This window comes from Adelges cooleyi, unplaced genomic scaffold (genome assembly GCF_023614345.1).
Source record: "Adelges cooleyi isolate 19-005CV unplaced genomic scaffold, UGA_ACOO_1.1 ACOO_flye_CR_arks_rails_tigmint_CR_PRNA_14, whole genome shotgun sequence".
Lineage (NCBI taxonomy): Eukaryota > Metazoa > Arthropoda > Insecta > Hemiptera > Adelgidae > Adelges > Adelges cooleyi.
In genome coordinates this window covers 636,117-708,205 of record NW_026095795.1, presented here as the reverse complement: position 1 = coordinate 708,205, position 72,089 = coordinate 636,117, and the positions used below count along the sequence as shown (strand labels likewise).

Genomic DNA, 72,089 nt, shown 5'->3' with positions numbered 1-72,089 from the left:
TTGAACACGACATCTAAAAGTTTTCAAATTAAATTAACAATTAAATACCTTAGGTTAAACAAGAAAAACATTGTTGTTATTCTCGGAGGTTTAGTTAATTGTTTCTGTTTACCTTCAAAAACCATAGCAAACTTGTAACAATATTTAACAACTTATGGATAGTTACAACTAACAAACTGTATTCTTATATGCTACAAACACCATTTGTCTTTTACATTTATGTTACACCAAAACTAAATAAATTAACCTTACCCAACATAATTTTTAACCCCACATAGTATTAGACTAAAATTGTTGAAAAACAAAAAACTAATCAATCAGAAAATTTGAATTTAAATACACAACAATGACATTGGCCATATTATTATTTTATTATTAGAAAAAATTGTTTAGCACTGGTTAGGTATATTTGATTAAATTCTCTGAAGTCAATTATGTCTCTTTTAAATACTTCTTACGTTTTCTGAGTAAAACACACATAAATATTTTAGTTAGTAGTGGAGGACATATACTTTCAACCAACTGACTTATTTTCACCTAAAACAATTTTAATTATAAATTAATATTAAAATATGTTATAATGTGATATAATTTTTAAATAAAATAAAAATGGATTCTAATTATTTTAGGTTTGAATCAATATTTTGAGCGCCCAGGAGTTTATGTTTTTAAAATCAACCTATGTACGCATATATTGCATGTATGTGCAAAAAGCTAAAGAAGTCCCTATTACACGATAAGATGTACATGAGAGCATTTATCATGTACATTATAAATACAAAAAAAAAATCGTTTGATTTAATTGAATAATACGTATTTAAAAATTATAAAAAATAAAATAAATCTTTTTTTTTCACTACAAATAAAACTACTTGCATAAAAACAATAACTTTTTTTCATCTTTTTCAACTAATAATACATATTGAAACTATGTTTCTTTTTTTCAAAAAAACATTGTTTCATATTTCCATTATTTTATTTGTAGTTAGATTTAGATTTTAACTACACATCATTAAAAAAAACAAAAATATGTATGATCATTTTTTTAATTTAAATTCTTTTGAAATGTAAGTAGTAGCTCAACAATTTTCCATGCCAATCAGTAAAACATAGATATTCATGAACTTCCATACCGGTCTTAAATTTTCACTTTATAATTAATGGTTTACATTTTTTGCACCCATTCAATTAAAGTCCAAATAAGATGATCTGGCCAAAGAAATGTTTAAATATTCGAGCTACATTACATATTGTTTTTATTCATTACATTATAATTTATATTATACGTACCATAAACCAGTGTGGAGGATATCCTGTAGTGATACTTTTAATTCCGGTAGTCTGTAGCGCATAATTGACATAAGTTTCAGGACTAGTAACCAAGAAAGGAATTTTCATGAATTTGACGAATTTGGTTTTAACCAAACATGGTGTAACACACTGGACAGTTATACCATCTTTGTTGTACTCCGAAGCCAAGTCCTTGCTGAACTTATAAACGAATGCCTTTGGTGTAAACATATAAATTTTATTTTAAAAATAACATTTCAAGTACGGGTTATTGTTTACATTGCCTAGAAATATTTTAATAAGTAATTTAGTCTTACTTTAGAAGCTCCGTAAACCGTGAGTAACGGAGTCGATGTAACTGATGATGCTGATGACACGTTTATGATGACACCCCGACGGCGCTTGACCATGCCAGGCAAGACTGTCCTACACATGTTTACCACCGATACGATATTGCATTTTATGATATTGTCGTACAATGGATTTTTTTTGTCAATTTCTAAGAAAAAAATGGGAAATTCATTCATCATTCCAACGTTATTAACCAACACGCCAACATCCAAGTCGCGTAGTTCTTTTTCAATACGATCATATAAGTCAGAATTATTGTCTATGAAATCGGCTTCGATGATTTTTGTGTTCACGCTGTACTTATTTCCTGAAATTCAAGCATTTTATTAATCAAATATTAGTAACGGCGAAAAAACAAATAAATTCGGTTGTCTATCATAAAATTAAATAGAGCAATTAAATCTTCGCCTTACAATCTCAACTACATTTGGTTGGCCACCCTAGTTTTACTCCTCCATAGATCTCGATATTTTACCTCTTGACCAATCACCCCATCTATTCTAATATTACTCAATTGCGTCCATCCATCTTTTCTTCGGTCTTTCTTTTTTTCCCTCTACATTTTCATCTACATAACACCTTTCGCTGCCTCTGCTACATCTCTTCCCATAACATAACCAACCATCTCAATCTATTCTCTCTCATTTTACCCACAATTTGTGCAACTCTTAGACTCCCTCTTATGTATTCATTTCTGATTTTATCCTTTCTAGGCACTCCACTCATCCATCTTAACACTCTCATCTCCACTGTACTCATTCTCTGTTCAGTTTTCTGTCTACTGCCCAACATTCCGGCCAAGATAACATTGATGGACCGCCCTATGAAATTTACCTTTTAATCTTATAGACATCCTCCTGTCACACAAAATTAACTAGATCACATTAAATCGTGTACCGTAGAACTATAGATTATAAATAGTTCTTGATTGTCATACTGGACTATTGAATCTCCATAAGTGGTTCAATAAATAATCTTGCTTTTGACAATAGTAAATAATTATAACTTAATAAACCGCCAAATAATACAATCTACAACTTAGACATGTTATCAAGCTTGTACAAGGTATTTTGACACATTTGTGTTATGTTGTCTTAATACTATACATTTAATTAAATATTCCCATCCGTCTTGGTTGTAACTATACTTACTTATATCACTGGCCGTGCTCTCTAATCTGGACCTAGTTCTGCTGATAAGTACGACATCCATACCCTTACTGGCCAACTACAAATTATGAGTGAAAATATTTTAAATTATTTTATATTTATTTAATATTTGTTTCTTTAAATACTAAACAAATGTCAATACGTGTATCTAATGAGTTGCTTTCAAAATAGTAAATTATTATTATAATTTATTTTTAACAAATTTAGCTGTTCGCATACCTGTTCTGCGTATTGTTTTCCAATTCCATCGGTAGAGCCCGTTATAACTATAACAAATAATGCATATTACTTGATTTTGATTTCACTGCGCTAACTTTTTAATGTTTACACTTTAATATACTAAATACCAACTAACTTAGTTCTATTTGGCTGACTTAATTATCTATAGTTTGATTAAAGTTCATGAAGCATGATATTCTCTCCAAATGGAAAAAGTTAAACGAAGACTAAAATACAAATGTAGACAATTTCAATAATATGTAAAACATATTTTTAAATTTAGCACACATTAAAATAGTATGAAACCTGTCCAGTATTAAATATAATATAATAACAAAAAGGGCAACAACTTATGAAAAAAACTCTATTCCTATTTTCAACTTATAACGAAGTACTACCTTGACAACCGATGGATAAAAGAAAGTAAATTACTTATTTATTTATATATTATAATTAAATCCTATTAAAATATGACATTACCTGCCTATTGCCCTGTTTTCGTAAAATCAATATTTAAATGCAAGATCGGCGCAATAATTCTTGGTATATGAATATCACTATAAATCTTGTTATTATAAAAAATAATATACAATAGAAGAAGTTTGTTACAAATTCCATGTTGTTCGTTGCTTGATTGACTCAATATTATTAACATCTAGTTGGTTTAAATCTATTGGAATATAAATTTTATTTTAATGTATACTGCTACACATAGATTAAAATTTACTAATATAATTATATCTAGTGAAGAATAATTGCAAGGTTATAAGATACCTTTCTAACGTTATTATATTAAAATAATTATTAGTGCAGATAATTATGCGAATTTATATGTTTTTTACTTTGTGTAGAATTTACAATAGTGGATTATAAGCCAACTAATTAAAAAAATGTAGTCATGTTGTGTCACTGAATTAGTAATTAAAAATTAGCTTTGTGAATTTTAAAACCGGTAATTCGGATTTTTCACTGCGCTAACTTTTTAACGTTTCTACTTTATTATACTACAGAGGTGATATTGAGCCATTTAAATAAAGTCTAAAAACGAAAAAAAAAACCTTTTCCCTTCCCAAAGATGGAAACTTTTTCTGTATTCTCTGAATCACTAGAACTTACGGTTTGAAAAATTAGACTGAATGTAGATATAGAGTTAGCTCTATTCTATCATGTGTATTTTTTTTGTTTTAAGCCACCTACCTACCCTTTTGGTTCTCATCACTTTACACTAAACGCTATGAGTTTGAAACATAAATTAAAATAATTCTATTACAACTGATGGTGAGCCATTTATCTTTTAAGAAAACGAAACAATTTTTTTTTTTAAAAACACAATCAAAATATTTAATTTTATCTAAAAAGACAGCAAACTTCTCAGTGAAAAGAGGATTCTCCGGTTTAATTTCGGCTATTTGACATGATTATGAAGCTAAACTATTCTTAAGATCATCAAATTTATTAGTCAGAGCAGTAGCAAAACGAATATTTGTTATAAAGTATTTCATTTTGTTTTGACTGTATAATAAGGCAATGGCATGCATTATGTCTTTATAGGACAATTTCACCTAAGAAGGTACCGAAAAGGATTTTGGGTTAACGGCCTAATGTAATAGACTTTAAAGGCGTGTCTCCTTTCAGTTTTGACATTTTTGGCGCAGTGTAACTCAAAACACCTCGCAGTTTGCAGATGCAACCGAAAACATAGCGTAGATGTTAGTGGTGGCTCCTTAAAGTTAAAAGGAGCAACCAAAACAGCAATGGAGTAGAAGACAAAGTCGTGGCAAAAACAGAGGTAGTGATGATACTTGAGCTTATGACGTCAGAGATAGTTTGATAATCTGAGGGGTCTCACCACCATATGATAATTACATAATTTTTTTTCTTTTAAAACAGGTTTTACAGACAAATCCAAACATTTGGACTTTATACCACACGGTTATTCAACAATAAATCATTCCATAACACACCATTCTTCCGTAAACCAAGTACGTTGTGATTGGAGTCTTAATATTTTAAAATTAAAACCCCTTCTCCACTTCAACCCTTTATATACTTACCAAACAGCGATAACGTCCAACGGAAGAATGCACACATATTAGTACTTAAATACATAATGCAAATCAGATCAAATATAGTGGTGGGTTTAGAAGATAAAAATAATTTAACCTAACCAATCATGTATTGTTCTGCTAATATAAATAACAATAAACTATAGCTAATCGACTCCCATTTTCTTAAATAATCCATTACTTTGTATTCATATTTTTTAAATAACTGTATTATTTTAAAAGACTGTGTCAAATATTAAGCGAGTTGAGTATATCTGAGACAAAAATAGATTTTGACGTGAAACTTCCCAAGGAGGGCATGCAAATAAGACCCATCTTCTGAACACAAAAGTTAAAATATACTCTTTTAATTTTTAGATATAATTCCTATTTATCATAAATATTTATTTTCATAACAGCTTTATGCTCTTAATATTACAAACCAAACAAAACAATTATTTATTAGATGATGAAAAGACAATTGATGTAAAACGATGCATTACGTTTTTGATCATGTGCCAAAACAGTTTGGAGAAAACCAAAATAAAGTTGGATCTATTTTTGTCTCGGGTATACCCAACTCGCTTTAAATTTGACTGATAGTGCTCGGTGTTCGGAGCATTAAAATTTTAGATTCTATTGCTTGTGAAGTGATATTTTACACGCAATTTTCAAGCTTTGTAAAGTGTACGATTCAATTTAAAAAAAACTTTTATCGCACAACAACACTCTAACCTAAGAAAGGTATAAGACTACACTTTTTCTTCAATGACATTCAGCTTTTTAGAAGTTTTATCGACAAATAAACAATGTACAAGGTTGTTTGGTTTTTTTCGCAAGAGACAAAATTAATATTCTATTATGTTAATGACAATTATTATTATAGCATTGTCCTTATTTTCGCAAGTGTGTGTATTTTCATGTCCTATGGTAAAAAGTAATGTTAAATAGTGATACTGATAAATAATATAAGCATGCCTGATGCCTTCTTAGCTTAATATTCTGTTTTAAGCTGTACTGACATTTTTAATCGTCCATTGAAAGATTAATTTTTCCTGATTTTACTTATCTGAACAGTGTGAAATTAGTTCTATAATAGTTTTTAGTAAAAGTTATAACTAATTGAAACTTTAAAGGTCTAATAATTTTGAGAGTGGTAAAATCAGTAAATATTATACCTTTCTATGGACAATTAAAAATGCCAGTACAGCATGAATAGGAATACGATAAAGGAATAAAGTTTTAAATGTTTTTTTTTTTAAATGATTACTCATTTATTAATATATAATTAAATACTTTTTCAATTCAACATTACCTACCTCTATTCCTATTAAATTATCTTCCTATATTCGGTTAGGTCATTCGTCATATGTATTCACTGTTATTGAACATTATAATCACTACATATAACGACAACAATAGGACTTCCATATGTGGTCTACGATCGACGCTCGTATTTCATAAAATAATAAAATAATAAAATAAAATATACATAAGTATAATTCATCATTAGACTTATCACGTTCCTTATACCGTTGTACGTATCTTCGTTTTTAAATTCAACTGTAATCACAAAGTGTGCCATACCATTTAGACCTCATAAAACTTGAAAACAAATTCCAATAATTTAGGACTTTAAAATTAGGGTGTCTCATTTCTTTTAGGTTTAACGTTCGTTATTACCACCGGCCGGGTTAAGACGGCTTAGAATTTAGAAATATTTAATATTATTTACATTTTACGTTAATTTTGGTTAAGTTTACATCCAGTAAGGTCTTCATGAATCAATTGAAAGTTCATTTGAAAAATATAATATACAAAATGTTATACTATACATTTGTTTTTTATTTTACAGTTACTTCTTCAGTATATATTGAACTTCGAGGCCAATCTGAAAAGGTATTATTTTAGAATGAAAAATTCCCTATCCGATTTACTCGATTGGTCCCTCTATATATCATAAACAAATTACCTAGTTAACAATAAAAAAAAATCACACCCATGCACTTGAAATCGGGCAAAATGAAACATCAATTTAACGCTTTTACAATTTTTAATATTGATCAGAAAACAATTATTTTTTTATGATCTAGAAAAATTATAATATAAACAATAAATTATTCTGCAGAATATTAAAAAATATATTATGCTATTTTTCTACTAAAAAATCTGCGTTGGTAAAATAATTTATTTTTTATAAAAAGCGGTATTGTTTTAAAAATATTTTTTCATATGTATATTATTATATTTTAAAATCTCGTATTCCACCATAGCAATAATAGGTTTGTAATAACTGAGGTATGTTATATTTATATGTTTGTGACTAAATTTTATTAAATTATCTGGAAAAAACAGCATCAATGGTTGTACCCTACATTGTTGTGGATTGTGTAGGATCACTGTTCATAGACAAATTGAATGTTTGGAAAAGAAATGGTTTAAGTGGCTCGGATTTTTTATTTGCAAAAATGATTTTAAAGTCACCAGCCAAAAGTTTCCATTCGATTTGGCTTAATTATTGGTTAATTATGATTACATTTAATCATTCCAACACCCTTTTTAATATGCTTATTTAGTGTTTTACTAGTTTAAAAGTAATTTTATCACTTTCGGTTTTAATAATTCTCATATACCTGTAACATCCCCGTCCCCACTATCACTATGCCCTAAGTAGTAACATGGTTTCTAAAGTTTGAATTACAACCCAAATAAATAACTTAACCCTACACTCCATGTTTTTTATTTACACCACATGATAACAGACAACATTCCAAGATAAATAGTAAAAAAGTTGACGTGCTAATTTTTTTTCTATTGAATATTAAATTAAACTCATTTGCGCTTTAAAAAAAACACGGTTTTTACTGCTCTTGACTGTCTTTACTTATAAAATAGTTTTTAATTGCATTTTTTAAATAAGGTATGCTTTCCCTAGGTTATCATTATACAAAAATTAACAAAATGAATAATAAATAAAGAATGTCGGGTAGGTTACACAAAGACGAATAAGGCAATTTTAGCCACATTATTGTCTTTACATTGATTTGTATATATATATGCAGTAACCTGCAGTGACCTAATTATGCGGGCTTCATTTCATATAATGCAAAATATTGAATATTTAAAAAGTAATTTTTTTTTTCGAAAAACGTGTAATGACCTTGTTAAGTATTCAACAAATTACATGAACGTAAATGTAATACCTTTTGGAAATTTAATATAATTTATTTGATCTTAATAGCCGCTGGAGTGCGTATGGCACGAGAGTATAAATGTTAAAAATAATCAGAAATCAAAATAGTCAATTGTGTATAATTGCTAAAAGTTGATTATTCAACTTTTGAACTTCAAGTTTCCATCTTACGGAAAATTTAATTAATTGAAATGATTTCGTTTTAGCAGGTAAAGTATTATTAATTCAACGCTATAAAAATATTAAATAGTAGCTTAAAGCATATATATTAAAAAATTATATTTTAATTAAAATACGAGTTTCCCATAGCTTATGAACGTAATTATTAATTACAACGATATTCTTTTGTATACTTCATACTATTTATTTGTTCTAAATACTAGTAAGAGTGCGCGTGAGATTATACATTTTAGAATAATGAAAAACCTAGTTAGTCGTTCTGTATAGTTTCTAAAAGTTGGTTGTAGTATTAGTATTTCAAGTATTCGTCCTGTAGAAAATTCAATTAAACGAAATGGTTTCGTTTTGGCAGGTAAAAATAATTTTAATGTTCTTAGTAATTTACTAAAAACCTAATAGTTAAACATTTTAGCTTCAATACTTAGTTGCAAAGGTATTGTTTTCAGATTAATGTTTTTATTTTTTTGTATGCTCCATGGTGTTTCTTAAGTTGCTTACTTTGGATAGTGTAAGATAAATTAATTATTATTTGGTTCCACACACCCTTTCTACATTTAATTACATATTTTCGCCTTAAAAACTAGTTTAAGTTCTACTAGGCAATATTAATTGTCATTAACCTAACTTAACCTTACTCTTAGAAATTACTAAAAATAATTTTTATCATCATTAAATCATTTTCACTTTTGTATATAACATAAATATCACATTTTTTTAAACAACATATTTTGATAACCATAAGACATGTATATCAAAACCCAATAAGTGTTTTACTCTTTTGGATTTAGGCCTGTTTTTTTGGTAAAAACGTACTTACCAATTTTTTAATACTAAATAATAATTAATATTATAGGTCTCGTATCTTCGGAAATTCGTTATAATTGTAATCAATTAAATCAATTAATAAATAATTTAATTGACAATGAATGGGCTGATAATCGGATAATTTTATTTTTGTTCTAAAGAATGGTCAAGATACGTATTTTATGAACTTTTCTACTTGGGATTAATGAATTAAAAATTTGAAGTGGTCGATTGGGAAATGGGAAATTTGTAAATGTATACATAGTATGTAAAAATGATTTAATATTAAAAAAAAAATACTTTTTTAGTAGTTTAATACATAAGCATAATTTGGAGAGGCTAGGGGAATAAGATTAGGCTAATTGATGTAGATAAAATCTTAAAACTTTGTCATATATACTAAGCCTCTTTTTTTTGCCAAAATGTATTATGACCGTAATAGGTCATAACTTCCAAATATTTTAATGAACAATAAGTAATATTAATAATGTAGTTGATGAATTAGTCACTTTGCCTGGCTTTCAAAATCCATCTTCAACTTCGTCTATTCTTGGAATAGAGTCAATATTTTAAACTATATATTAGTACATATTGATTATTCATACACAAATGTATACATTTGATACTTTCATAAAGATGACCTACTTTTTCCAACAATGTTATGAGTATATTCTTTATAGAACTAGATTATATTTAACAAAAATAAGAATTTATAGACACAATATTTTCAGGTGTTTGGCACAATAAATAATGATAAAAGCCTAAATAACATTATTGCTATAATTATAGCGGTAATATTGTTTTTGGTAGTTCTATATTATAAAATAGTAAACCGGAGAAAGACGTCATTGGCAAATCGAATACCCGGTCCAGATGGATTCTTTTTCTTGGGAATGTTACCAGTTTTACTTGGAGGACCTAAAAAAGTAATGATGAATATTTTCCAAATTTCCAGAAAGTAATTACGCTCTATTCTCGTCTATTTATTACATTGTATTATCTTTTTCGATATTCTGAATGTCTTGTAATAATAATTTGTTCGTTGTCTTTGTAATATAGTTACGAAAATACTTTATTCAAATCATGGGTTATTAATCAATTGTACATATTTTCTAAAACACCTGAGGTTGTAGAAGCAGTTCTTACCAATCCTAATCTGTTTAACAAATTTAGAGAATATAATGTGTTTAGCGAATCATTTATGGGCAATGGATTATTTTTAAACAAGAAGTTTCATGAATGGAAAAAGAACAGGTAAACTTTTCCGAGTTATTTTATATTTTTTTTTCATTATAATTATAATAAAAACAATATAGCGTCAATATGTATAACACATTCTAAAATTTAATGTAAACTATTAATACTTGAATTTTAAATTTTAGGAATTCAGTTTCTTGCAAATAATTATAATATTTCCTTCAAATTTTCTTAACATCAAATATAATTTTAATTTGTTATTAAAATGTATAGAAAAATGGTAGCGGCGGGGTTTAAATTTTCGAGGCTTAAATTGTTCGTACCAAATAAAATGTCTAGATAAAATGTGATAATAATCGGTCAAAAAAAGTGCAAAAAAATAAGGCCGGGGATTGAACTTAATTTTTTATTTATGTTGTTTATCGTGAATAGAGAACACGATTATTAATTTGATCCATTGCCATAATTTCAATTCAAAATTACATTTCAAAACAAAATTGACAATAAAATATTTAAACAACATATACCTGTGACATATTAAAGCATTATGACGCCATTATCATTAAATAATTTCAAAAATCAAAATTATAGCGAGAGAGATTTTTTTGAGTATAATTTGATTTTAGCGGGTTAAGACACGACAGCTACAACGAACGCGTGTGCAATATTTATGTTGGCTCCCCTTTAAGATGTACAAATCAAAGTAAACTATATATTGTATTTCGTTTTATGAATTTTAAAATAAAATATTATAAATATTCGTAGTAGTTATAAATTTTTTATTTCATCTTATAAATAGGTATTGGAAGAGTTATTAACAATGTTTTCTTCTGGCGATCCTTATCGACAACCTACCTATGAGGATTTACAAAAGATGCAATACTTGGAACGTGCAATCAAAGAAACTCTGAGACTACATACCGGTACTCCCGTGTTTGCCAGGAAAGTCGAAAAGGAAACAATGATTGGAGGCTATTTAATCCCTGAAGGTACGGCCGTAGACAAATTCGTTTGATAGATTGCCACACATGGTGCTTGAAATTACTAAATTAGTTAAAAAAAAAAATATCTACAGGAACAACGGGTGTTACGTTAAAATAGAAGCGAGAACGTAATCAATTATTGCAGCAGGGTTTTGGACACGAATTATTTACATACTTGGATATGGTTATTTGATTAGTTATATAATCATATGGGTTAAGGTTTTCGTTCTTTTTATAGGTTTTAGGTACATCGGATTTGGTTAACTAAAAAAAGAACTTTACCTTAAAGCATGTGCCAATTTGTTGGTGTTGTCTAGGCTTTTAAATATTTTCTATAAATTATTTAAGCGGCGGTCTATATAAATCTTTTCCTCCATTATTTAGATATCGTTTATCTGTTAGTTGGTATTTTGTGAAAAATTGTAGTAGAGAAAACTGGTTAATCTTAACTTACCATTAATTAATCAATTTGGTCAAATTCGTTACAATTTCAGCAGACATTTATTAAATATTTTAATTATCACTTATAATAAACTTTTATTCAAACAGAGACCTTTGGCTAACGGAAGTTTTCAAATTAATTTAACAATTAAATACCTTATGTTAAGTATGAAAAACATTGTTGTTATTCTCAGAGGCTTAGTTATTTGTTTCTGTATTAAAAACCATAGCAAACTTGTAACAATATTTAACAACTTAAGGATAGTTACTACTAACAAACTGTATTCTCATATTCTACAAACACCATTTGTCTTTTACATTTATATTACACCAAAACTAAATAAATTAACCTTAAACAACATAATTTTTAACGCCACCTAGTATTAGACTAAAATTTTTAAAAAACAAATACTTTTCAACCAAAAAATTTGAATTTAAATACACAGCAATGACATTTGCCATATTACAATTTCATTATTAGAAAATATTCACACATATCTCTGGTTAGATATTTCTGGTTAAATGATTTGCAGTCAATTATGTTTCTTTTAAATACTTCTTACGTTCTCTCATATAAAAATACATTTGTATTTTAATTTGTAGTGGACCACATATACTTTCACCCAACTGACACATTTTCACCTAAAACAATTTAATTATAAATTAATATTAAAATATGTTATAATGTGATATAATTTTTAAATAAAATAACAATGGATTCTAAATATTTTAGGTTTCAGTCACTATTTTTAGCGCCCAGATGCTTATGTTTTTAAAATCAACCTATGTACGCATATATTGCATGTATGTGCAATAAACTAAAGAAGACACGTACGTAAAGATGACCCTATTACACGATAAGATAATGTTTTCATGTACATTATAAATACAAAAAAAAATTTGTTTATTTAATTGAATAATACGTATATAAAAATTATAAAAAATAAAATAAATCTCAATCACAAAAAAACTACTCGCATAAAAATAATAACTTTTGTTCATCATTTTCAACTAATAATACGTATTGAAACTATATGTTTCTTTTTTTTCCAAAAAAAATTGTTTTATAATTCCATTATCTAATTAGTAGTCATATTTAGATTTTAACTACACACCATTTAAAAAAACAAAAATATGTATGATCATTTTTTAAATTTAAATTCTTTTTAAATGTAAGTAGTAGCTTAACCATTTTCCATTCCTATCAGTAAAACTTAGATATTCATGAACTGGTCTTTAACTTTCGCTTTATAATTAATGGTTTACAATTTTTGCACCCATTCGATTAAAGTGCAAATAAGATGATCTGGCCGAAGAAAGGTTTGAATCTTCGAGCTACATTACTTAATGTTTTTATTAATTACATTATTATTAATATTATACGTACCAAAAACCAGTGTGGAGGATATCCTATAGTGATACTTTTAATTCCGGTAGTCTTTAGCGCATAATTGACATAAGTTTCAGGACTAGCAACCATTAATGGATCTTTCATGAATTTGAGTAATTTGGTTTTAACCAAACATGGTGTAACACACTGGACAGTAATACCATCTTTGTTGTACTCCGAAGCCAAGTCTTTGCTGAACTTAGTAACGAATGCCTTTGGTGTAAACATTTAAATTTAATTTTAAAAATAACATTTCCTGTAAGGATTATCGTTTATATTGCCTAGGAATATTTTAATAAGTAATTTAGTCTTACTTTCGAAGCTCCGTAAACCGTGAATAACGGAAACGATACAAGTGATGATGCTGATGACACGTTTATGATGACACCCCGACGACGCTTGACCATGCCAGGCAAGACTGTCCTACACATGTTTACCACCGATACGATATTGCATTTTATAATGTTGTCGTACAATGGATCTTTTTTGTCAATTTCTAAGAAAAAAATGGGATATTCATTCATCATTCCAACGTTATTGACTAATACGCCAATATCCAAGTCGCGTAGTTCTTTTTCAATACGATCATATAAGTCAGAATTATTGTCTATGAAATCGGCTTCGATGATTTTTGTGTTCACTCTGTACTTATTTCCTGAAATTCAAGAATTTTACACACATTAATCAAACAGCAGTAACGGGGGAAAAACAAATAAACTCGGTTGTCTATCATAAAATACACTAGACCAATTTTTCTTCTTCGTTCTTCTTTAACTTCGCCTTACAATCTCAACTACATTTGGTCGACCACCCTAGTTTTACACCTCCAAAGTTCCAACAGTTTTACTGGACTTTTGAATCTCTGTAGGTGGTTCAATGGAAAAAATGTTGCTTTTGACAATAGTAAATAATTATAACTTAATAAACAGCCAAATATTACAAACTACACCGTAGACACGTTATCAAGCTTGTATAAAATATTTTGACACTCTTGTGCTCTTGTGTTTTGTCTAAATACTATAAATTTAATTTAATTTTTATACTTACTTATATCACTGGCCGTGCTCTCTAATTTGGATCTAGTTCTGCTGATAAGTACCACATCCATACCCTTACTGGCCAACTACAAAATATGAGTAAAAATATCTTAATTATTTTATAATTACTAAAATACTAAAAAATCTCAGTACGAGTATCAAATGAGTTTTGTTCAAAAACAAAAAATGACTGTTATTATGGTTTTTAAGTAAACTTTAGTGTTCGCATACTTGTTCTGCGTATTGTTTTCCAATTCCTTCGGTAGAGCCCGTTATAACTATAACAAATAATGCATATTAATTGTTTTTGATTTCACCGCGCTATTTTTTTAATGTTTCTACTTTAATATTCTACATATTGGCTAACTTAGTTCTATTCGGCTGATACAATTATCTGTAGTTAATATTCTCTCCAAATGGAAAAAGTTAAATGAAGACTAAAATACAAATGTAGACAATTTAAATAATATATAAAACATATTTTTAAATTTAGCACACATTAAAATAGTATGAAACCTGTCCAAGTATTAAATATAATATAATAACAAAAAGGGCAACAACTTATAAAAAAACTCTATTCCTATTTTTAACTTATAACGAAGTACTACCTTGACAACCGACGGATAAAAGAAAGTAAATTATTTATTTATTTATATATTATAATTAAATCCTATTAAAATATGACATTACCTGCCCATTGCCCTGTTTTCGTAAAATCAATATTTAAATGCAAGATCGGCGCAATAATTTCTTGGTATATAAATATCACTATAAATCTTGTTATTTTAAAAATTAATACACAATAGAAGAAGTTTGTTACAAATTCCATGTTGTTCGTTACTCGATTAACTCAAACTTATTACTAAAACTTAGTTGATTTAAATTTCTTCAATTATAAATATTTAATAATGTATACTGTTGCACAGAAATCTTAAAGTTCACCAAAACAATTATAACTAGTGAAGAATATCAGTAAGGTTATGGGATGCCACTCTAACGTTATTATATTAAAATAATAATTAGCGCAGATAATTACGCTGGTTATAATGCAAATGTATGAGTTATTTTATGTTGTGTGGAAATAAAAAAAAAGATATTGTACATTGTGCACATATACATTTATGTGAACAATATGTATATATATGAAGGTATGTATGAAGCTAATTACTATATATATATTATTATTTTCAGCGTAGGCGACCTCCGTAATATCATGAGAAAAATAATTTCAGAAAATTGTATCATGGCTTTATTGTATTTTTTTTTTTTTTTTTTAATACAGAACCAAATTATTGTTTTTTAAAGCCGTATAAACTTGAACCAGTTTTTTTCAACTCGTAGGTTCGCAACTCACCTTCTCCATTCTTCGCGGTCACTCGCTATTTCTTTTGATGCCCTATAGCTTCCAACTCCCGTATCTTTCCTGACTTATCCAATAAATGTATTGCAAGTCCGTCCAGGTGGTCTTTTTCCTTCGATCATGCCCTCTAGTATTGCGCTTTGCAGTTCTTCTAGATGTCTTAACGTGTGTCCCGCCATTTTTTCTTCCTAACCGAGTCTATTCATAAACGTTCCTCGCCGACCATTTCCTGTACAGCTCGGTTACTTTTTTGTTTCGTCCAGCTTATTTTTTGCATGCGTCTCCAGCACCACATCTCGAATGATTGTAATGATTTTATTTAAATTGCATTTATAGTCCATGTTTCACAGCCGCATAGTGCTATACTCAAAACATATGTTTTAATGAGTCCTTTCCTAATGTTAAGGTTCAATTTATTGGTCGTGTTTAATTTGGATTTTTTCCTGAACGCTGATTTTGCCATTCCTATGGTCTTTTGTTTTCTTGTGCCCTTCGGCTCCTTCCCATCTGCTATAATAATAATAACCTAAGTATGGGAATTCGCTTACCTGGTAAAGTTTATGGTTATCTAAATATATATCAGCAATTGTATTTTGTGGTTTTACACATCAGTATCTTTGTCTTTTTTTCATTGATTTTCATTTTAAAGGTTCTAGGCGTCTCTGTTATTTCTTTGATAGCTTTATTATTACTATATCGTCAACAAAACGTATCATAAAGGTAGTTTCGCCTCCGATTTTAATTCCAATTTGTTGTCTTACTAATTTTGTCTTCACTGTTTTAATTATTTTTTCCATGTAACATTTGAATAATGGCGGTGATAGAGTGCATCCTTGACTCACTCCTTTTTTTATCTTTGCATTACATTTCAGCTGTCCGACGTTTGTACAAGGAGGGCAGTATTTGCAGGTCTTTTTGTTCAACTCCTACTTCTTGCAGTGTATGAAACAATATATTCCATTTAACATGACCAAACGCCTTTTCTAAATCTAGGAACGCCGTGTCTGTGAAAGGGGAAAGGGTTTAGGATATTTTTTTGGTTTGTTATTTTAAGTTGAAAAATTTGTGAATTTTTTCGGGTGTTTTTCTCGATTTTGACGGGGATGGGGTGACTTTTTAAAATTTTTTGCCTAATAAAGTACCTTTCAAGTATGATTTTATTAATATATTTTTTTCAATTCAACATTACCTATTTCTATTCCTGTTACATTATCTTCCTCTAATGGGTTAGGACGTTAGGTTATTCATCATATATATTGACTGTTATTGAATATTACAATCACTACATATACATGTGGTTTACGATCAACGCTCGTCTTTCATAAAATAACTAAATAATAAAAATAAAATGATCATAAGTATAATTCATCATTGACTTATCACGTTCCTTATCCTCGTTTTAAAATTCAACTGTAATCACAAAATGTGCCATAACATTTAGACCTCAATAAAACTTGAAAACAAATTCCAATCATTTAGGATTTTAAAATAAGAATGCCTCAATAACGTTCGTTATTCTCACCGCCAAGGGCTTAGGGGCAAATCTGAAAACGTAGAATTTTAGAATGATAAATTAATTGATTTTTTGACACAGTATATTTTTTTGCTTACTGGACATATTTATTCGATTGGTCTCTCTATATATCATAAAAATACTAGCTATTTAATATAAATTTAAAAAAATCACACCTTTGCACACTTGAAATCGAGCAAAATAAAACACCAATTTGACACTTTTCCAATTTTCAATATTGACCTGAAAAAAATGATTTTGTTGTGTTGTGGAAAAATTATAATAAAAAAAAAATTAATTCTGTAGAATATTAAAAAATGTATGCTATTTTTTTACTAAAAAAACTGGGTGGGTAACGGGTGAAAACATTAGAATGTAGGCCTGATCTTCTAAAAGACAAATAAATAGACATAATAGAAGTGGGTTCCTGTTTATTAAAATGGCATATGTTGTTGGGCTGAATACAAAAAATGTTATGTCACTGTTTTGCGAAACGCTTTCACCTTCAGTTTGAGATGAGAGATTTTAGTATTATTCTCTTAAATCAAAAAACATGTAAAATAACTAAATTTTTCATTAAAAATGATCATAACTAGTTAAAAAAACAAATTTAAATAAATAACCACCAAGCTACAATAACGCTTTCACTTTCAGTTTGATATCAGATATGAGAGTTAAGTGATAAGAGATAAATCTCTGAGGACATAAGGGATTGGAGATAAATGATATGAGATATTATATCTATGATTATGTGTTTGGTCGTGGAACGAAAAAAAGAAATAAGTTTTTTATCAAAATAACTATTATAGGTGTAGTCGCAAATTCAGGTGTAATACACTCAAAACATTTTAGTTTTAAATCGGTTGGTAAGACGATAGAAAGAGGTAGAAAAGAATTTTTAAGATTTTTATTGTCATAAGACATATTAGCATATAAGTAGCATCCGAAATATCATTGGTAAGTATTTCATTGAGTTTCGACTGTCATAAGGTAATGGCATGCATTATGTCATTATTCGAAAATTTCACCAAAGAAGAAACCAGTGAAGGATTGGGTTAAATGGCCTAAAGTAAACGACTTAGAAGGCTTGTCGTTTTTCCGTTTTGAAATGTTTAGTGCAGCGAAATGTTTAGAATCTTTATATTTTTCAATATACACAGAGACCATTGTCTAATGGAAGTATTCAAATTAATTTTACACTTAGATACCCGAAGTTAAAGATTCAATTACTTGTTACTATATTTAAAACTCCCCCAAAAAGCCATACCACAATATTTAACAATGTAAGAACATTACAACTCACAAACTATACTCTCATATGCTACATACACTATTTGTTATACATATTTCAAAAAAGTTACATAGTTTTCACATTTATATTAGATCTAAACTAAATAAATTAAACGTACACGACATAACTTACACCACTTAGTATTGGTCTAAGACTTTAGAAAAAAAAAATGTATTTCAACCAGAACATTTGAATTTAAACACCCAATATCATAGGTATATTTATAATAATTAAATATAAAAAGTTTATTAAAAAATTAAACGTAATATTATGCAGTAAAAAATATTAAATAATAGCTTATAGTATATATATTACAACATTAATAATATGCATAATTTATATTTTAACTAAATTACGATTTTCACGTGGATTATGAACGTATATATTAAAAATACCTATTCAAAACTTGATATTATTTCTTTGTTCTGAATACTAGTAGAAATTCGTATGACATTAGATTATACATTTTAGAATAATTATAAACGGAGCCAGTCATTATGTATAATAGATATTGCTATTGCCAGCTGCATTAGTAGTTACCTAACGTTTTAGTTTGCATTGCTAATGAAGTCATTTATATTATAATATGTTTGATATAAAATAAGTAAAAAATTACATACAAGAACATTTTGCAAAATATTGTATGCTTAAAAATTAGTTTTTTCAGTGATTAAGGTGTAATGACCTAATTGAATTACAAAATAAAGAATATCGGGTAAGACGAATAGGTACTACAATTATTTTGACCACATAATTATCTTTACAATGATTTGTATCTATACACGGAGTTATGCTTCGACCTACTAGACCCTAACCCAATTGTTCTGGCTTTATTTTATATAATGCAAAATAGTGAATAATTAAAAATTATTGTTTTCAGTAAAACAGTATAATACAGTTGTTGAATAGTCAGTCGTAGCTACCAGTATTGATATTTAACACATTTAACACCTATTCGAAATTTAGTATTTTTTATTTGTTCTGAACTTAATAATGCAATTCAATGAAATGGTTTCGTCTAGGCAGGTAAGAAAACGTATTAACTAAATATTAAAATTACTACGACTAGGGGCTTAAGTGAAAATAATCCACGTTCATTTTTATTGTTAAATAATACACTATAATAATTACACTATCTTTTTCGGATCACCCTATATTGACAATTATTCAATATCTTAAATTCAAATGTTTCTAATAAAATTCGTAAAAAAAAATCTGTTTTTCTTTTTTTTATCTCTTAAACTGTTTTTCACTGCACTGTCTTTATAATAGAAATAAGAATAATTCGAAAAAACCAACTTATCATAGAGATATACAATAAAGAAAAAAACAATATTTAGTTATTGATATATATTAACATTTTAGCTTCAGTTCAGGGCTGAGTAGGTATGGTTTTTACATTGATGTTTTTAATTATTTTTTCATATTTGTGTCTGCACCCATTTAGGTATCACCTAAATCGCTTAACTTGTATAGTGTTACAATAATAATCGTCATTATCCTAGCCTAACCTAACCCAAAACGTATCTACCTTATTACTCATTTTTTTATGATCATTAAATCATTTTTAGATATGTATATATTATTTCCCAATCGTTCACTAAAAATGTTCCATTGATTATTCGCTAACCGAAGAGTTCATAAAATACATATCGTTACCATTAAATAAAAAAAAAAACAAATTATACGATTACCAACCCATTTTTTTTTTTAAAGTGAAGTATACAATTATTTATACTTCATACGTTTCGCATCGAAGCGTTTGTTTAAAATTATTTTAATTAAATGCAGTTGTAATAATTTCAGAAGAAGCGTGACCTCGTTTCCACTATGTCTCAACCACAATGTGCCAGTCTTTTATTTTACAAATTAACAGTTTACTTTAATGTATTATTTAGTCTTAAAAAGGTTCTTGCCAACAATTACCAAACGGTAGGCCGAAACTTAAAAGCCTAAAACATTTATTGGGTTTTAAAAAGCCAGTTTAATATCGTTCTTCATTGTATATATGGCTGAACAAATGTAAGACTAGTATTTCTAAAGGTTGCTTCCACATTGTAGGTAATGCCAATATTCGCTTTATCTTGTTTACTGTGGTAGACTGCATTGTGTTTCAGCGTGAAAGGTAAGTAATAAGTGATTGGACATCTGGGAGACCCCAAATAAGCCCCCCCCCCCCCGATTTCATTTTTTCAACAATTGAAAGTTTTGACAGTTAAGTAAAAAACTATCGAGATAACATTACACTGTTATTATTATAGCATTAAGAATAATTTGAAAAAAACAACTAAGCACAGAGATATAAAATATAGAATACACAATTATTATTAGCTATTGTGTATTTTGTAAAATTGTAAAATAAAATACTATTAGTTAACCATTTTAGCTTTAATGCAAGGCTGGGAAGGTATTATATCTAAAAATTGGAATAATCTTACCAAATGGTAGCCTAAAATTTAAAAGACTAAAGCACGTATTGGGTTTTAATGGCATACGACTATTAGGTATAATATCTGTTAAAAAATATTACCCACCGATAGGTAAGTCTATTATTGTTTGAGTATTATTTTACTAATAATTATTGTAGATAGAAACTTAAAATTTGGCAAATGGATTATGACCGACTTAGGTCATAATTACCAAATATTCTTAAAAGCAATTGGTCATATTTGAAATGTAATTTATTTACAAGACAATATGCCCTTATTTTTGAAAACCATTTCAACTTCACAATATTATCTTTTGGTTATAGCACTAAATTATTTGTAACGAAAATATTACCATGATAAGTAAAACTACTAATTAATGGACACGGTATTTTCAGGTGTTGGTCATAATAAACGATACAAGCCTAAAAAAAATGGCCTTTGAACCTCATAAAAAGATACGATCTCTCGTTATGCAAGAGTTGAAAAAAATAAAACACTCAAGAGTGAGTTTTACTATCAATATATATATATATAAATATATATATATATAACAATATATTTCAACTTCACCTATCCATGGAAATGAGTCAATATTAGCTATTGTTATTAAAGATGGTCTGATTTTTTTTCAATTATATTATATTTACATATAATTATTTAATTATATCACTAAATTATATTTAACATAAATAATACTTTATGGACACAATATTTTCAGGTGTCATGCATGGTAAAAGATTTAAGCCAAATAAATAGTATCGTTATACTTATAGCGGTAATATTATTTTTAGTAGTCCTATATTTTAAAATAGTAAACCGGAGAAAGACAACATTGGCAAATCGAATACCAGGTCCAGATGGATTATTTTTCTTGGGACTGTTACCTGATTTATTACTTCGAGGACCTAAAAAACTGTGGATAAATTTATTAGAAATTAGCAGAAAGTAATTGTGCTGTATTCACGTCTGTTTAATACATTTTATTATATATTTGTGTTCTTAAAATCTAGTTATTTAAGAGCAACAATAATTTGTCCGTTGTCTTTGTAATACAGATACGAGAATACCTTATTCAAAGGATGGATTTTAAATCACTTATGCATATTTTCTAAAAATCCTGAAGTTGTACAAGCGGTTCTTACCAATCCTAATCTGTTCAAAAAACCTAAAGAATATAATGTGTTAAACGAATCAATTATGGGCGATGGAATATCTTCGAGCAAGATATTTCATGAATGGAAAATGAACAGGTAAACTTTTATATTTGTTTATCATTACAATTATAGAAAAACTTAACAGGAAAACATAGCGTCAATGTGTATAATAAATTGAAAAATGTAATGGAAACTATTAAAACTTAACATTGAAATGCTAGGAATTCAATTTGTATAATCAATTATTATAATGTCACATTTGAAGTTGCCTACTATCAAATATCATATAAATTTGATTTGATACTTATAGAAAATTGGTAGCTTCGGGTTTTAAATTTTCGATGCTTAAATCGTTCGTACCAATATTTTACGAGGAAGCAAAATTCTTAAGCCAGGTGTTGTACGAGAAACAGGAAATCAGTACAAATGAATGTGAAATAAGCTGGGCAATCGGTATGGCGACTTTGGAGATGATCGGAAGAACCGCTTTGGGTGTCAAATTGAATGCACAGAAAAACGCCAAACACGTATTTGTGGAGAATTTACATGTCATACTAAAGGTATATTTTCCATGTCGAATGACGTCAATAATGAATTATCTATATTCCAGGGCATACTTTATAACTCAAAAGTACTTTACCGATGATGTTTTTGAGCTGGCATGTCAGCCTCTTGTAATGGAAGATTTGTTTTAGGTTTGGGAATACCGAATGACACACCCGTGGTTTATGAACAAGAGTCTGTTCCAGTTGTCGGCGTTTAAACGTAAACAAGACATTAGTCAAAGTAAAATTTACAACTTTATTGAAGATTTAGTTAAGAGAATAAATACAGAATTGAAAAATAATAAAAACAGTCGAGGAGAACATAACGAAGGGTGTGTGGGCTTCAAATCTAAATCTTTTATTTTAGATAATGCTCGAGAATGAACATCAGATGACATTTAACCAATTACGGGATGAAATAATTACTGTTATGATTGGTACACATGTTTTTTTAAAAATGTTTTTTGAATAGAATTGGCGGCATGTGTATTTTATTTAATATGTGTACATAGAGAGTTGTAATTTTAGAGTTATATCTTTTAAAAATTGGTTTTAGGAGGTCAGGACACGACACCTATGACGAACGCGTGCTCAACATTTATGTTGGCTCATCATCAGGATGTACAAAATAAAGTAAACTCTAATTCGTATTCAGTTTTATTAATTGAAAAATTACACATTATAGATATTCTTGGTGAGGAAAAAGTGATATATTTTTTATTTCTGCTATTAATAGGTGTTGGAAGAGTTATTGACAATATTTTCTACTGGCGATCCGGATCGACAACCTACCTATGAGGATTTACAAAAGATGCAATACTCGGAACGTGTAATCAAAGAAACTCTGAGACATTTTCCCCTTTTTCCCTTGTTTGGCAGAGACGTTGAAAAAGAAACAATGATTGGAGACTTTTTAATCCCTGCAGGTACGGCCGTAGGCAAATTTGTTTGATAGATTGCCACATTTGGTGCTTGAAATTACTAAGTCAAGTTATTTTAAACAATATCTACAGGGTCAACGTTCGTAATTTTCCCTACTCTGTTACACTTGAATGCGGACATTTACCCGGAACCAGAGAAGTTCAACCCGGACAACTTCTTGCCCGAAGCATGTGAAAGCCGGCATCCGTATTCGTTTGTTCCTTTTAGTGCTGGTTACATGAATTGCCCTGGTATCAAATATGCAATGCTTCAAATGCAAATTGTCATCTCAACACTGGTCCGGTCTTATCGTTTTCATCCGTCGGATAAGTGTTTTAAACCTGAAAATCTTCGTGTAATGTATTCGACGACATTAAAGTTTGTCGACAGGTGTTACGTTAAAACAGATGCCAGAACGTAATCAATTATTGAAGCAAGGTTTCGAACCAGAATTATTCACATTTTTGGATAGGATTATTCGGATATTATGTAATCATATTAATTAGGGTTTCGATATTTTTAAATTTTAGGTATATCGGTTTTGGTTATTATTTTATTATACCAATTTGTTGGTGTTGTCTTTCTTAATATTTTCTATAATCTTTTTAAGCTGTCTAAATACATTTTTCTCGGTTTTTTTAGACATCATTTATGTGTTAGTTTATTATATTCTTTATATCAATGTCTTTGTTTAAAATTGTAGTAATTTTTTGGCCAAAATGATATAGTATTGTGTACTAATATAGTTGATATAAATTACTACTAATAGTATAAAGAATATTTTATGAAAAAGTTAAAATACATAAATGATACATATATCCGTGTAAATTTATAATACACAAATTATTGTATGCACACATTTTTATTATGAACCTCCCCCTAGAGGTGGTGCAAGTTTTTTTGGTTTTTTAGCTATGTGTTCATTCCGCTCTAATAAGAAATAACTATATTATATGATCTAATTTATTTTAATCACATTATTCATAGCAACATCTTATGCTATTGTAATCATTCCAGTTTTTACTCCCTGGCTTTATAATACTTATTCAACCAACGAATAAATGCATTTTTACACAGTCTTATAATAAAAAATTATAGGTATGTTTTTTAAAAGTATCAGCAAAAGTCCCTATATCATCTTTTTAAATTCTTAAAACAGTTGTCTTTAGATTATTTTAGCGTTCAACATTTTGTGTTCTTAGACCGTTTTTATGAGTAGTAATCAAAAATCAAAAAAATTGTCTGAACATTTATTTTTACTAACTATTTAATGTTAATTTTTTATATTATATGTATGTATATATATTTTTTTTTTGAGCTGCTGTTGATATAGCTTGAACTAAATTAGATACTTATTAATATTGATATTTTGGTTTTTTTGTGGTGTGATTTCAGACATAGGGCATTATTAAAACATAAAAATAAAATATTAATTTCAAATCATTTTATTGCATTTTAACATTTTGAAGCATGGTGGTATAAGTAATATACCACTTTTTCAAAAAATAGCCTACTCTCGCACAGTGGTATATATTTATTACCACCTTCATAATCATGTTCAGAGAAAATCAGAGATAAAAATGCTGTGCTTCAAAGGGTTAAAATTTATATTGAAAATCGTCATTTAATTTACTATTTTATTATTTATAGAAGTATAATATAAGTATTCGCTCCACCTTAAAAAAGTATAGTAAATCTATAGATTTTGCTATATTTTTTTAAATTGATACTACATAATGAAAAATAAAATTGTTTTAAAATTTTTGATTATTATCATTTAGTAGGATGAATTGTTGGTTAGCCATCTAAAAATATATCAATATATGGATTTATACCTTTCATGGTTTACTTAAAAAAGTATTAATGTATATATCAATTTATCTATTATGTATAAAATATGTCTGGATAAGTATCAAATAATTTAGGTATTTTATGCACTGAATATTATTATTATTATTATCATTTTGTACTCTGACCGTTTTTATAATCACCGCCGGACACTCGAATAATCAAAAATATTTGCTACAAATTATTTCAGACATTTCATTCATGTTTTGTACTCTTGAGTTCCCAAGTAACCGTGACACAAACATATCATTCTTCCACACTTTTAAACTTCTAATAACCAACAAACGTCAGACCTTAAGTATCAAAGTACCTTTAGCATTAAAGGTCCAGATCCAAAAACTAAAAGATTTGCATCGAGACATTTCATTTAACCTCTCTTTGGACATTTTTATAAGCTCTGCCAAATAGTCGATCAATAATAATGTATTTATCACTCTTCACTTCTTTCCCTTTTAAGTTTTAATATAAACTAGACATTTCATTCATGTGATTTACTCTTGAATTCTTAAACACTTATGAACTTCTGTTAAACCACCAGACCTTTAATATACATGTTTAATGCATTATGCTGTTGGTTACATTCTAAACGTACAGTACGTCATTACCGAATAATGGCATAGACGGTGATTTCTGAACAAATAAGGATTTTAATTCAACCAATATCTAGACATACAACGTATACGTTTGAAAAAGTTTTGTTGCACATAGGAACACCATATCAGACATATACAGACTGACCTCTAAACATTTCTTTCTATTTTTAACCATAGCTATTACCAAGCCCGTGAAGTAAACAACACCTCAAACAATTCAAATTAAAAAAAAAAAAAAAATTGTCCTTTAAGCAAGTAGCACACTCGCTTTAGTAGTAGGACGTTTCTGATCTGACAGATAGCTAGACTTGCACTACAGTTAACCGGTACTTAGCTTGCAAAACACTTTTTCGAAACTAAGTATGAACTATGATTACTAGATAAAGGTACGATGAATTATAACGGTATACTTTAAAACGTAGTGAGCTGACTCGACACCGTGGCCGGGCACCCCCCTCGGAACTGCTGTGTACAGACATATAACATACTACGTTTAAGCAAATTTTGTTTCACAAAGGTAAACCTTAACAGACATTTAGCTGACCGTCCTCTAGACATTTTTATCTGTTTTCAACTCATAAAATTAAGCGGGATGACACCGGCCTATATTGATGACGTGGTCTATAATATAACAACTTTTACCAAAGACAATTTCCATTGTACACTTTTTGCCAATGGCCAGCTTCTTATCAAGCCTCTTTAACTTTTTAAAATTTTAATTTAAACTTGATTTTAAACCTGTTACCTCCTCATAGACTGTAGCCTACACAGTATGATATATATTAGTTCAACAAAAAATATCAATTTTTGAATTTAAACAATGACGCAATAAACTAAATAAAATAATTGCAATTTTTCCAACCGATTATTATCAAATTTTTTCTACACAATTAAATAAATTTGACTAATCGTAGATATTATGTTAATTAATAAATACAAAAATAACACATTAACTTCATTATTAATATAAAAAGTATGAACTCAGTCTTAACATTTTGAAAGACCTCTTATGATACACATGCCACCAATTCTCTCTTAATATAATGTTTAAAAAAAACGTACCAACTATAGTAGTTATTATTTCATCCCGTATTTGCTTAAATGTCATCTGATGTTCATTCTCGAGCATTATCACAATAAAAGATTTACATGTAACCCTCGAACACTCTTCGTTATGTTCTCTTTGACTGTTTATATTATTTTTCAATTCTGTTTTTTTTCTCTGGACTAAATCTTCGATGAAATTGTAAATTTTGTTTAGGCTAATGTCATGTTTACGTTTATACGTCGACAAATGAAAAAGACTTCTGTTCATAAACCACGGGTGTGTTATTCGGTATACAGTAACCTACAAAAACAAATTTTCATTACAAAGAGCTGACATGCTAGTTCAAAAACATCATTGCATAAGTAGTTTTAAGTTACAAAGAATGACTAGTTATATTGATACCCGGCGTTGCCCGGAAATAAACTGTGATTGTTTAACTCCTTTTGGGTGTAACTCGCTGTGGAAGCAATGTCTTTTTCAGTGTAAATCACCCAAAATAACGTTTAAAATAAAGCGTTATCTAACAAATTCGAAAGTACCAGCGTAGATTGAATGAATTGACATTTCACGGACATAATTTGTAGAAGATAGGAAGTTGTCGCCATTCGAATTGTAAGACATATGAGCGAAGTCATTCCAATGAACAGCTCCATGCGAAGCAATTGTATTTTGTACCTTCTAGCACCTTTCTTGATCCTTAAATAAATGATACGAAATTGATCGAAAAAGGCAGGCACCATCTCCCATGATAGAAACAACTATTTGAGGTGTCAATAGGCCGTTTACAATAATCTCTTCAATCGACATTTTAAAATATTTTTACAAATCTAATTGCCAATAAAAAAAAATCAGCTTTAATTTTTCGTACCCTATTTGTACACTAATTACAGTTTCCCGGTATTGGGTAATGGTGTTTATGGTACTGTAGTAAAAATTTGATTTGAAACAAGTAACTATACATCAAAATGACCACTATTAATATTTCTAGTTGGGCGCAGTTTTTTACGGGGAAAATTTCGCGTTTCCGAATTTCGCATAAAGATTTAGGTTGTAATAATTTAAGTTAGATATGGACACAGTATTAAACAATGGCCACGTGATAGAACAGCTAGAGAAAAGACAATTTTAATTTTATTTTTGCCCATTTCAACCCCTTAAAATTAAAATTATTCAAAATCCTTTCTTATTGCACGCCTAGACTATACTACAAACATACCCTGTATGTTTAAGTTATGCGTAGTCAGTCAGTCAGGACTTCATATTTTATTTATATATCCATGTATACAGATTCGTTTAAATAGCACGCCCGGATTAAGAGGGGCTCTACGAAAATAATTTAAATGATCCATTTGTATGTATTGTGCAACATGGCGACTTTTAAAAAAGTATCGGTAAATTGCATCCGACCTGGTTTACAGTAATGACGTTAAGAAACAATAAAAGTATACCTTTCCGATGAACTTTAAATTCTCCACTAATACGTGTTTGTCGTTTTTCTGTGCATTCAATTTTACACCCAAAGCGGTTCTTCCGATCATCTCTAAAGTCGCCATACCGATTGCAGAGCTTATTTCACATTCATTTGAATTGATTTCCCTTTTTGTGTACAATACTTTGCCCAAGCATTTTGCTTCCTCGTAAAATTTCGGTATGAACGATTTCAGCATCGAAAATTGAAACCCCGAAGCTACCAATTTTCTACAAGTATCGACACAAATTGAAAATTATATTAATTAATAATAGGTAGGTAATTTCGAAAAGGTAACATTGAATAATTGGCGATAAAAACTGATTTCCCAGCATTTTAAATTAAATTATTAATAGTTTCCATTATATTTTTGAATGCGTTATACAAATTGATGCTTTATTATTGTTTTACGAATTTTGATGTCTTGTTTTACTATAGCTGTTCTGATGATAAATAAATACAAGATCACACTAAAAAAATTCACCTGTTATTTTTCCATTCATCAAACACCCTGATTGAAAATAATCCATTGCCCCCATTTGAGTCGTTAGCCATTTTATACAGTTTAGCTTTGTTGAACATATTAGGATTGGTAAAAACCGCTTCTATTTCTTCGGGGTTTCCAGGAAATACGAATAATTGATCTAAAATCCAGGCTTTCTTTAAAGTATTCTCTTATCTAATTCACAAAGACAACAAAACTAATTATTGTTATTTGTTGCACTCAAATTACTAGAAATTGAGAATATCCAAAAATAAAATAAAATGTAATAGATAAAAGAGAAAAGAGCGTAATTACTTTCTGGAAACTTTTAATATATTCTTCAATAATTTTTCAGGTCCTTCAAGTAAAGTAGATAGCGCAAAAAATAATCCATCTGGACCTGGTATTCGTTTTGCCAATGATATCTTTCTCCGGTTTACAATTTTATAATACACAACTACTAAAAATAATATTACCGCTATAAGTATAACGATAATGTTATTCAGACTTGTGTCATTTATTATGCCCGACACCTGAAAATATTGTGTCTACAGTTTATTTATTATTATTATTTATCACGGTATTAATTTTGTTAAATATAATTTGGTGCTTTAACTGAAAGATTTTATGTACACATAACGTTGTTAAAAAAAACAGGTCATCTTTATGAAAATATTACTTGTGTACATTTGTTGTAGGAATAATCAATTTCGGTCATAATTCTTTTGGCAAAAAAACGGTATAGTTCATTAAACATTTCGATTGGTCAATTGGGAAATGGGAAATTCATAATATGTACATGTGTAAAAATGATCAAATAATCAGAATGAATTGTTTTTTTTCAAATTTAAATCAAAACAAGTATCAATCAAATCGAAAATTACACTTTACAAAGTAATTATCAGACCAGTTCTTTTATATGCTTGTGAAACATGGCCAACGACCACAGGAGATGAAGACAAAATAGCAATCTTTGAAAGACGAATATTACGAAGAATATAATATGGGCTAAAAAGAAATAATATCACGCAACAATATGAAAATAGATGCAACATAAAATTACAACAGCATATATAAGAATCGCATGGGCTGGCCACGTATGGAGGTCAAATAGCCTAATGAAAGCGGTATTAAAATGGAAACCCCTTGGGAAAAGACCACTAGGCAGACCAAAGCAAAGATGGATAGACAAAGTAAAAAAGAAATTGGAATACAATATATGGAAGCAGTAGCACGGGATAGAGACAGGTGGAAGCTAATTTGTGTTGCGGTAATGGGCCTCAATGGCCTCGAGTGGTGTAAGTTATGTCGTGTACGGTTAATTTTTTAGTTGAGTTCTAATACAAATGTGAAAAACTATGTAACTTTTTTAAAATATGTATAACAAATAGTGTATGAAGCATATGAGAGTATAGTTTGTGAGTTGTAATGTTCTTACATTGTTAAATATTGTTACAACTGTGGTATGGCTTTTTGGGAGAGTTTCAAATATAGTAACAAGTAATTCAATCTTTAACTTCAGGTATCCAAGTGTAAAATTAATGTGAATACTTCCATTAGAAGTTATACACAACGATTAAACTCGGTTTTTCATTATTCTAAAATTTACAATCTCATTTCATACGAATCCCTACTAGTATTCAGAACAAAAAAATAATATTAAGTTTTGGATAGGTATTTTTAACATATACGTTCATAAGCTATGTGAAAATCGTAATTTAGTTAAAATATAATGTATGCATATTATTAATGTTGTAATATACAGGGTGATCCACTTATCGTGAACCACTCAATATCTCATAGGGTTTAATAAAATATTTAATATTTTCTCTTATTAATTATAATTATTGTTACTTTATCATATATTATTATTATTTAGTGTCATATAAAATTTTAAAAATGCATGCATTTTTTATTTATATTCTTCCTTAGATTTAACTACCACATACATAATGTCATCATCGGGCGTTATATGTATGCCTATAATGAGCTGTTTGTACTTGAAGTATGTAGACAAAAATAATATTTATGAAACACATCTTTTCTTTGTGTAATGACTATGAAATATGCTTCATGTGATTAAATTGATTAAACAAATTTCCCCGTGTGTCACCTGCCTTAAACAACTGGCAATATAGCAGTAACTGTTACCAATTTTCTCAGCTCGGGGCAATTTTGTTAAGCTGAAAAAAATCTTCTCTGTGCTCTTGTTTCATCAAATTGACCAAGAGAACAAAGTCAAAGCCCTTAATTGAAGGGGTCAAGTTAGTAGCTTAATTTCGGATATTTCGAACATAACAATATGCGAGTACCTCACGAAGTGTCTATTTTTTTATACCTATAATTAAAATTAACAACACGAATATAAAAGTCGTTGAATAATTTATATTATTAAAACAAATTCACACGCGTACAATGGTGTAAGAATTATGATTTTAATTATTTAACGCAATTGAAGGTTCATTTAGGAAATTAGAAGTCGATTAGTAATGATTCATATACTTGATTAATAAAATATTTCATTATTAATCAACGGAAAATTAAACTTTTTTTGTCATTTTTTAATCTCTAAGCGCTCACATACACAGTGTTAACACCGTGACTTTTGGTGCTTTTTAAGAACAGAAATGGTATAATGTCGTAAACACCACAGCACAACTAACAAGGACATTTTTAACGACCAGACTAAAGCAGTTTACTAATACTAAATTTAAAACACAATTTAATCTTAAAATAATTAATGTTTTGTCATGTTCCTAAACTAATGTACACAAATTTTAATTTTCCTTAATAATTATTATTTCTGTAGAATATACTTTTAGTAATAATTTAAATTCAATGTTTTAATATTTTATTTACATGTATATATTTGCTTAAAAAAAAATTAAATCTAGTATGTGTTTTGGTTTACAATCAGAACATCGTAAAACAATTTTTGTTCCATTAATTTTAAAATCTAGAAATGTTTTCATTTTTTTTTTTTTTTTTAGTTAAAATACTTCTACCTACACATTTTTAGAAAATGAAAATTAGAAGTTTGCCATATTTAGATGCGTTTTAAAAGCCATTGTCTAATACATCAACTAGATACATTATTAATATTGCCTATTGCTATTCAGAATATTTGGTAATTATGACCTAAATGCGTAATCTGGGAAGGGGCGAAAGTACGGTGGTAGATACGTTTAGGGTTGAGTTAGGTTAGGTTAATGACGTTTTAGTTATCTTACACCGTCTAAAGTAAGCGGTTAAAGAGATATCTTGAGTCCAGTTACAAAAATAACAAAAAACAATACCTTCTCAGCTCTGCATTGAAGCTAAAATGTTTAACTATTAGGTAACAATTTATTATGCTATTATAAAAAATATACTCAATAACTAAAATGTTTATTCTATATCTCTTTGATTAGTCTGTTTTTTTTTTCAAATTACTCTTAGGTGTTAAATTAAAAGTACAGTGGACATTTTAAAATGTTAAAAATGGAAAAACAATATTTTTCCTGTGAAAAATGAGTGTTAATACAATATTTAAAATTTTATATATTAGATAAAAGGACAATTTACAGGGTTCTAAAGAAGATAGAATAGCCATAGTGTTATCATTTAAACATTCAAAAAGGTTTTTTTTTTTAATTTACATGGATTTGTTTTTACTTTAACCCCTAGCCGTGATATTATTGAAATGTTGGGTTAATAATTTGTTATGCACAACGAGTAATTGAGTTTTTATTTATTCTTAAAATTTATACTATCATGCCTATGAGCATTCAAAGCCAATGAATAAAATTTGATTTTTAATAGATGTTAGTACAATTTACGTTCACATACACAATCGATATGAAACTTGCATTTGAATAAAAATATGAATTCTATTAATGTGTTATATTATATAATAAGTATAATCTACTATCGTATAATATTCAATAAGGTCACTATAAAAAATTACAATAGAAACAATACTTTATAAGTATTCAATATTTTGCATTACATATATTTAAAAAAAAAAACCAAAAGACAATAACGTTGTTGAAATTGTAGTATTATGTAAGTTAAATTCAAGTACACGACATTACATTTATGTTGTCAAGAAACCATCAGCTTATGCATACATGGTTTCTTAGAGAATTAGCGAATTTATATTAACTGATTATTGAATCATCATTAATCGACTTCCAATTTCCTAAAAGAACCTTCGATTGCGTTTTCAATATTATCCAAGTGGTTGTTGGAATTTTTCGGGCGTTTACTGTTATCTGCTACAATCGACGATTGGGTTATAAGCCATTCTCGGTGCTTTATCAACTCATCGTACCAGTCGTCTGCAATTAAAACAAATAAATTATGATGTGAATCCGATTGTTCAGCTAAAATGACATTCGTATTTATTGAAATAAATAATTCGTAAACCATATAGTTCAAACCTGAATCAGTTTTAGTTATATAAATTATACCCGTCATCAGGGTCCATCTATTATTTTTTCATAAATTTATTAACAAGCAATCAAACTGGATTTCAATGATAACGGCATAATATCCGTTTTGCACACTGATGAGTTCTTTAAGCAAGAATTATCTTAATTATTTATAACAATTTCAAACAAGTTCATATTATTTTTAACTTAATTTTTTGCATGATACATCAAAATATTAAAAATATTATTTTACACAAGATTGTATGTGACATTATATTTATCCAAAAGAAAAATCAGCCTTTTAAAGGAGTGGTATCTACAGTGTGGCTAAGTTTTCTATTTTCTTAGTTCATAACCTCACTTCACTGCTACTTTCATAAGCAACACTTCTCTTTTATTTGTATTAATTAACACTAAGCCAGTTTCTGAATGAAAACTTACCTTTCTTATGTAGATACCACTACTTTGATTGGCTGACTTTTTTGGGAGGGGATCTGAACAGAAATTTCTTTTTTTCTGAGTTATATACTTTCTATCACCCACGTAACTCCTAAGTGAGTACATTTGATAATGATGTTTTATGCTTCGTTCAGAAATTGGCCAAGTGTTAAGCAATACAAATAGAAATGAAGTGTTGCTCATAAAAGTAGGATTGAAGTGAGATTATGGCCATTTTTCAATGCTAGGTTTTTGTTGGAGATATCATTTCTTCTTGCTGACTATGGTTTGATTCACGCGGCTGCTTTGAAGATTTTGCTCTAATACAATTTTTCTTACAAATAATTGCTCTTTGCAATATTGTAACACAAAAAGAGAACGTTTGTTTGGACGGCGCGGGTGTCTTTGATAAATTAATAAACACCAGTGCTTATCTAATCAAGCAATTTTCATGGGCGTCAAATCATGCAATTAGAACTAAACTCACTTAATTGGCATTAATTTTGAGAAAATTACAACTTTCAGATTTACCCTTTAGATAATCTATAAGACCTGCCTTTGTGCCAAATTTCACGTATAGGTAAAACTATACGGGAAGTGTTTTATAATTTTGATGATGAGTGAGTGAGTGAGTGAACGAATCAGTTAGTCATTATCAAAAATGAAAACTTTGAAATTCTCCTCTTTTGATCAAGGTTACTATTAAGAGGTAACTTTTTTACAGTATCCTAAGATACTCGAGCTTAATCTATATTTAAAATTTCAAAAGCTTATCTTAAGAAGAAACAGAGATACGTGGGTTAGAAAAACATATTCAATATTTTGTATTCCGAATTTAATCGAAAAAATAATATGTTAAAATTAAAATTTATGATTTATGCAATAATTTTTATTACCTATTATTTCATCAGACGTCTTGGGATAAGTTCCTCCGTAGTTAAGTGGAAGAATACTAGGATCGATGTTGTTTTTCAGATCTTCGATGGATTTGTGATTAAATATCTGTAGTACACAAATACCATTGAAACACTTCTAAATACATTTTAAAACATGTGTGATTAATTACCCTCTGGGAAATTTTCTTATTCAAAAGACTTATTATGATATTAAATAACGGCTGCATGAAACTTCTCATATTAATTATGTGAATTTGGTGGATCTGCGCTGGGTATACCTTCTAAATACATAAAATAATTAAGATATTATTTACTAAATTATAATGGTAAGAAGTAAAATTAATAATTTTATAAAGATCTAATATGTTATTATTAACATAATATATATGTATATATATATAACTATAATAAGCTTTAATCCTTTCAACAGTTAATCTATAAACTCTCGAATCAGAGTAATATTAAATGAATATTCAAAAATTACTTACTAATGCATTTTCAAGGCCTTTTCTAACATTAGCTAAAAATGCTGTTAAGTGATTCATGGTCAAATTATTCGTATCATAAATGAATATGTCCTTTTTGTAGGTGTCTAATTTAACCAGTCTGAGATCAAATGACATAGTACATAGTTTAAAACTATCATTACATACAAAATGGTCGGCTTCTTCAGTCCTTATACTAAAGAGGGTTACTCTGTGGCCCTCATGAGTTGGGTTTGGTAATGGGGCACAACAACTAGAAAATCAATGTTTCAACTATAAATGGCAATGAAGTATTAATAATTTATTTATAATATTGAAGAAAATTGTATTTTCATTTAAATGGGGTAAATGGCAAAAAGTCTGCTTGATTTACTAAAGGTTTAACGTTATTTTTATTTTGCCGCAACCAAATATAGTAGCTATGTAAATACTAACAAAAGTTTCATTGCTTGAGTTATCTCTGGTGAAGTCGGATCCCACTCGGTGTAGTATTCTGGTATTAGGAGTTTTACAGTGTAATGCTGGTCCAACACCACTTTGGTTTTCTCCAAACTATTCTTGCACTTGATCAAAAACATTTTGATTCGTTTTTCATCAATCCTCTTTTCATCGTCTAATGAATAATTGTATTGATTGGTGTTTAATATTAAGAGAATATCTAAAAATAAAAATAATACATTATACCGTCTGGGTTGGGAAGATGGGGCTGTTTTCGCATCCACTCCTTGAGAAATTTCACGTCAAGATCTATTTGTGTCTCAGAAGTACCCAACTCGCTATAGATTTGACTGATTGTGCTCGGTGATGGTAGTATTAACGTTTTAGTTTCCATTGCTGTTGAAGTGTTTGTATTTTACACGCAATCTTCAAGTGTTACAAAGGATTAATTTGAAATACAAGTTAATTAATAACTTATACTGACTATACCAACACGCTACTCGCTGGACTAAGAAAGGTATAATACTTCTTTAACGATATTAAATTATAATGGTAGTTCTGTTGACATAGAAACAATTTACAAGGATTTAAATTTTTTCTCATGGTACTAAAATATGTTTTAGTTTTTCAAACAATTATTATCATAATTTCATTGTTCTGATTTTCGCAAGTGTGTGTATTTTGTGTTCATGAATAACATTACGCTAGTTATTCAACGACATTAATTTTCTCTGTTGGTGTTATTGGCAGAACTAATTTACAAGGTTGCTTTTTAGTTATAATACGTATATGTATAATACCCATATGTTGTAATTAACAATATAATGAAAATATTTTCATTGCGTGTTGACTGTTGATTCACACACACATAGAAACCTTGAAACTGACTACGGTCAAAATGTAAATTTACCTTAATTCTGGTGTTTTTCCTAAATAAAAGAAAAATTTGCTTACAGATTTTTGAGAAAATTGTATATGTTATGGTTTCATTCTAGATCTACCTTCGGTCTAATTTTCAGATCTACTTCTCTTAAACTTTGCTTGAAAAAGTAAAATAAAAAAAAATTTCTATTCCTTTAAGATTCCTATTGTCATCAGAAATATTAGCATACGAAATATCATCGGTAAGTTATTCATTGAGTTTTGACTGTCATAAGGTAATAGCGTGCATTATGTCATTATTCGAAAATTTCACCGAAGAAGAAACCAGTGAAGGATTGGGTTAAATGGCCTAAAGTAAACGACTTAAAAGGCTTGTCGTTTTTTCCGTTTTAAAATGTTTAGTGCAGTGAAATGTTTAGAATCATTATATTTTTCATGATACACAGAGACCATTGTCTAATGGAAGTATTCATATTAATTTTACACTTGGATATCTGAAGTTAAAGATTTTATTACTTGTTACTATATTTAAAACTCCCCCAAAAAGCCATACCACAAATATTTCACAATGTAAGAACATTACAACTCACCAAATATACTCTCCTATGCTATATACACTATTTGTTATACATATTTCAAAAAAGTTACATAGTTTTTCACATTTATATTAGAACTCGACTAAATAAATTAACCGTACAGAACACAACTTACACCACTTGTTATTGGTGTAAGACTTTAGAAATAAAAATGTATTTCAACTTATAAAGTAGAATAAATTACTAATAACCTTTTAGTTAAACATTTTAGCTTCAATACCTAGTTGCGAAGGTATTGTTTTCAAATTGATGTTTTTAATTTATTTTTTAGCTTCGATGCAAAGCGAGAAGGTATTGGTTTTACTCTGATGTGGGCTTTTTTTTTCGCAGTATACACTGTAACTTTTTTAATACTAAACCATTACCTTCGAATAACAACTCCCTAAATCACAAATTTGATCTAGTTTGTACTTAGGGGGGGGGGGGTAAAAGTTGAAAAAGTTTAATTCTTCACAGACATAATTTGAAAAAACAAACCGGACGAGTTTTCAAGTTAGAACTTTTACTGGCTATAATTTCGAGAAAAAGAGTCGGATCGAGTTGAAATGTGTAAGAAATAATTATTTGATATGCCTCGCACACGTTAGATGTGTCAAATTTAAACTATACCCATTTCCCACCCCCCTTGGGGGGGTACAAGTTTTTTTGTTTTTCGGGGTTTTTCGCCGTAATTTTAAATTTTTTGGGTTGAAAATTTGCCAGTAGTTGGAACTCATATGTATCCATAACATATTGAACGGGAAAAAAATTCGGCACTACAGTTTTTTTTTAATTACCGGGAAACTGTGTTTTCGCAGATTTCGTATATTTTAACAAAAACACCTAAAATCTTTAAAAAAAAATTGATCAAATCATTAAAACAATTTTATGTATATCTATGCAGAATGATACTATTAAGTTTTTTGCTCAAGTAGCACTTTTGACTTTAAGTTTACACAAATTCAATTTTTTTTTTTTTTTAACTAAAAACACTGTGTACCAGATGAGAGAAACGAACAGACACTAAAAACTATCAGTTGGTAACGTCTATCCGTGTTAGGTTAGGTTAGGGCCCAACGGTCGGTATCATAATATTGTGTTTATTACATGATATCACAGACGACTAAATCGTGTAACTGATTATAGTAGGCACAAGATTTATTGGGAAAAAAACCTATCCGTGTACTTATTAAGACACTTAATGATTCTGATACGACAAAACCACTAATAAGTAATATATGTAGGTAAAATTTATTGTTTTCTCCATCACAGTACCAGTATACAATTTATTTTTAATTTAAATGTAAGAAAATCGATTTTTCTTTAGAAAATAACAATAAATTAATATAAAGGATGGGGCAATAAAACGGCGATTTTCTAATGTCTTTAAATGGGGGGTCCCACTTAAAGGTTCCCGTTTAGGGAACCTATCCGTTTCACTATTCCACCCTTTACGTTTTAAGGATCTATGAAAAAGTTTTTTTAGTTGCATTTTATTTTGTACATTGTCAATCTAGTAAAATAGAAGTATAATATAGCTTTGAAATAATATAATCTATGAAGTATAAATTGTTTGTGTGAGATTGCTCTGATGGAAGTATATAATACATAAATATTAATTTTATTGAGAATAAGCGATTATAATTTAAACAATGGAGTACAAACGATTGAAACATCAATCGTCGACCATTCCAACAAAATTTAATAAGACATTGTAATGTGTCATTTGATCCACTACGTTTTGGCAAAAAAAAAAAACCAGTACAGTGGGGACGGGGAGGTCACAGGTTTACAGGAATTTTTAAATCTGAAAGTGATAAAATCACTTTCGAAAAAACGCTTCGATGCAAATCGGTAGTTAGTATTTTCAAGCCAGTACAGTCCAAACCAAGCACAGTATAAACCAGCAAAGTTAGAAAGTTTTAAATTAAGGTTATGTATTTACAAATGAGCATCAAAGCGTTTATTTGAAAGTGATTTTATTCAATTTTATCACTTTTATTTATAACTAGTACAGTAGAGTATAGGCATAATGTAATCAAAGCAATGAGGAAACGGAGAGGTCACAGGTCTACAGGAATTATTATAATAAAATTCCTGTAAACCTGTGACGTCTTCGTCCTCACTATGCTCCGACCCAACTATGCTCCGTCCCCACTATGCCTTATCTTAAATCGCTTACTTTAGATGGTGTAAGATAACTTAAACGTCATTAACCTAATCTAACTCATCCCTAAACGTATCTACCACCATACTTCCCCCTCCCCAGATTATGCCTTTATACTTCGTAACTAAAAAAAAAACAATTCATTCTGATTATTTAATCATTTTTACACATGTACATATTATGAATTTCCCATTTCCCAATTGACTTATCAAAATGTTTAATGAACTATACCGTTTTTTTGCCAAAAGAATTATGACTGAAATTGATTATTCCTACAACAAATGTATACAAGTAATATTTTAATGAAGATGACCTGTTTTTTAACAACGTTATGTGTACATATAATCTTTTAGTTATAGCACTAAATTATATTTTACAAAATTAATACCGTGATAAATAATAATAATAAATAAATTGGTAGACACAATATTTTCAGGTGCCGGCATAATAAATGACACAAGCCTAAATAACATTATGGTTATACTTATAGCGGTAATATTATTTTTAGTAGTTGTGTATTATAAAATTGTAAACCGGAGAAAGATATCATTGGCAAATCGAATACCGGGTCCAGATGGATTATTTTTTGTGCTATCTATTTTACTTGAAGGACCTGAAAAATTATTGAAGAATATATTAAAAGTTGCCAGAAAGTAATTACCCTCTTTTCTCGTTTATCTATTACATTTTATTTTATTTTTAGATATTCTCAATTTCTAGTAATTTGAGTGCAACAAATAACAATAATTAGTTTTGTTGTCTTTGTGAACTAGATACGAGAATACATTAAAGAAAGCCTGGATTTTGGATCAATTATTCGTATTTCCTGGAAATCCCGAAGAAATAGAAGCGGTTTTTACCAATCCTAATATGTTCAACAAAGCTAAACTGTATAAAATGGCTAACGACTCAATTGGGGGCAATGGATTATTTTCAATCAGGGTGTTTGATGAATGGAAAAATAACAGGTGAAATTTTTCAGTGTGATCTTATATTTATTTTTCATCACAACTATAGTAAAACAAAACATTAAAATTCGTAAAACAATAATAAAGCATCAATTTGTATAACACATTCAAAAATATAATGGAAACTATTAATAATTTTCTTTAAAATGCTAGGAAATCAGTTTTTATCGCCAATTTTTTAAATGTTACTCTTTCGAAATTACCTACCTGTCGTTTATTATTATAATTTTCAATTTGTGTCGATACTTGTAGAAAATTGGTAGCTGCGGGGTTTAAATTTTCGAATCTTAAATCGTTCGTACCAATATTTTACGAAGAAGCAAAATTCTTGAGCCGTGTATTGTACGAGAAACGGGAAATCAATTCAAATGAACGTGATTTAAGCAGGGATATCAGTATGGCGACTTTGGAGATGATCGGAAGAACCGCTTTGGGTGTAAAATTGAATGCACAGAAAAACGACAACCACGTATTAGTGGAGAATTTAATATCATCAAAAAGGTATACTTTTATTGTTTTTTACGTCATTACTGTAAACCAGGTCGGATGCAATTTACCGATACTTTTTAAGTGTCGCCATGTTGCACAATACATACAAATGGACCATTTAAATTATTTTCGTAATAACTGGTAGACAATTGGATATAATTAACCCACGACATTGTACCGCACGATAATGACGCATTAAATAACGAAAAAAGAATATATGCCACAATTTATAGGTAGCACACAACCAGTTCGGAACGTTGTCGTGATTGTAATATTGATGATAAGTTCAGGAATTGTAATTTCATAAAATATCAAAAATAATTTTGACAGCGCAGAGGCCCTCTTAATCCGGGCGTGCTGTTTAAACGAATCTGTATACATAGATATATAAATAAAATATGAAGTCCTGACTAACTGTCAACACACAACTTAAACTATGGTAGCTAGCGATTTGAAATTTTCAGGGTATGTTTGTATTATAGTCTAGGCGTGCAATAAGAAACGATTTTGATTTTAAGGGGTTGAAATGGGCAAAAACTAAATTAAAATTGTCTTTTCTCAAGCTGTCATCTTGCGGCCCTATGTTGGTGATGATCTATGTTGATATGATGTTCTAACGTGGCCTTGTTTAATACTGTGTCCATATCTAACTTAAATTATTACAGCTTAAATCTTTATGCGAAATTTTCCACGTAAAAACTGCGCTCAACTAGAAATATTAATAGTGGTCATTTTGATGTATAGTCACTTGTTTCAAATCAAATTTTTACTACAGTACCATAAACACCATTACCCAATACCGGGAAATTGTAATAAGTGTACAAATAGGGTAAGAAAATTAAAGCTGATTTTTTTTTATTGGCAATTACATTTGTAAAAATATTTTAAAATGTCGATTGAAAAGATTATTGTAAACGGCCTATTGACACCTCAAATAGTTGTTCCTATCATAGAGATGGTGCCTGCGTTTTTCGATCAATTTCGTATCCTCCATTTAATGAGCAAGAAAGGTGCTAGAAGGTACAAAATACAATTGCTTCGCATGTTCATTGGAATGACTTCGACATATGTCTTACAATTCGAATGGCGACAACTTCTTATCTTCTACAAATTATGTCCGTGAAATGTCAATTCATTCAATCTACGCTGGTACTTTCGAATTTGTTAGATAACGCTTTATTTTAAACGTTATTTTGGGTGATTTACACTTAAAAAGACATTGCTTCCACAGCGAGTTACACCCAAAAGGAGTTGAACAATCACAATTTTTTCCGGGCCACGCCGGGTAGTAATATAACTATTCAATCGTTATAACTTAAAAGTACTTAACCAATGATGTTTTTGAGCTAGCGTGTCAGCTCTTTGTAATGAAAATTTGGTTTTTGTAGGTTACTGTGTACCGAATAACACACCCGTGGTTTATGACAGAAGTCTTTTTCACTTGTCAACGTATAAACGTAAACAAGACATTAGCCAAAATAAAATTTACAATTTCATTGAAGATTTAGTCCAGAAAAAAAATAGAACTGAAAAATAATATAAACAGTCTAGGAGAACATAACGAAGAGTGTACGAGCGTTAAATGTAAATCTTTTATTGAGATAATGCTCGGAATGAACATCAGATGACATTTAAGCAAATACGGGATGAAATAATAACTACTATAGTTGGTACGTTTTTTAAAACATTATATTAGGAAAGAATTGTTGGCAAATGTATTATAGTTGGTCTTTAAAAATGTTAAGACTCAGTTGGTACTTTATATGGTATTAAAGAGGTTAAAGTGATATTTTTATACTTTTTATTTATTATAAAGTCTATGATTACTCAAGTTGATCGAATGGTCAGACAAAATATAATAATAACCGTTTAAAACCATTTCAACATTTTGTATTGCGTCATTGTTTAAATTTAAAAATCTTATTTGTTGAATTACTTATTTATTTATTTTAAAATTAATTAGTGATACATAAAACAAGTGGACTTTAATTTGATAAATAATATCAAATATTTATTTGTGTTGTTATTTGTGAATATCAAAACAGGTTGCAAAATTGACATAATCCAATTCTCTAATAAATACACAACTATTGATTAAATAGTTTCAAATACCAAGCGTATAAAGAGAGCTGTTTTTTCTTTGATTCTATCTTTTAAAATTTGGTTTTAGGAGGCCAAGATACTACAGCTGTGTCGACTGCGTGTTTAATATTTATGTTGCTCATCATCAGGATGTACAAAATAAAGTAAACTCTAATTCGTATTCAGTTTTATTAATTGAAAAATTACACATTATAGATATTCTTGGTGAGGAAAAAGTGATATATTTTTTATTTCTGCTTATTAATAGGTGTTGGAAGAGTTATTGACAATATTTTCTTCTGGCGATCCGGATCGACCACCTACCTATGAGGATTTACAAAAGATGCAATACTTGGAACGTGTAATCAAAGAAACTCTAAGGCATTTTCCCCCTCTTCCCTTGTATGGCAGAAACGTTGAAAAAGAAACTGTTATCGGAGGCTTTTTAATCCCTGCAGGTACGGCCGTAGACAAAAATTGTTCGATAAATTGCAACCACATTAGGTGCTTGAAATTACTAAATTAAATTGAAAAAAAATATCTACAGGAACAACGGTCATGGTGATCTCTGCTTGGATACACTTCAATCCAAACATTTATCCGGAACCAGAGAAGTTCAATCCGGACCACTTCTTGCCCGAAGCATGTCGCAGTCGCCATCCGTATTCGTTCCTGCCTTTTAGCGGTGGTTACAGGAATTGCATTGGTATCAAATATGCAATGCTTCAAATGAAAACTGTCGCCTCGACATTGGTTAGATCTTATCGTCTCCGTCCGTCGGATAAGTGTCCAAAACCTGATAATCTTCGATTAATGTTTGCTGTTTCACAAACATTTGTCAACGGGTGCTACGTTAAAATAGAAGCGAGAATGTGATCAATATTGAAGCTGTGTTGTAAACCAGAATTGATTAAATATTAGTTATGGGTTTTCAGGTTATCATGTAATCATGTTAATTAGGGTTTCATCATTTTATTGATTTTACCTAGGAACGTATGTTATTAGGGTTAGTTATTATTTTGGCTTACCAATTTGTTGGTGTTGACTCTTCTTTCCAAATACATCTTTTATAAACTGTTTAAGCCGTCTATATCAATATTTTCTTTGGTTTTATAGACATTGTTTATCTGTTAGTTTAATATAATCTTCATTTAAAATTGCAAGTATGTTTTTGGCCGAAAACAGATATTGTGTAATAAAGAAATGAATTGTTTTTCTTCGACAACAACGTCGTTTATAATTCAGTTTGATATAAATAACCAATAAAAGCATAAAAACAAATGTTAAGAAAAAGTTAACACTGTACTCTGTAAAAAGGTAATTTTTAAATAAGCCATCGATATAAGAATAAATTGAAGTTGAACGTTATTTTAGTATTGAATTAAATAAAATTTGGCACTTTCCTATAGCTACACAAATAAAAAATGATAAGACATTTTTTTGAATCTTATGGTCTGCATCTTTGTTGCACTAATTAGAGCCTTTATATTACTGAAATAAATTCTAATAACATTTTTTCAATAATATACTATTTTGTCGTTATGAAAACGTAATTGAAATTGTATTAAAAAGGGTTCAAGTTTGTATATTTTATTTATTTATTTTCAGTAAGGATGTACTAAACCATTTATTAAGATATTTAACGGGAAATCTATAAACCTTCATAAACGTTTTCTAACCGTTCCCGTTTACTCCGAACCACGCACACATAGGCTTAGCCAACCGTTTTCCATCCAGGGATCCATGTCCTTAGCCTTATCCACGGCCACTGCACTTAACCAGACAGCAGGTCTGTTACAATTCGGTGGAGGCGCCGTTTGCGGTTAGTCTTATATTTTTACACCGATGGACAGCCCATTTTTCAAGGGCATAAGCTACGGACACGACCCTATCCAATTATGCTAATAAATTGGTGTTACTCTCGAGTTATAGTGAGGTGGTTTAAGGTACAATTTGCTTTGGAGAATCAATAATAAGACTGAATTGCAATTACAATATTTTTTACATTTTATAAAGCGACATATTATACAGACAATTAATTATTAAATTTACAACAATACTGAGAATCTAATGAATATTTTTACCATAATTACCTACTTGACAATTCTGACAGTACTACACCGTCTGACGACTTAGATAATACTGTAATTCTTTCTGCTAATAAAACAGACACACCCGCAGCTGATAAGCCGTCTACAACAGGGGAAACTCCCGAATTTTCAGAGAGCTTGGAAAATGACCCCGAGATAGAACAGAAATCGGTTTCACCGAAAGTAAGTGCGAAAGTGAGAATGAGCATTACACCACAAAGTTTTTCCGGTCAGATGACCGAAGACAATGATCCAAGAGCCCAAGCCTTGGGTCCGTCGTGTGCTATTCTACGAACCAATACATTTATTGAATTTTAAATATTTATTTAGTTAGTGTAATATACATTTGATTTTTTATTAAATAACTATGCACCACGTATAATTAAACAAGAATATAAGAAACAATAGAATATTAGAAAAAATATTTTTAGTATTTAGAAAAATCGTAAGTTTCAAGTACACGACATTACATTTATGTTGTCAAGAAACCATCAGCATATGCATATATGGTTTCTTAGAGAATTAGCGAATTTATATTAACTGATTATTGAATCATCATTAATCGACTTCCAATTTCCTAAAAGAACCTTCGATTGCGTTTTCAATATTATCCAAGTGGTTGTTGGAATTTTTCGGGCGTTTACTGTTATCTGCTACAATCGACGATTGGGTTATAAGCCATTCTCGGTGTCTTATCAACTCATCGTACCAGTCGTCTGCAATTAAAACAAATAAATTATGATATGAATCCGATTGTTCAGCTAAAATGACATTCGTATGTATTGAAATAAATAATTCGTAAGCCATATAGTTCAAACCTGACTTAGTTTTAGTTATATAAATTATACGCGTCATCATGGTCCATCTTTTATTTTTTCATAAATTTATTAACAAGCAATTGAACTGGATTTCAATGATAACGGCATAAAATCCGTTATGCACACTGATGAGTTCTTTAAGCAAGAATTATCTTAATTATTTATAACAATTTTAAACAAGTTCATATTATTTTTTACTTAATTTTTTTCATAGTACATCATCATATTTTAAATATTATTTTTAAGCTTATCTTAAGAAGAAATAGAGATATTGGGTTAAAAACCTGATGGATTGGTCCATGTAAATATAAACTGGCATTGCTGGAATTTGGCCTGGTACACTGACATGCCCTCAGATTCTCATTTTTTCATAACTGTTTTAATGTGTAGACAGATTTTCATTTGTCGGCAACGATGTAATTTACATATATCACATTATGGTTTTTCCTTAGTTCTTATATTCTATCAGGATTATGTTGAAACTTATTATTTTTTTTTTACTTGATGACCATTTGGACTGAGTTAACGAAGTGTTTTTGTTGGGGTATAATTATTTGGATATACTTTTAGAAAATTTCCAAACGTAGAAGATTATAGTACTATTTTAGTATGTTAATACCTAGTAATATTTTTAATACAATTGACTAAAGGATCACTTTTCTTACACTAAGACCATCATGGGTGACTAATATGTAGCAAATATTGATATGCAATAATAGTTTATATAATTGGCCTAAACAAGCCTAACTAGTTAAAAATTAAGCCTTTATATATCAAAAGATATCGCGTTATTATTAAACAAAGATATTATGTGGGTTAGAAAAACTGGATGAATTGGTTCGTCTAAAGATACACTGGTATTGCTGTAACTTAGCCTGAATCACCGCCATGCGCTCGGATAAAAATGATTCCATTAAAACGTTTATTTAATACTTTCAATGTCTAATGAGTATATAGAAAGAAGAAGAGTAGCATGTTCAATCTACTGTGCTCCGAATTTAGTCGAATTTAGATATCAAGTTAAAATAAAAATTTATGATTTTTGCAATAATTGCTACTGACCTAGTATTTCATCAGACGTCTTGGGGTAAGTTCCTCCGTAGTTAAGTGGAAGAATACTAGGATCGATGTTGTTTTTCAGATCTTCGATGGATTTGTGATTAAATATCTGTAGTACACAAATACCATTGAAACACTTCTAAATACATTTTAAAACATGTGTGATTAATTACCCTCTGGGAAATTTTCTTATTCAAAAGACTTATTATGATATTAAATAACGGCTGTAAGAAACTTCTCATATTAACTACGTGAATTTGGTGTATCTGCGTTGGGTATGCCTTCTAAATATATAAAATAAATAAAATATTATTTACTAAAGTATAACGGTAAGAAATAAAATTAATAATTTTATATAGATCTAATATGTTATTATTAACATATATATATATATATATATAATTATAATTAGCTTCAATCCTTTCAGTTAATTCATAATATCTTGAATCAGAGTAATATTGTATGTATAATAAAAAAAAATACTTACCAATGCATTTTCAAGGCCTTTTTTAACATTAGCTAAGTATGCTGTTAAGTGATGCATGGAAACATTGTTCATATCAAAAATGAATATGTCCTTTTTATAGGTGTCTAACTTAACCATTCTGAGATCAAATGACATAGTACATAGTTTAAAACTATCATTACATACAAAATGGTCGGCTTCTTCAGTCCTTATACTAAAGAGGGTTACTCTGTGGCCCTCATGAGTTGGGTTTGGTAATGGGGCATAACAACTAAAAATCAATGTTTCAATTATAAATGGCAATGAAATATTAATAATTTATTTATAATATTGAAGAAAATTGTATTTTCATTTTAATGGGGTAAATGGCAAAAAGTCTGCTTGATTTACTAAAAGACTAACGTTATTTTTATTTTGCCACAACCAAATATAGTAGCTAGGTAAATACTAACGTAAGTTTCATTGCTTGAGTTATCTCTGGTGAAGTTGGATCCCACTCGGTGTAGTACTCTGGTATTAGGAGTTTTACAGTGTAATGCTGGTCCAACACCACTTTGGTTTTCTCCAAACTATTCTTGCACACGATCAAAATCATTTTGATTCGTTTTTCATCAATCCTCTTTTCATCGTCTAATAAATAATTGTATCGAATCTTGTGTAATATGAAGAATATATCTAAAAATAAAAATAATACGTTTTACCGTCTGGGTTGGGAAGGTGGGGCTGTTTTCGCATCCACTCCTTGAGAAATTTCACGTCAAGATCTATTTGTGTCTCAGAAGTACCCAACTCGCTATAGATTTGACTGATTGTGCTCGGTGATGGTAGTATTAACGTTTTAGTTTCCATTGCTGTGGAGTTGTTTGTATTTTACACGCAATCCTCAAGTGTTACAAATGATTAATTTGAAATACAAGTAAATAAATGACTTATATTGAGTATACCAACACGCTACTCGCTAGACTAAGAAAGGTATAATACTTCTTTAACGATATTAAATTATAATGGGAGTTTTATTGACAAAGAAACAATCTACAAGAATTTAAAGTTTTTCTCATGGTACTAAAATATGTTTCGGTTGTCAAACTATTATTATCATAATTTCATTGTTCTGATTTTCGCAAGTGTGTGTATTTTGTGTTCATTAGTTTTTTTTAGTTTTATTTATTATTTTATTAGTGCCTTAAATAACTACGTTGCTTGATAGACTAAGGAAGGCATAAAACTATACACTATTTTTTTAACGCCATCTAGTTTTGGTTTCAATGACATATCTTATTAAAATATAACCTCCAGGGGGAAAAATGAATAACATTACACTAGTTATTCAACGACATTAAGTTTCTCTGTTGGTGTTATTGGCAGAACAAATTTACAAGGTTATTTTTAAGTTATAATACGTCCAATGAATTTAAATTTTGAAGTTGTCAAATTAGTAACTATATTTCAGATATTTTTATCACAATAATATCATACAAATGCAACCATTATGTTGCCTTTTGGGGTCCTATTAATTCTTCCTTATAAAACTATAATAACGCGTTATCTTTTGATATTTGAAGTCTTTTTTTTTAGCTAATTAGGATTGTTTAGGCCAATTAAATAAACTCTTATTGCATGTCAATACTTGATGAATAAAGGTATACAACTGCGCTATTTATAAAAAAACTAATTCAGAAGGGAGTCAAGGGACATCGAAGTGATGTTCGGTTTAAGAGTGAATATTACCGTAGAGGATATGTATTCGACGAAATATTTAAATACTTTGGAGTCAATCTAAATAATAGGGATGACATGTACAATGAAATAATAATAATAATTGAGGTTAGGTGCGAAAAATCGGGGATCTTATTCAATGAACAAAATTTTTATTTCTAAGTTTTACTCCTTATATCTGCTGTTAACGGTCATTAGTAATGTATTATTGTGAAACGTGGTCGACAACTTAAGGAGACGAGACAAAGCTACTAACCTTTGAATGAAAGATTCTTAAAGGAATGTATGGTCCGATATACAATATGGAATTAGGGAAATACGAATGGAGGACTAATGCAGATGTTGAGAGAATCAGAGAAAAACTCTAAACTAAATGAAACAACAAAATATGATCACAGTTTAGCGTTTTCAATAGTTTTATCGAATTTCGTATTTTCTACATTTATAGATAAATAAAACATTTAAACTCAAATACCAAGAGTAAACTTACAGTTCATCGTAACACAAACCAGAATCACCTAGGTCTGTTATATTAGTACATCCAGTTTTATTATTTTCAGATAATTTATGCCAGGTAGACATAAGTGAACATTTGTAAAAGTAGTGAAGAAATGTATTTAAACATATAATTATTTGTTACACTGTACAGTTTTAGTTTAAACCGAAAATTGCAAACAAATAAAAAAGTAAAAGTAGTATAATCAAAAATCACTCTTTGCAATTTACTTAAATTTAAAGCTACAATGATGGCAAACCATAAACAAATGTGTAAGAATACAATAAAAAAACAAAGCCAGTACAGTGGGGTTGGGACATAGTGGAAACGGAGAGGTCACACGTCTACAGATTTTATTATAACTGAAAGTGATGAAATCACTTTTAAAAAAACGCTTTGATCCAATATAATGAAAATATTTTCATTGCGTGTTGACTGTTGATTCACACACACATAGAAACCTTGAAACTGACTACGGTCAAAATGTAAATTTACCTTAATTCTGGTGTTTTTCCTAAAAAAAATAAAAATTTGCTTACAGATTTTTGAGAAAATTGTATATGTTATGGTTTCATTTTAGATCTACCTTCGGTCTAATTTTCAGATCTACTTCTCTTAAACTTTGCTTGAAAAAGTAAAATAAAAAAAAAATTCTATTCCTTTTAGGAGAAAGGATTTATGATATTATTTTGGTTGTTATATCACTATTTTGCGAACCGCTTTCACACTCAGTTTGATATAAGAGTTGAGAGTTAAGTGATAAGTGATAAGTGATAAGAGATAAATCTTTGAGGACATAAAGGATAAGAGGTATTATATCTATGATTAAGTGATTTTCCGTAGAAGGAAAAAATGAACTAAGTTTTTTATCAAAATAACTAGTATAGGTGTAGTCGGAAATTCAGGTGTAATACACTCAAAACATTTTAGTTTTAAATCGGTTGGTAAGACGATAGAAAGAAGTAGCAAAGAATTTTTAAGATTCTTATTGTCATCAGAAATATTAGCATATAAGTAGCATACGAAATATCATTGGTAAGTTATTCATTGAGTTTTGACTGTCATAAGGTAATAGCGTGCATTATGTCAGTGAAATGTTTAGAATTTTTATATTTTTTATGATACACAGAGACCATTGTCTAATGGAAGTATTCATATTAATTTTACACTTAGATATCTGAAGTTAAAGATTTAATTACTTGTTACTATATTTAAAACTCCCCCAAACAGCCATACCACAATATTTAACAATATAAGAACATTACAACTCACAAACTATACTCTCATATGCTATATACACTATTTGTTATACATATTTCAAAAAAGTTACATAGTTTTTCACATTTATATTAGAACTCGACTAAATAAATTAATCGTACACGACATAACTTACACCACTCGAGGCCATTGAGGTCCATTACCGCAACACAAATTAGCTTCCACCTGTCTCTATCCTGTGCTACTGCTTCCATAGCTTGTATTCCAATTTTTTTTAAAGTCTTTTTTACTTTGTCTATCCATCTTTGCTTTGGTCTGCCTAGTGGTCTTTTCCCAAGGGGTTTCCATTTTAATACCGCTTTCATTTGGCTATTTGACCTGCATACGTGGCCAGCCCATGCGATTCTTCTATATGCTGTTGTAATTTTATGTTGCATCTATTTTCATATTGTTGCGTGATATTATTTCTTTTTAGCCCATATTATATTCTTCGTAATATTCGTCTTTCAAAAATTGCTATTTTGTCTTCATCTCCTGTGGTCGTTGGCCATGTTTCACAAGCATATAAAAGAACTGGTCTGATAATTACTTTGTAAAGTGTAATTTTCGATTTGATTGATACTTGTTTTGATTTAAATTTGAAAAAAAAACAATTCATTCTGATTATTTAATCATTTTTACACATGTACATATTATGAATTTCCCAATTCCCAATTGACCAATCGAAATGTTTAATGAACTATACCGTTTTTGTGCCAAAAGAATTATGACCGAAATTGATTATTCCTACAGCAAATGTACACAAGTAATATTTTAATAAAGATGACCTGTTTTTTTTAACAACGTTATGTGTACATAAAATCTTTTAGTTAAAGCACTAAATTATATTTAACAAAATTAATACCGTGATAAATAATAATAATAAATAAATTGTAGACACAATATTTTCAGGTGTCGAGCATAATAAATGACACAAGTCTGAATAACATTATCGTTATACTTATAGCGGTAATATTATTTTTAGTAGTTGTGTATTATAAAATTGTAAAAAAATTAACCGTACACAGCATAACTTACACCACTTGTTATTGGTCTAAGACTTAAGAAAAAAAATGTATTTCATCCAGAAAATTTGAATTTTAACACCCAATCTCATAGGTATATTTATAATAATTAAATATAAAAGGTTTATTAAAAAATTGAACGTAATATTATGCAGCAAAAAATATTAAATAGTAGCCTATAGTATATATACTACAACAAAAATAATACGCATAAATTATATTTTAACTAAATTAAGATTTTCACATGGATTATGAACGTATATATTAAAAATACCTGTTCAATGGACAATACATTTATATTAGAACACAACTAAATAAATTAACCGTACACAACATAACTTTGTACATACACCACTTGGTATTGGTCTAAGACTTAAGAAAAAAAAATGTATTTCAACCAGAAAATTTAAATTTTAACACCCAATATAATAGGTATATTTATAATAATTAAATATAAAAGGTTTATTAAAAAATTGAACGTAATATTATGCAACAAAAATTATTAAATAGTAGCTTATAGTATATATACTACAACAAAAATAATACGCATAAATTATATTTTAACTAAATTAAGATTTTCACATAGATTATGAACGTATATATTAAAAATACCTATTCAAAACTTAATATTATTTCTTTGTTCTAAATACTAGTAGGAATTCGTATGACATGAGATTGTAAACTTTAGAATAATGAAAAACCGAGTTTAATCGTTGTGTATAACTTCTAATGGAAGTATTCACATTAATTTTACACTTGGATACCTGAAGTTAAAGATTTAATTAATTGTTACTATATTTAAAACTCTCCCAAAAAGCCATACCACAGTTGTAACAATATTTAACAATGTAAGAACGTTACAACTCACAAACTATACTCTCATATGCTACATACACTATTTGTTATAGATATTTCAAAAAAGTTACATAGTTTTTCACATTTATATTAGAACTCAACTAAAAAAATTAACCGTACACGACATAACTTACACCACTTAGTATTGGTCTAAGACTTTAGAAACAAAAATGTATTTCAACAAGAAAATTTGAATTTTAACACCTAACCTAACCTAACCTTACCATATATTTAGTCTTTGATTCGTTGATTTGTAATCCGATGTTTAAATAATGAAAAACCTAGTTAGTCGTTGTGTATAGTTTCTAAAAGTTGATTATAGTATTATTATTTCTAGTATTCGTCTTATAGAAAATGCAACTAAATGAAATGGTTTCGTTTTGGCAGGTAAAAATAATTACTAAATCATATTTAAATTATAAAGTAGAATAAATTACTAATAACCTTTTAGTTAAACATTTTAGCTTCAATACCTAGTTGCGAAGGTATTGTTTTCAAATTGATGTTTTTAATTTATTTTTTAGCTTCGATGCAAAGCGAGAAGGTATTGGTTTTACTCTGATGTTGGCTTTTTTTTTTATCTGTATACACTGTAACTTTTTTAATACTAAACCATTTCCTTGGAATATAAATCACAAATTTTATCTTGTTTGTACTTAGGGGGGGGGGGGGGGTAAAAGTTGAAAAAGTTTAAGTCTTCCAAGACGAAATTTGAAAAAACAAAAAAAAAACCGTACGAGTTTTTAAGTTAGAACTTTTACTGGCTCTAATTTCGTGAAAAAGAGACGGTTCGAGTTGAAATGTATAAGAAATAATTATTTGGTATGCCCGCACACGTCAATTGTGTCAAATTTAAACTATACCCATTTCCCACCCCCTTAGGGGGGGTACAAGTTTTTTTGTTTTTCGGGGTTTTTAGCCGTAATTTTAAGACCTTTAGGTTGAAAATTTGCCAGTAGTTGGAACTCATATGTATCCATAACATATTAAACGGAAAAAAAATTCGGCACTACAGTTTTTTTTTAATTACCGGGAAACTGTGTTTACGCAGATTTCGTATATTTTAACAAAAATACCTAAAATCTTTAAAAAAAAAATTGATCAAATCATTAAAACAATTTTATGTATATCTATGCAGAATGATACTATTAAGTTTTTTGCTCAAGTAGCACTTTTGACTTTAAGTTTACACAAATTCAATTTTTTTTTTTTTTTAACTAAAAACACTGAACCAGATGAGAGAAACGAACAGACACTAAAAACTATCAGTTGGTAACGTCTATCCGTGTTAGGTTAGGTAAGGGCCCAACGGTCGGTATCATAATATTGTGTTTATTACATGATATCACAGACGACTAAATCGTGTAACTGATTATAGTAGGCACAGGATTTATTGGGAAAAAAACCTATCTGAGTACTTATTAAGACACTTAATGATTCTGATACGACAAAACCACTGTCGTTATCTCGTTATTTTATAGCCTGCGTTATATAACCTTACCGAAGGTCAACTCTGAATAAATAAGGTCTAACTACCTGCAAATTATGAAGAGGACTGTTGTTTTTTGGATTCAGATTAGGTGTTGGTCTTTATGCAGTATACCGCCTCAAAATGTATTTTTTATTACACAATTTTTTTAAAAGAAAACTAATGTTATGCATATTGTTATACTGTTATTCATTTAAAGAGATTCACGCTTGATGATTTAAATTATCTTATATAAGATATGTAATACTACTTCGTGCTAGTTTTCATTTTTTAGTTTATAATTTTGTATAAAATATTTCATTATTTTATTACTGTGTTCAAGTTAAGATATATCTTAATAGTATTTAAAAGTCATGAATGATAGTACTTTATTTTATGACTAGATCAAATCTCGTGAACATTTAACATCATGAGACTGCTCCTATGCTATTATTAAAAAAACATAATTTTTAAAATCTCCATAAAAGGTTATTGTTAAATAACAGGCAACAGCCGACCGCTAGTGGCTATACACGTCAGTAATATTTAACTAATAAGTAATATATGTAGGTAAAATTTATTGTTTTCTCCATCACAGTACCAGTATACGATTTATTTTAATTTAAATGTAAGAAAATCGATTTTTCTTTAGAAAATAACAATAAATTAATATAAAGGATGGGGCAATAAAACGGCGATTTTCTAATGTATTTAAATGGGGGGTCCCATTTAAAGGTTCCCGTTTAGGGAACCTATCCGTTTCACTATTCCACCCTTTACATTTTAAGGATCTATGAAAAAGTTTTTTTAGTTGCATTTTATTTTGTACATTGTCAATCTAGTAAAATAGAAGTATAATATAGCTTTGAAATAATATAATCTATGAAGTATAAATTGTTTGTGTGAGATTGCTCTGATGGAAGTATATAATACATAAATATTAATTTTATTGAGAATAAGCGATTATAATTTAAACAATGGAGTACAAACGATTGAAACATCAATCGTCGACCATTCCAACAAAATTTAATAAGACATTGTAATGTGTCATTTGATCCACTACGTTTTGGCAAAAAAAAAAAAACCAGTACAGTGGGGTCGGGGAATAGTGGGGACGGGGAGGTCACAGGTTTACAGGAATTTTTAAATCTGAAAGTGATAAAATCACTTTCGAAAAAACGCTTCGATGCAAATCGGTAGTTAGTATTTTCAAGCCAGTACAGTCCAAACCAAGCACAGTATAAACCAGCAAAGTTAGAAAGTTTTAAATTAAGTTTATGTATTTACAAATGAGCATCAAAGCGTTTATTTGAAAGTGATTTTATTCAATTTTATCACTTTTATTTATAATAATTCCTGTAGACCTGTGACCTCTCCGTGTCCTCATTGCTTTGATTACATTATGCCTATACTCTACTGTACTAGTTATAAATAAAAGTGATAAAATTGAATAAAATCACTTTCAAATAAACAACAATAATTCAACTTTCATTGAAGCTGTGTTGTAAACCAGAATTGATTAAATATTAGTTATGGGTTTTCGGGTTATCATGTCATCATGTTAATTAGGGTTTCATCATTTTATTGATTTTACCTAGGAACGTATGTTATTAGGGTTAGTTATTATTTTGGCTTACCAATTTGTTGGTGTTGTCTCTTCTTTCCAAATACATCTTTTATAAACTGTTTAAGCCGTCTATATCAATCTTTTCCTCGGTTTTATAGACATCGTTTATCTGTTAGTTTAATATAATCTTCATTTAAAATTGCAAGTATGTTTTTGGCCGAAAACAGATATTGTGTAATAAAGAAATGAATTGTTTTTTTTCGACAACAACGTCGTTTATAATTCAGTTTGATATAAATAACCGCTAAAAGCATAAAAACAAATTTTAAGAAAAAGTTAACACTGTTCTCTGTAAAATGGTAATTTTTAAATAAGCCATCGATATAAGAATAAATTGAAGTTGAACGTTATTTTAGTATTGAATTAAATAAAATTTGGCACTTTCCTATAGCTACACACATAAAAAATGATAAGACATTTTTTTGAATCTTTGTGGTCTGCATCTTTGTTGTACTAGTTAGAGCCTTTATAATACTGAAATAATATAAAAAAGGTATAATACTTTTTTAACGATATTAAATTATAATGGGAGTTTTATTGACAAAATAACCATTTGCAAGGTTCTTTGATATTTTCTCACGAGACTAAAATAAGTTTCTAATATGATAATCATCATTATCTTGATTTCATTGTTTTTTTTTCGGAATTCAATGATTGACGACATTCGTTTTCATTAAAACCAGCGCATATAGTGTTTTAGTTAGTTAACTCCTTGACTACATAATTTAAAATATATATATATTACTATACAAATCAGATTATTTAATATTGATTAATTAACGAAATTCATCTATATTAAAGTTCATACATTAAAGAAGGTCGAATTTTTTTGATTTACATAAATAATTTTTTAATGTTAACAACCGACTATAAAATGTATAAATATTAATAATAAGAAAAACAATGGGCAGCTAACACTAAACACCTACTGTATAAAATATGTTTATGAATAATATTCAATGTGTTCTCACGACTGTTTAACATATATCCTTAATTTTTGGTTAGGTTGATGGGGAGTTCTAATATTTTACTATTTATGTATTCAAAACAGCTTGGTCCAAGTTATCTGCCGGGGTCGTTTGAAGGGGTTAAACAACCTTTTAGAAAAATATAATGCTATATATAGCTTGTCGTCACCCAACAATGAAAGTAAGGCGATTAAATGTCTTGAGTCTTTTTCCAAGTTTATAAGGGACGCTTTGTTATCTAAGATAATGTCATCCATACAATTTGATTGTTTTTTAGTGGCTCGCCTTTAGGCATGAGAAACTGTAGTATTTACTCTGCCGACCAAACATAAAACTATCATAGATCTATAAGACTAGACAACAATTGATCAGGATCAGCACAGGACATGGACAGTGTGGATCTCTTTTATTGATTATAGAAATCCATAACGTTACCAAAGAAGCCTCAGAATAGTTAAACAAACCTGACATTCAACTATTATATTTATAGTGACAAATTTTGAAAATTGCATTTTTTTGGCGTTTACTTTTATCTGCAACGAGTGACCTTTAAGCCATTCTCTGTACTACATCTATTCACCGTGCTAGTCATCTGCAATCCAAGTATTCAAATTATTACACAAATCAACATTTTTAAGTTAAAATAGAAATGCGTATATATCTAATTAATAATTATTACACCATTGTCCACGTGCGAAGTTGTTTATATGATATAAATTATTCAGTTATTAACAAGCGTCTATTATATTCGTGTTATTATTTTTAATATATTTGATTAATTGAGAAATGTTACGTACTATTTCGAAGTACATTAAATAGCAAGCATAAATATTGGCCTTCGGAATTTAAAAGTCAATGCGGTATTGTCTTTCCATAAGCAAGGGAAAATAAGACACCATGAGGTAATAAAAACCCACATATTATTATCTTAATCAAATGTTACTTACAATTCATTTTTGTATCAATAATTACACCTAAATCATTAATTAAATTAACACTCTAGATCTTAGATGTTGATCTTTGATAATTAATGATATCCAAAATAGTTTTTTTTTTACGAGAAAGTGAAATAATTGAGAGTCGACTTATTCTTTGTTCTATCGCCAAATAGATTAGGAGAATTAGGCATAAAATTTGGATTGAGTGAAGGGTGTGTGTTATTAACACTCGTTAAGTTATAGCGGTTATTTTTAGGTTTTTTATCGTTAAAAAATTTCCAAAAGTATTTAGAATTTCTAATTGATAGAATTTTGAACATTTTTTAAACAAGTTGAGTAGTCGATGTGTCTTAAGTTTTTACACTTGTTTCTTAAAATTGAGAATTTTAAATAATTGCAATGGAATGGAAATAATTTTCTTCGAATTAGGATAGTTTATTGCTAAACCAAGTCGGTTATCAAAAAAATATCTGGAACATAGCGGCTAACGCGAACCTTTAAACCTTTGCTTTGTCTTTAAGTTTTCTTGATAATTTCGACGAGAAGATTATATTCAGCTGTACACATTGCATTGAGCTGAGAAAATTGTTAATAGTTACGGCTATTGCCAGCTGTCTTAAAGTTCATATGCGAAATTTTCTTTTTAAATAACAAAATCTTAGGCTGAGGAGAAAACCGTTTGTTTATGACCTGTGTTGTAATACTCATGAGCCTACAACGATATTTATTGACCGTGAAACTTTCTTAGCTAAAACAGTTGTGTATAGAAAAAAAAAATCAATAGCATCGCTGCTCCGCATCGTAGCAAAAATGTGTTTGATTGTTTGTGTCTTAATATGGTTGACCTATTTTCTTGTACGGTAATACTGTAAGTCAGAGCGAATGCCTATTTTGTACATTTTTACCATCGTCGAAGTGTTTAAAATGATTTTTATTTGCTACTGCACCCCTTTTAGACATGTTGTAAATACACTGCAATTAGCGTTGAACGCATAAAATATTATAAGTGTACAATAGTTAGCATTTTTGGTTTTAGCTAAAATCCAACGAGTTATAGTATTATTTTTTTTTTACACGTTATATTATAACACAGTATTTTTCACAAAGGCACAAATGTCACATAGCAAACAAAATATGAATAGCGCGTATTTATTACACCCGAGCTTAAAAGTTAAGTACAGTCATATTTTACAAAAACAACTGTTTGTACAATTGCCTACGTTCCTTGTTCATACGGTTATCGCGTGTGTAGTCGATGCAGATAAGTACAATGCCATACTTTGAAACAAGCGTTAAATGTAATTGAATACAATACAAAATAATGACGCACATGTTATTATGTTTGAATGGGAAAGCCATTAGGATATGACCGGAACCGAACGGGGGCTAAAAATGCTAAAAAAGATAGTAGGACAATGAAAAAGAGGATGGGGGAAAAATCACATATTATAGTAGGTGCAGTACGATGAGGAATCGAGTGAAATGGTGCTTAGCTATGTTTACAAGACCAGATTAGGCGATTTTAAGCCATCGCATAATTACTACACACGACTCGAAAAGGTGCAAATCTTCCAGTAATAAATAAATCTTTTAGGTAGTAGGAATGTTGGAATTGAATTATGTAAATTGTTAAACAGTAACCATAACTCCTTTTATAATATGTACTTGTCTATTAACTTTTTTAATTCATCTCCATTTAAATCGTTGTACCAGTAAATGAAGCGCGGATAATACTTTAGTCTTATCTTTAGTAAATGACAACCAATTACATTTACTCGGAACAAAACCCCAGAACTTTTAATTAGCTTAATTGTGATTTATTGTATAATAACATTATATCGTGTGTTCATACATTTATGGTTAGCTAAATTGTTTATTGATCAAATTTTTTTTTTTAAATACCATGTTGAACAAATAGTTAATTATAACTGTATGTAGTGATTGATAATTTGAATAAATATTATTGAAAAACAAGAAAAATTTGTTATAATTACTAATTATTTTTTATCATCATAACTTATATTGTTATTACAACATTGTATTTATTAATAAACGTCTCTTTTCAATCCCTTATATTTTTAATTAACACACTAAATTTCTAGTTTATTTTTTTTTGTTTTTGTACAGTTCAAGCAGCATAGGTACATGGGCATCATTTAACAGGACTACTGCTTTTTTTTAATTTGAACATTTCTTGTTTTCTCCAGAGAGAAAATGATATTCTCCCCTAACCGACATTTATTTTTATTCATTATTCTAAAATACTTTTTTTAATGAGTTAATCAAAAAAAAATTAGCATTAAATCCAAAATTCTAACTTCACTACTTTCTCCACGCTTATATAATCCCAAGCAAAGTGAATAATTTTTTCTCTTTTAGTTGTTTTTCCCCAATTTACATTATTAAGTAAAATTATAAACAGATATTTTATCGACGCATAGGTTTGAATTCAAAATATAGTCGTTTGCCGTTAAAACGAACTTGTTTTTGCGTTGTCTGCTGTTGTTGTTGCAATAGTTCTTATTAGTGCAAGTGTCTTGAATACGAAAATAAAAAAAATAAAAAAATGAGTTTTTTTGTTCGGTGCAAGTCGATGTATCACTACTTGCTTTTATAACATTTCCCATACTGTTGTTTTCAAGGTTTCGCAGTATTCTTTGTCAATGAAAATTACTTTTCTGTTAGAATAAAAAAAAAGACAATTTTACATATAATATATTTACACTAAGAGATTTAGATATTTCCTCCTGAAGTAGATCGAGGAAAAAGTATGAAAAAGTGTAGTATAGTTGTGATGGTTAAAAGCTCAATTTAACAGCTGCATATTATATGCATATTGAAATAAAAATATCAATAATTTTATAAGTAAAAAAAAATCAATGTTATTGTTAATTATTTATTAGTAATTAAATTTTAAATATTTAAGTCATACCTACAATAAATTTAGAAATCTTAAGGGTTGTTGTAATATATAATACATATAAATAAATTCGGGGTACAAAAATTAATCCTACATATTATTTTAAATTGAAACCATTTTGATTTCATATTATTTTCCAACACATTATTTTGTGCTGAATTGCAAATTTATAAAATTGTTTTTGTGGTTGTGTATTGATTTAGAGAAGTGTTTTTTGCGGGCTGTTGATCAAATATTGTTCACATCGATCCGAAAAATAGTTTAAAAAAATAAGACACTAAAAACACTGGTAAGCAAATTGTGTGTTTTTACACGCAACACTTCAAGGTCTTTTATATACTTAGGCAATAGACAATATTGTTGGGGATTTCAAACATATTATTTCAAAATATTTTTTTATTATTTAAAAAGATTATTTTCAATAACTTGGTAAAAATTCATGGTATCATCCGTCACTTGTTCACATTAAATTTACTTATTGTGACTACTTTCGTTATTTAATATATACATAATTGTATGTTTTAAAACTTGAAGACTCGAATAACAAATTGTAAAAAAAAAAACAATCGCTAGCCTCCCATCTTTAACTTTTACTTTGTAGAAAAATGCATGAAATTCAATCATGGAAGCTACAAGTAGAATCCCATAGCACCAATGACACTACGCCTCATAACGTAACTGTGTTGAAAGTTAAACATGATAATATTTATCAGCACTTTAAAATTTTATCATTTTCTTTCAACAAAGTCATTTTTGGTTTTTCTTGAAACTAAAAATTATGCTAACGATTCTAAAAAATCGTTTTTGTAGCTAATAAACCATTATAATTATTATTATAGGTTCTGAATTAGGAATCCGCAATCGAACTGTACAATGATCCACATTAAGAGTCCTTAGTCTTACATTATTTATTAGATACTTTAAGTTAAAAGTCTTACATAAAAATTCCTAGATATTTTCAGAGATATCTTTATCATAATTGATTATTTGTTGAATTTTAATTTGAAGTGAAAGGATTTTACAACAGGTGTATTGATAATAATTTTAAATATTTGGATAAGTTACAAAAATACCAATTACCTAACCATGTAATAGTATAATGATAACCACAAAACAAGAAGTGTTTGAAAAACCAACCACTTTCCCCACTTTGGGCGTCCATTTTACAATAAACAAAAATAAAAAGATAATCGTATGTGGACTATAAGCTATATTCGTTAGCACTCAATCTTTTTTTTGCCATATGATACACATACCATTGAAGTTGCTAGACAATTTCTTAGGTCTTATGACTTATGATAGTAACCATTATTATTGGCGAGTATTTAGTTTTGTAAGAGTAAAGTAGTTTACTCTGTTTATTATAAATTGTAGTGATAATGGTTACACTAATAAATAAATTACCAATCTACAAAAAAAAAAAAAAAATGAATTCCTAATCTTTGGGAAATTAATGATCAAACTCAATTTACGAACATAACAATAAATACATCACTTTTTCAACATAATTATAATTATATTATAAGCAAATTTAACAAACCACCATAATACATACAAATATACACATAACATTATGTATAATCAAGTAAAATTCAAACAATTATTTTATTTTAGTCGCTCAGTGTTAAGATTTAGTCATAACTTATAAATATTACCGAAATTATTGTCGACGCAAATTTCAATTGAATGATGTACGGTCGTATTCATGCAATAGATGCAGACTTGGCAATGTCCCGAGCGTGATCAACGGTTTTATCACTCTGAAATTGATTTCGTTAAATATCACTTTTACAAATCCGACCAAAACTTCTGCACAAAGAATGGTTGTTCCAGTTTCGTGTTCATTGAACTCGTGGCCGATCGGAATCGAGTGTGTTTCCGCAATTGTCATTAGCCGGGGTTTGTCGAAATTGATTCGCAGCAACGATTCGGCCGTGTATCGCTTCAGGAAGACGTCCGACTCGCCGTAATCCTCGTTCAGCTTGTTCCTGATCAGTTCCTGTAAATATTCGACGGTCGAATCCGGAAATTCCCCAACGTAGTCCTCCGAGTCGGACAAGAGTGCCTCGTAGAAAGGATCGTTTTCGCACGCGTGCAACAAGGCACACCATTCGCTGTAGGGTTTGGAAAACTGTTTGACGTGTTGCTCCCGAAATTCTGCCGGTACGCCTTTCAAGTTCTCCATGAAATTATAATAGACCCGCAACATGACCGTGCTTAACGCTCGGTGCGCGTGTCCGTGAAAGTTCACCAGCGCCGTGACGTACTCCAGAAAAACCGTACGGCCACTGTTGATCTCGGCAATCCTGCGCTTCAGGTACTCGAGCAATCGATTGCCGTTCTCGAACCCCCCGAAGTCCGTCACCAGAACGGTGGCCTCGTCGTTCTCGAACACGTGGTTCAAGTACAGCGTTTTCGTGGTCAAATGGAGTTCGCGCACGGGCTGAACGTTCTCGCCGTGCACACAGCCCCGGCCGGAGTTGTGACACAGGTCGGTCCAGTGCCTGCCCAGAAGTCTGCACACCGATTTCTCTTTTTGCGCAAAGTTTTTGTGTTTCGCACTCCACCCTTTCGTGTCCGGCGCGTACCTGGGGAACGTGCGCCGATCGGACATGGTGCATTTGTTGTCCAGCATCGTTTTAGTAAGAACTTTGTACATCCCTTTGTGCGCAATCTTCAAGGCCCGCAGAAATTCTTTGCCCGAGTCGTCGGCCACGTGCACTCCTATCCGCCTGACGTACAAGAACACTAGCCACGGCACATGCGTCTGGTCGTCGTCCCAGGCGGTGTTAAATGCGGTAACCAACATTTTCCTCGCCCAATCCGGATACGAGCGGTCGATGGTCTTGTGTAAACTGTCCACTTCGTCGGGATAACCATAGTTGTTTGGATTGGTCCGACTCAGATACTCGATCGTGTAGTACGCATCGTTACATCTGATATCGTCGGCAAACGAGGAAGCTTTCGAGTCCGTGCACCATCCGACCAGATCTTTACCCTTTTCACGTTCAAACAGTCCTCTACTGAACGACCGAATGCGGCTGTACGGATTTGGCTCTTCACTTGTCTCTTCGTGCGATGTTTTTGGGTGGTGCCAACACTTCATACAGACCGCTACGTTGACAAAGGCCAACAAGATGATAACTGACGCGGTCCACTTCAACCAGAGTGCCATCTTCGGTATGCTTACAGTATACAGCGAGATGCAGATAACTGTTAATGAAAATAAAATAAATGAAATTATATTAACTGTTAATGCGACAGGTACATGGGCAGAGCAACCAACAAAAGTGCGGCATCGATTGAGCGTTCGTAGTCGCGTAAATCACCGAAATATTATTCGGCTTTTAATTTTAAACCGTGTAAGTATATGATGTAGCAGATGTGTAAACATTTTTTTTTCGTTTTTCCAATTTCTGTATTTTTTTTTGTAACTTCAGAAAAACAAGTATATACAGGGTGAACCACAAAGATTTGACAAATTAAATAACTTTTGTTCTAGTGAATATTTTTGAGATTTTTTTTAAAACATTTTCATTTGCGCTATAAGCACCGTGGTTTTTATTGCACTTGCCTGTTTTACTTTTTTAATAGTTTTTTTTTGTATGACATTTTTTTTTTCAAGATAACCATTTTATTCAAAATAATTTTTAAAAAAGAATTGGTGAAAAAAAAATTTATTTTTATTCATCCGTTCAAAAGTTATATTCATTTGAAAGTGAGGATGACTGGTGACGGGAGGTGGAGTGCGGTAGAGTAAACCGAGTAGATTAATTTTATCTGCGCGCGTCACGTTATCTTGTTGAATTGATATGCAACATTATTTTTTGGTATCTGTCAACACATACGTCCACAGGGTGGCCACCGAGTGGCCACTGAGTTTCCGGCATGTGACTAAAACTAACAAATGGCATGCGACACGTAATTTAATATAAAATAATTCTGAGGACATCTCAGAATTGAGAATGAAATTCTAACTGATAATGATGTGTCACTTGCCATATGTTGGTTTTGGTCACATGCCGGCCACTCTGTGGCCACTCGGTGGACGCAAATGTGGCCAGATACCAAAAAAATCATGTCACACATCAATTCAACAGGATTTTTTCTCCCGATTTCAACTCTGGAATCATTTTTTTCGTAAGACAATTTTTTAATGAGATATAACATTAACGAGTTCTATTTTAACTAACTTTAAAAGTAAAAAAAAAAAACGAATACCATTTATTGTATCCATAGAGCATCCTGAATGTCTCATTTGAAGCTCGGTAGAACTTTACATTACACCCTGCATATATACGCTCGGCGCGTGCAGGCAGATATATTAAAAAATGAACAATATTTATTATCGTCTAGCAATAGTGATGAGGGTAGCAGACATATACGGCAAAAAATGAAATTATACATATTTCATATTTTTTTGTTCACGAAATGTTTTCTTTCTCTTTAGAAGCATAGCTTCTGCCGGGGGTCACGTGACCACACATTCAAATTTTTTAAGTATTCAAAATATATTCAATTTTCCCATTTCAAATTACAATAAATTACAAATTACATGTTTTAATAAAATACTTGTTTGCTCTTATTGGGTTGATGTTGATTGCTAATCGTGTCCTTTATTACAATATGTTGTGTCTTTGTTATATTTTTGTAATGAATTGATTGCGTTTAATAGTTTTGGTTGTGTTAACGAAAAATCATAAAAATCATTACAGGTTAATTTTTTGAAATTGTTTTTCAGAATTATATACATGCTTTGATAGTGGCTACAAGGAAGCGAATTTTTTCGTCCGTTCGTAGAACATTAGTGACGGAAAATACTCTTTCAATTGCTGCATTAGTTCCTGGCATTGCTAGAGAATACAATCTACAATCTTCCGAAAATTGTATAGATTGTGATATGCCTATACGCAGTGGCTATACCATTAAATGAACTCGATCGCTGAACTGTTCACACCGCATACGTTACTACACGATATTTGTCCTTCAAATTTTTCACTAACCCGTATGCACGGTAAAGCAAGAAAATAAAACTTGAACGAAGGACCGGTCGAAATTTGTCGACACGAGAAAAAGACTGAAGCCGAAATTGCGTCGTTACGCCTTATCAGTTTTGGGTAGGCAACCCAACGCACACTATAACTGTTCGCTGTACGCTGAAGTGTAGACAGTTTAGTAAATTGAAATATTTTACCGGAAATTGAACTAAAATAAATAGTCAATTGAACGATATCCAATAAATATGTTGAACAAATCTACTGTTGATATCTCTTTTAACTAATGCAATTTTAGTCAGCGTCAGTGGTCGATATTTATTATTTAAAACAGTAGGTTCTGTTGAAGTTTCCTTAAATATTAGCATAACGATTGACATTTGAGGTTTTAATTATAAATTTGTACTTGGTTTTTGTCAATATTGCCTTATTATTAAATATTTATTTGCTTTTTTGCTTATTTTATATTTATTTTATTATTATTATTTGTTAAGTTTATGTGTAAGTTTTTTTTTAAATATTAATTTGTATTATGCATTGGTTGCATATTAAATATATATTTGCTAATTAAAAAATGAAAGATTTTTTCTTATTTTGTGATTATAATTTTTGTTTTTATTCTATGCAAAAATATTTATTACTTATTTAACTAATATAATGTTGTTTTTTTTAGAGTAAAAGAATTGTGTGTGTGTAATTGAACATGCATAAATCAAGTAATGACTCAGAGAAAAATATCAATCTAACAATAAAGGTGTCTGTGTAGTTTTTTATTTTTAGATTCTGATCTAAACGAGAAATACATTAACAGTATAATGCAACCAATAATATGTTTATGGTTAAATGTTTATTTGTTTACCAATAATATTGACTTTAATTTCTTTATGCTATCATATTTTTTTTATTAAACTAAGTTATTTATATTTTATTCATTAAATCAATCGTTATGCTAATATTTATGGAAACTACAACAGAACCTTCTGTTTTAAATAACAAATATCGACCACTGACGCTGACTAAAATTACATTAGTTAAAAATATATAAACAGTCGTTTTGTTCAAAACGTAATGAATATCGTTCAATTTACTGTTTATTTTAGTTCAATTTTCGGTAAAATATTTCAGAAAATGTACCAATCATATGTAAAAATTATTAATCTACAAATTTGTTCTCTATTATTTTTGTCGTAAATTCAACCATTTTAGCGTAATAATAAAAAAATTATAATGTGCCCATTGCTCTATAGGTAATATTATGGCCAGTGACCACTAGCGCTATTAGTTCAGGAGTACACCGCTTATGACCGCGTGATAAGAACCGTGCGCCAACCTGAGTAGACAACCGTGGTCACAACTGAGAACATACCTATTCAAGTTATTCCCTTAAAATTAACATATTTTGAAATTACTGTATAAAAATTAAAAAATTTAAAAAACAAGGTTAGTTTCAGTGTTTTGTTAATTAGGTTTACTTTTAGTTTTTCATGGGCTAATTGAAATGATGATGCTTCTTATCGCTAGACTATTATCACTGATCTGATAACATATCAGTGATAATAGTCTAGCGATATGAAACTGATAATATTTAGTAATTCCGACATAATATATTTGTTATTATTTAATTACATTGCAATATGCGTCCTCTATTTAACGTAAGAAAATATATCTTTGGTAAACGAGTAATATATAATTTCCCTACATGACGTTTGTGTCCAATTTCAATTTTAATAAAAATATATACATATATATTATTCACTGATCTGTTATCAGGAGCTATTATCAGCTGTTTATTTTTACGGACGAACGAAGACAGATAGCAGATTAACTTCTATAGTGTCTCATCCCTAAAAGGAGCCACCAAAATTAATTAGTCTCCTTTTTTAAATAAATTAAAAAAATGATTCTATCCCGTCATCAATATAATTGGTATAAGATAGTCGGACCCTACGATAAACAATATTACATATTATGTATTAATTATGTAATTAATTTTAGTGGCTCCTTTTAGGGATGAGACAATTTTTTTATTTTATTTTCGGTTTTTTATTTATAGTTAATCCAACAGTGTGCGTTTTGTATTAATTTGTAATATTAGAACAAAAAGTAAAGTGTTAGAAAATTATTATCAATACATGTAGAACTGGCACCCGTGACTCTCATGAAGTTTGATAAAAAAAAAAATTGGTAAAAACTCAGTTCTGCCAAACAGTTAAGATAATCGAATTAATTAATATCATTAATAGTTATATCTCCTATCACGATTAACCGATTCGAAATACTTTTAGGTGCAAATACAATAATAATTTCTACTATTAAGGATAGTTTTTCCTCAAGTAAAATGTATTAAAATGCTATTAACTCCATAAATATCCGTTCAAAGTTCCTAATAAATATCTAAAAAACCTTATATATATATATATATATTTTATTTTTTTGTATCTAGAACAATTTTATCGAGTAGAACGATAATTATTTTCTAAAGTGTACAGAACTCTAAAAACAGAGGCCTAAATTTGGGTTTCCAATTGACAATGTATTGAGTTTTATTTTGTACACTGAATTTTCGTTTTGTGAAATTCGCTAGTATGTTAAACGACAAAGTGTGTAAGCAAAACACTGTTGGTAATATTTTTTTTTTTGCGGCCTTATTTACCATGAATTTGTATCGATATGAAATAACGTATGAGTAACAATAATAATACTTTACAATATTCTATGTACCCAGATTTTTCGTACTATGAAATGTGTTAAGACCTTGAAGTCAAACACAGTTATTTATCGTTGTTTTTTGGTGTTTTATTTTTCTTGGGTTTCGTATCGAAGTGAATAACATATGAGTAATAAAAGCCCACACACACACACAATAACACTTTTCTAAATCAACCAAACAAAAAATTTATCAAATTTTGAATGTAGCAGGCATTAATGTAACACGAAAAAAATTCGAAATCAACATACTTTAGAGTTTAAAATATCTAAGCCAATCCAATAACAATGGGACTGGCTATCCAAAATATTAGTTTCCACAACCCCCCTCTCTCTCTCTCTCTCTCTCAGATCATAGTACGTTGTTCAACTACAATCATAGTAAAATATAATGACATACATAACTCGTTTTGAAAATGTTCGAGTTGCAGCAAGTTTTGAACTGCGGCGTCGCAATGTTCTTTTCCGAATCTTTTTCATCGTCTCACTCTATCTTCTGACAGGAATATTCTTTTTGAATTTCTTTCCCCGATATGGGCATTAAAAACCCCGAGCTGTCCAATATGCTCAACCTTAGATCCGTTCCCGTCATTGGATTTATTTCAGGCGCCGTCTTTTCTATTTGGGTAATTCAAATTATACTTAAGATTTAACCAAGCCCCGGACACCATGTTATATCTTTCTTCTTGTCCATTAACCACCAGTGCTTTCGTGGCCATTTAGACAGCAACACACTCATGGCAATGTAACAGAATAGCATATATGTTGCAGTGGTTGACGCGAAAAAATACACAAATTACATTTAATATACAGCTATGAACCCCCGTGGATCTCGTGGGATGAGAAGAAGAAGAGGACAATATTGTCTACTTATTTTACACTGGCTTTTGGGTAAACCCAACTTGACGTGGTTAGGGATGACACTAGAGTTGGACTTAATTTGAATATATATTGTTACTCGAAGAAGTAATATATTCTTAATTTTTATTTCATTAAATGATAAGTGAATTGTCACTTTGTTCAACGCAGTTACACATGTCATTTTTGATAGGATGGAAGATTATTAGGTATACAATAGAAATATTTTTATTATACTTCCCTACGTCGTCTGGTTTGATGAATTGAATTTGTACAACTTTATAAGAACTTAGGTTCTTATAAAGCAGGTAAGCTTGTTTCGTTACTTATATATTATGTGTAAAACTAAAATACTACAACAGAAACCCGAATCAAAAGTCTGTTTAGCAATACCATACTAAAAAATCTATACAGTATAAATTATAAATGTAATGTATGTATATACCAGCTGTACTCAAGATGGATGAGCTGCAAAGAACTAAGAAAACTTCAGTTGGAGATATTACCTGAAGTACACAATTGTTTATACAATTTTCAATTGCATTTAAATTACACAATAACCATATATAAGACAATCAGGTATACAACTACAGATGGCATAAGTACCTTTTGTCAAACAAAAGATACGACGACTGACCGTGTACAAGTTTGCCTTTAAATGAACATTATGAAATTGATTTAGTATTACATTTAATTCGAATTTATAGAATATGTACGATAATAATATTTGCTCTATTGTAATGTGAAGAATGAAGATGGATTATGATTAATATTTGATAGAAATTGATTTAATTTAAAAAGTAGTTTTGTACTTAGAAGTAGAAACAACGAATACACCGATATGTTTTTATTTTTGTGCCTAGACCCATATTTTCTATACCGCAGAACGGACTTCTTCCTCTTACAGAAAGTCTATAGATCAGAAATCGTACCTGAAGGAAATCTTAAGCGGGACAAAAATTTAACAAGTTCATCCCTTTTCTTTATAAATTGAGAAAACCATCCAAAAAGTTTTTTTTCAACTTAAATCTACTGCGCTTTTTTTTAAATAATCGAAATATTGCTGTAGAAATATTCTTTAGAATTTGCTTTCTTTGCTTCCGATGAGCGTAGACAAACCGAAAAAAATTCAAAATTCTAAGCGGCTAAAGCCCCTCAGCCCTCTTCCCGTCCTACGACTATGTGCATAGATGACTAGTATTCTCCGTTTTGGCAATAATATTAATGCTTTCACAAAAACACCTAAAACAACTACAAATACGCTGCCGAATCGTAAATAATATTTGTTTTAATGTTTGTCTTTCGCTATTTTGTGAAATTGTGTTCTTCAATTCAAGTAGTTGCTTACGGAAAACGAGACGAAAAGGCCAAAACTCAGTAACGGTTGTTTTGTGCGACCGAGTTGACTTTGGTAGTTCTTAAAATATTGAAAACTATAAGCTTTTCAGCAGTTGAGAATAAAATATAATCGTTTCCGATGGATCACCGTGGTTTGATATTTTCAACATTGCTGTTTTGCATTTACACTATGGACGTGTACGCGGCTTTCGAACCGGTGTGCAAAGGGAAATCGTTTCAGGATGACTACGACAACTTTTTGGTTTATTTGGACCTGGGATACAATAATCCCAAACCGAGCACCAGTCAGAATCTAGCGAACACATTGAAACAGATCCAGGTAAATACACTGTGCGGAATTCAAACGATATGTCTGTCGATTATGCAAATTAGTAGACTGCGTGCCTTCTACACGTTTAAGTTCAAAAAATTCGAAGGCATTTCAAAAGACGCTATGGTAATACTTTACAACATCAACGCCGAATACGACCGCCGGGCCGTCTATTCGCTGTGGCTGTTCGTTTTGTACGTTGAATTTATTCACGAATATTCTAACCCTTCTGACGTCCAACAAATGCGAATGCTATTTGTGCACGATATGATCACTAATCAACTGACGGAGTCCATGGAGAATTGTCCAGATGGTAACGAATTCTCCTGGAGCAACACTAGTTCAGAGACGTCTGAAAGTTTTTCCGACAAGATAATAGAACACTTCAACCGAATTCGTGTGAACATAAAATGGGCCACCAATGTAAACAGATCCTATAAATGGATCAATACCAGCAACTTTCTCTTCGGTTATAAAAATATATATAACGACAATTATAATTTTAATTTAATCGTAAGTGATTTTGGCAAATTCGGCGAATGGGGTGACGTGGCCAGTGTGTTTTCGAATGCGTACCTGAAGGCCAGAGACCCTACGGACCTGTACGACGAGTTGAAAGCCATAAAAGAGTATCAATTCCTGTTCTTGACGTTGATAAAAATGATCATATTGCGAATTGTATGCATTCACTTTTTGCTGGTTACTGACGAAAACAGGATAGTATTGAACGCTGCAATGTACAAGACGGTCAACTCTTTCGTCACCATAACTGGTTGGAACGATGACGAGACCTTTGTCAAAACGCTAACTTTTTTGCAAGTCCAAAGACCTTTGCCAGAAACTACCAATGATGTTATCGATCATATTAAAACCGATTTGGAAAAAAGCTCTTCGAATTTTCCAGGTTGTAAAGTTTGGATAATAGCCAAAGAACACTTACAACGAATCTTTGACGATGACACGATGTTGAAAGAATTTCCGACCGTTATAGAGGAAAATCATTGGTTTGCTGCACGTTTCGTCGAAAAGGTCAAAGAATGGATGAAGTATGTCGACCGAGATTTCATCAAGTCAGTTTTAGATTCGTCATATGCAATCCCTAAGAATTTCCCTGAAAACAGAAGTCAACTCCCTTTTTTTAATTAATAGCATCGTTTATACCCGTCGATAAATGAAATATTATGCTTAATAATTAATATATATTTAAATATTGTTGAAAACTTTCCTGTATATTTATTTATTACATTTTTTGTTCTTGTTTTCATTGAATACATCAATGAGAACGGAAAGGACTAAATTATATACAAATTAGGCCACTTTCTAAGGTTTCTAACTTAAACGGTAAATATAAAAAAAAATAAAAGTTTTGTTTTA

The 72,089-nt window shown here is 29.7% G+C and overlaps 5 protein-coding genes and 1 long non-coding RNA gene across 16 annotated transcripts in view; 3 read left to right on the top strand and 3 right to left on the bottom strand.

The window, feature by feature from the left end:
* LOC126847981 (very-long-chain 3-oxoacyl-CoA reductase-like) overlaps positions 1-15,140 on the bottom strand; it is an 86,565-nt gene extending 71,425 nt beyond the window's left edge. Inside the window, exons 1-6 of one of the 4 annotated variants that reach the window (XM_050588460.1) lie at positions 14,990-15,140; positions 14,531-14,577; positions 14,310-14,385; positions 1,608-1,948; positions 1,291-1,506; positions 122-537 (exon numbers count right to left, since the gene is read on the bottom strand). In XM_050588460.1, the coding sequence (XP_050444417.1) occupies positions 433-537; positions 1,291-1,506; positions 1,608-1,948; positions 14,310-14,385; positions 14,531-14,577; positions 14,990-15,128 (924 nt within the window). In that variant the 5' untranslated portion in view covers positions 15,129-15,140 and the 3' untranslated portion in view covers positions 122-432. Of the gene's footprint in view, positions 1-121; positions 538-1,290; positions 1,507-1,607; positions 1,949-2,792; positions 2,869-3,029; positions 3,077-12,367; positions 12,515-13,259; positions 13,476-13,576; positions 13,918-14,309; positions 14,386-14,530; positions 14,578-14,989 lie in introns of those variants that run through there. The other 3 variants (XM_050588458.1, XM_050588461.1, XM_050588459.1) reach the window with 3 other exon arrangements.
* Positions 1-24,137, top strand: part of LOC126847961 (cytochrome P450 4c21-like) — a 127,158-nt gene extending 103,021 nt beyond the window's left edge. For 4 of the 7 annotated variants that reach the window (XM_050588412.1, XM_050588411.1, XM_050588414.1 and 1 more), the window contains 8 exons: positions 21,288-21,395; positions 21,611-21,837; positions 21,948-22,142; positions 22,357-22,606; positions 22,742-22,832; positions 23,148-23,224; positions 23,328-23,517; positions 23,605-24,137. In XM_050588412.1, the coding sequence (XP_050444369.1) occupies positions 21,288-21,395; positions 21,611-21,837; positions 21,948-22,142; positions 22,357-22,606; positions 22,742-22,832; positions 23,148-23,224; positions 23,328-23,517; positions 23,605-23,933 (1,467 nt within the window). In that variant the 3' untranslated portion in view covers positions 23,934-24,137. Of the gene's footprint in view, positions 1-19,122; positions 19,490-21,287; positions 21,396-21,610; positions 21,838-21,947; positions 22,143-22,356; positions 22,607-22,741; positions 22,833-23,147; positions 23,225-23,327; positions 23,518-23,604 lie in introns of those variants that run through there. The other 3 variants (XM_050588416.1, XM_050588415.1, XM_050588413.1) reach the window with 3 other exon arrangements.
* Positions 8,662-10,425, top strand: LOC126847990 (uncharacterized). Of its 2 annotated transcripts, none has more exons than XR_007687183.1 (3): positions 8,662-8,799; positions 10,062-10,177; positions 10,311-10,425. It is a non-coding gene; the product is annotated as an uncharacterized LOC126847990 (long non-coding RNA). The 2 variants fall into 2 exon arrangements; XR_007687182.1 differs by having other exon boundaries at positions 10,062-10,209.
* Positions 24,138-33,071: 8,934 nt separating the features above from the next.
* On the bottom strand, positions 33,072-36,138 carry LOC126847978 (clavesin-2-like). The gene is made up of 6 exons (XM_050588454.1): positions 35,869-36,138; positions 35,620-35,797; positions 35,188-35,437; positions 34,870-34,980; positions 34,700-34,805; positions 33,072-33,272 (listed from the first exon to the last, which is right to left on the bottom strand). Exons 1-6 carry the CDS (start codon positions 36,014-36,016, stop codon positions 33,115-33,117), a joined length of 951 nt encoding a protein of 316 aa, XP_050444411.1. The 5' UTR covers positions 36,017-36,138; the 3' UTR covers positions 33,072-33,114.
* A 3,582-nt stretch (positions 36,139-39,720) lies between these two features.
* On the top strand, positions 39,721-45,193 carry LOC126847942 (probable cytochrome P450 313a1). The gene is given in 9 exon segments (XM_050588385.1): positions 39,721-39,899; positions 40,020-40,214; positions 40,467-40,683; positions 41,608-41,713; positions 42,874-42,921; positions 42,924-42,949; positions 43,054-43,243; positions 43,333-43,630; positions 44,899-45,193. Coding segments are annotated over 9 exon segments (1,554 nt in total).
* Positions 45,194-45,340: 147 nt separating this feature from the next.
* LOC126847979 (clavesin-2-like) lies at positions 45,341-48,170 on the bottom strand. The gene is made up of 6 exons (XM_050588455.1): positions 47,920-48,170; positions 47,671-47,848; positions 47,240-47,489; positions 46,926-47,036; positions 46,756-46,861; positions 45,341-45,591 (listed from the first exon to the last, which is right to left on the bottom strand). Exons 1-6 carry the CDS (start codon positions 48,065-48,067, stop codon positions 45,434-45,436), a joined length of 951 nt encoding a protein of 316 aa, XP_050444412.1. The 5' UTR covers positions 48,068-48,170; the 3' UTR covers positions 45,341-45,433.
* Between the last annotated feature and the right edge of the window lie 23,919 nt (positions 48,171-72,089).

Coding starts and splice junctions, on each gene's coding strand:
- LOC126847978 (XM_050588454.1), bottom strand. CDS start 36,016: ATGGAAACTAAAACGTTAATACTACCATCACCGAGCACAATCAGTCAA. Junction 35,438..35,619: donor ACTCAAGCAATGAAACTTTT/GTTAGTATTTAC, acceptor TTGATTTTCTAG/TTGTTGTGCCCCATTACCAA. Junction 33,273..34,699: donor GACGTCTGATGAAATAATAG/GTAATAAAAATT, acceptor TTTTAATTGCAG/ACGACTGGTACGATGAGTTG.
- LOC126847979 (XM_050588455.1), bottom strand. CDS start 48,067: ATGGAAACTAAAACGTTAATACTACCATCACCGAGCACAATCAGTCAA. Junction 47,490..47,670: donor ACTCAAGCAATGAAACTTAC/GTTAGTATTTAC, acceptor ATTGATTTTTAG/TTGTTATGCCCCATTACCAA. Junction 46,862..46,925: donor ATAAGAAAATTTCCCAGAGG/GTAATTAATCAC, acceptor TGTGTACTACAG/ATATTTAATCACAAATCCAT.